Source organism: Mauremys mutica, chromosome 2 (assembly GCF_020497125.1).
Source record: "Mauremys mutica isolate MM-2020 ecotype Southern chromosome 2, ASM2049712v1, whole genome shotgun sequence".
Lineage (NCBI taxonomy): Eukaryota > Metazoa > Chordata > Testudines > Geoemydidae > Mauremys > Mauremys mutica.
In genome coordinates this window covers 641,073-702,020 of record NC_059073.1, presented here as the reverse complement: position 1 = coordinate 702,020, position 60,948 = coordinate 641,073, and the positions used below count along the sequence as shown (strand labels likewise).

General features: G+C 49.3%; 2 protein-coding genes across 6 annotated transcripts in view; both read right to left on the bottom strand.

Moving 5' to 3' along the window:
• Positions 1 to 749: 749 nt before the first annotated feature.
• LOC123364259 (lymphocyte antigen 6E-like) lies at positions 750 to 50,345 on the bottom strand. 3 transcript variants are annotated; one of them, XM_045006209.1, is made up of 3 exons: positions 50,166 to 50,343; positions 3,145 to 3,264; positions 750 to 1,638 (listed from the first exon to the last, which is right to left on the bottom strand). In XM_045006209.1, exons 1-3 carry the CDS (start codon positions 50,215 to 50,217, stop codon positions 1,433 to 1,435), a joined length of 378 nt encoding a protein of 125 aa, XP_044862144.1. In that variant the 5' UTR covers positions 50,218 to 50,343; the 3' UTR covers positions 750 to 1,432. The 3 variants fall into 3 exon arrangements, with proteins under 3 accessions (XP_044862144.1, XP_044862146.1, XP_044862143.1); XM_045006211.1 differs by lacking the exon at positions 50,166 to 50,343 and adding an exon at positions 11,922 to 12,139; XM_045006208.1 differs by lacking the exons at positions 750 to 1,638; positions 3,145 to 3,264 and adding exons at positions 42,359 to 43,279; positions 44,309 to 44,428 and having other exon boundaries at positions 50,166 to 50,345.
• An 8,032-nt stretch (positions 50,346 to 58,377) lies between these two features.
• Positions 58,378 to 60,948, bottom strand: part of LOC123365429 (lymphocyte antigen 6E-like) — a 14,041-nt gene continuing 11,470 nt past the window's right edge. For all 3 annotated transcript variants that reach the window (XM_045008268.1, XR_006577578.1, XR_006577577.1), the window contains exon 3: positions 58,378 to 59,086. In XM_045008268.1, coding sequence (XP_044864203.1) covers positions 58,911 to 59,086 — 176 coding nt within the window. In that variant the 3' untranslated portion in view covers positions 58,378 to 58,910. The remainder of the gene's footprint in view (positions 59,087 to 60,948) is intronic.

The window sequence follows — 60,948 nt, the reverse complement described above, 5'->3', positions numbered from 1 at the left end:
TGGGGTGAATGTTTTGTTGATTTTCTGCCTGGGCTTTTCTGTTAATAAATGACACCCTCCACCAGGGGGTGCTCGTTAGCATTTAACAGGCTGTTTGGACTTGCCACTACCCTGGGTGAGGGGAAAACAAAGTAAGGGCTGGCCTGCAACACCACACCTGCCCGCATGGGGGCGCTCTGCAATGACAAGGGGTTAAAGGAGTTTGCTCATTAAGGCTGTTTTTAAATATAGCCGCAGGGTTTTCCGTCACCACTCACTGACGATGCCGGGCAGGAATTGGAGAGATGCTAATATCTAACGTACAGACTGATCCCGCAGCGGTTTTGCTCCCATAGTGTTTGCTCCAGTCCCATCGACACATCTATGGTAGACCAGACTCACGCTTCATCCTGTCCAGCCTCAGTCATACGGACTGAATCCGAAAGGGCTTTTAGGGAGTAAAGTGATACAAGGCGGCATCTGGTCTGTGGGAGAGTCACAGCAACCACAGCTGGGAAGAGCAGGGGAACAATCGACTCAAGTGTTCGTTCCTCAGGGCCCGTACTGGCTGGGGAGATGGGGGCAGGCATGGGCGGTAAAGGTCTGTGTTAGGAAGAAAAGTGACAAGCGAGACGGCGCTGACGAGAAGCACAGAGCAGCTGTCCCAGGGAGCAGTTGTGCTGCACCCATGAGTTGAGATCTTTTGGCTAACAGGCACCTCAGACATCCTGCTTTTCCAGCAAGCAAACAGACACACAATACATCTGGGCTCAGGCAAGAACAGGAATGTGTTTATTCAGGTGTGATGCTCACATGCCTCACACTGCATTCGTTTTACATAAGAAAAGTCAGCCAAGAAGCAGAATTTAAAAAAATGTAAAAAAAACAGAATCCAGGGGTGAATGTATCTGAGGTTTGGTTCTGGATCATGCCTTCCCAGCAGTCAGTCTGGCGCTGATCCCTAGCGTGACGTGGATGGGAAATGTCTCTGCAGTAGCAAGAGGCAGGGGTGTTTAAGTATTCTGCTTTGGAGGTGGTTTGGGATAAACATTTCCTGGTGAGCCCTGACCGTTTTTTTAATCAGCCCCATCAACTGGGACTATGGGTATAAAAGCAGACGCCCTGACAACATTATCCACCATTTCCTGATGGGTTAAGAGTGCAAGTGGGGCTGCACTGTTCAGTTGAGCTTCACAGGCCTCCTGTGCACAAAACCATGGAAGCAGCAATCCAGATCTGCTGAGAGGCACAGAGGGGCACCCAGTGACAGCAGGGGGATTTCCTTGTGAATGGCAAGAGAGCAGGTATTGTCTAATGGGATCTTAGAGAGAGTTTGGAAGAAAGGGCACCATCGGTAACCCCAGTATAGCTTTGCACAGAGGGGAGGTTGGTGTCTTGTTGGAGAAGCCTGAGCAGGTTCTTCAGGGCATCAAGTTCTTTTTTCCTGGCCTGATCACAGTCCAGCCCTGATATAGACAAAGCTGGCCAAGATCGCCATGGCCAGCACGGAGTAGCTGACTTTGACACTGGTGGCCCCGCTGATGTTGCACAAGAAAGAACTGCAGCAGGAAACAGAGGCAGATAGTATCCCAATGTTGATCCCAACACTGGGGCATATTGAAGAACACCCCTTGGAGATGCTTTGCCCGGAATGTCCGCCTGAATCAGAAAAAGAAATAAGAGAAAGGGATTCAAGATTAAAAGTTTCCCAGAGTTCGGAGAGGAGCTCCTTAGCTCTGCAAAGGAGATCATTGTACTGATGTAGCTAAGCAATCCTGAGGTGAGGAGGCCATTTCTCAGCAGTTAATGGCCTCAGAGCCTTAGCTCTGCCAGTCAATGCCCAGCGATTTAAGTCACTACTGCTATTATATACCCTGAAAACAGCACTAGTCTCTTCCTAGCAGTTACAGACCCGTTTGTAACCATCTGGGAACACCCCCTTCAGATTCCTGGCCAGGACGTGGGAACAGCCAAAGAACCCTGAGAATCCGTTCCAGATTGTCTCACACTGCCCACTGCATGCTGGGACAGGGCTTTGGGAGTTCAGTGAGGGCTGCGGGGATGCAGCACAGAGGTGACTGAGTCCTGTCTCCTGCTCTTGAGCCTCAGAGCTTTAAAGAGCTCGTAGTAGTTAGGTCACAGTACAGCTCATTAAGCAGCAGACACCAATATACTCAAAAAGGCTTCAACCCGGCCTCCTCCTGTGCATGCACAACCAGCCAGGCACTGGGATTGGCGCGTGCAAATTCTCTCACTTGCACATGCCAATAATGGAACCTTGCACTAGCCCATGAGATCAGGGCCGTCCTTACCCATACGCAAAGTACACAGCTGCGTAGGGCACCAGGAAATTTGGGGCACTACTTTTGTTAACTGAACCACATCGCAAGTAATATCAGTGCGCCTCCCCATGAACCGGCTACTTACAGTCCGCTCAAAATGCAGAAGTTGGCAATGGCATTTACACGTGCAGTATAAATGCTGCTGGGTGCAATCGGGCACATGCAGGAGACGTCCTTTCCCCTGCGGTCCAGGGACAAAGGCAGCCAGCTTTTCCAACAAACCGGAGGGAAAGGGGCGTGGCCTCGATGCAACAAGAATGCAGCAGAGCAGAGGAGGCTGCATCCCTGAGAACCACTGCTGAGAAGCAGAGGATCCACTGAGCCCTTTCTGCGTTCAAGGCTGGCAGCCACTCAGGCAGGCAGCCTCCTTCCCTTTCACGTCCAGGGCAGAGCCGCTGAGGAGCGGGTGGGAACTCAGTCCCAGCCCTCGCTCACCTCAGCAGTAGCTGCACCCACTGCTGGGGAGCGGCTGCTGGACTGGGCTATAAAGAGCCTCATTTCAGGACTTCGGCCAATGCTGGAGCGGTAAATATGGAGCCCCCCCAGGAAGCCTGACATTGCCTTCAGTGCCCTCCTCTAAGTCACTCACTCAGCTGCAAACCTCACTAATGAGCATGGGGGATCCGGCTCCCACCCCCTTAGTGCGTCCCAGCAAAGTTCTCCTGCCATTCAGTTTCAAGGAGTGATTCCCCAATTCCACATCAGCAATGTCCCACCCTTCCAGCAGATGGAGGAAAGAAAAACCACTGATCTGGAACGGGAGCAGCACGTCGTCTGGGAAAGCGCTAGGGAAAGACAATAGCCAGAACATGCCCAAACTTACCAATTCCTGCACCAAAATACGTGGTCACACAGTAGTTTGCATCACTGGGACATGTAGCTGGTAAAAGACAAGCCCAGTTGGAGGACTCTTCGTTACAGGTGAAGCACACCAGCGAGTGAGCTGCAAAAGGAAAACACACCCCATGTTACAGGCTTGAAGGAATATGTTATTTGTTCCTGGTCTACAGTCCCTGTCCCTGTCTCCTGCTGCTAATGAGCATCAAAATGGACCATATCCTGATGTTCTCAGCCGCTATTTCAGGCCAAACTCTCATTGAACCCAGTGTAGTTTTTCCTCTGCATCGATTAAGGATTCAGGATTAAACCCAAACACAGAGAGGGGAATTTTCAAAGGCAGAAATGGCAGCTGGGCACCCAACTGCTATTTATGCCTCTGAAAAGTTCCCCCAACGCCCTCTGTGATACCAATTTGTAAATACTTTCTCAGCACATTCCTTTCCAAAGCCATAATGTTACATACAGGATAAAAAGGAAAAATCAGCATGGACTTTCTCAAGAACAAATCATGCCAAACCAACCTAATTTCCTTCTTTGACAAGGTCACCAGCTGAGTGGATAAGGGGAAAGCAGTACGCATAATATATCTTGATTTTGACACAGTCCTATATGACATTCTCATAATGAAAGTAAAGAAAGGTGCTATAAGGTGGATGCACAACTGGTTATCAATGGTTCACTGTCAAACTGGGAAGGCAAATTTTGTGGGGTACCACAGAGGCCAGTACTGAGTCCGGTATTGTCCAATATTCATTAATGATTTGGGTAATGGAGTGGAGAGTATGCTTATTGCATTTCCAGACGACGCGAAGCTGGGAGGGGTTGCAAGCACATTGGAGAGCAGGATTAGAATTCAAAACAACCTTGCCAAATTCGAGAATTGGTCTGGCATCCACAAAGTGAAATTCAATGAGCTTAAGTGCAACGTACTACAGTGCTGAAGGAAAAATCAAATGCACAGAAACACAATGGGGAACAACTGGCTAGGTGGAAGCACTGCTGAAAAGGAGCTGGGGGTTATAGTGGATCACAAATTGAAGAGTCAACAATGTGACTCAGTTCCAAAAAAGGCTGACATCATTCTGGGGTGGATTAGCAGGAGTGTTGTATATAAGACAGAGGAGGTAATTGTCCTGTTGTACTTGGCACTGGTGAGGCCTCAGATGGTGTATTGTGTTCAATTCTGGGCACCAAACGACATGGACAAATTAGAGAGAGTCCAGAGGAGTGCAGCAAAAATGATAAAAGGCTTAGAAAACCTGCACTTTTGACAAACTGGGCATGTTTAGGCTTGAGAAAAGAAGACTGAGGGGGAGGGATCACAGTCTTCAAACATGTTAATATCTGCTATAAAGAGGACAGTGATGAATTGTTCTCCATATCCGCTGAAGGTAGGACAGGAAGTAATGGGCTTAATCTACTGCAAGGAAGATTTAGGTTAGATATTAGGAAAAACTTTCTAACTACAAAGGTAGTTAAGCTCTGGAGCAGGCTTCCAAGGGAGGTGGTGGAATCCCAATTATTGGAGGTTTTTAAGAACAAGTTGGACAAACACCTGTCAGGGATGGTCTAGGTTTACTAGGTCCTGCCTCAGCGTAGGGGGCTGGACTTGATGACCACTTGAGGTCTCATCCAACCCAACATTTCTATGATTCTATGACACTGGCTAAGAGAGTGAGCATGCCTCCCTCCCTCTGCGGGTTGGTCCAAGCAATTTCAACAACCTCCTTCTTATAGCTACAAGTGTTCTCCTTTAGTTTGAGTGATACAGGCCTGCAATTTGGGGCTCAAGACCCTAGGTTCAGTCCCCTCTGATGACCATGTCTGTATTACGTAGTCACTGTTACATACAGAAGATGTGCCATCCCAGATCAGACCACACGTTCAAGTTCTTCAGCATCCAACCTTCTGCAGTGATCATTGCCTGCTGCTTCATAGGAAGGCACAAAAATCCAGTGCACCTGGGCTAATATGCATGGGGGAAACAACTCCTTCCTGGCTAGAGATGGTCCAGTATTTTATAAGGACTAATTTGCAAAGAGACAGGTGCCAATGGATGGTGGGTGGCCATCGAGATATGAGCTCACACTGGCTCTGACAAATGAAGTGGGAATGACATGATATGTTATTTATTGATGGGTATCACATGGAAGACCAGAGAATTCATTCTGACTTACCAAAGTAGCTTGGTTATTATTATTACAATGCCATAAACATGCTAGATGCTTTATAGAAACAAACAGAGAAGCACGGTGCATTTCCTAGAGAGTTTATAGTGCAAATTGGACAGGAAGTGATTCATGAGGGTGACAAAGAGAAGGAGGGGATGGGTTAAGGAAGAACAAGCTCTGAAGCATTAAGTTCATCCCAGGGCTTGATTTTGCCACCTTTATGTAACATCCCTCCACCTCCATGGGTCACCAGCAGTTTGAAGCCAGGCCTTTCAGCAGCACAACACAGACCTTGACCACTGGCAGGGAAGGAATAACTCCAACTAGAAGCAGTAGTGGGCTGTTATCCTCTGCGGCCTAGACACTAGAAGAGGATGCAACACGGATTTTACAAGCACATGCTCCACTTGTACTGGGGAGTGCCTTACTCACACAGCTCCAGTGGAGCCAGGCGGGGAGTCAAGTGCTCTTTCAACTGCTCATCGTTTTTTAAAGTTGACAGCTAACCTAGCAAAGGTGGGGAGCAGAGAACCTCTTCTCCAGCTCTCCCAGCACAACCACCTAGCAGTGGGCAGGGCACACTCTGATCTTGGCCTTGGCTATAACGTCCACTAACACCCCACAGTTCCAGTAAGAGTGGGGGCACGATTAGGCCACTGGCCTCTCCCTCACCAATCACCCTGATCTAGCCCACTGGGTCCCAAACTTTAACAACCTGTGAACCCCTTTCACTAAAATGTCAAGTCTCGCCAACCCCCTTCTAACAATGAATATTTGCAGGGATTTTCTCCTTTACCTGAGTAGAAATTATAAAAGCAGTGATCCTGGAAATATAAAATGTGTTTTTACGACATGCTTATTACACGCTATTTATTATTATTGATCATTACAGTATTTTTATTACATTATGAAAACGGCAACACTCTTCCAAGATCTCGCTTTCGTACCTTGTATCACTTTGAACAAGCCTTTTATAAGACAAGGCTCCTACGTTTCATCAAGGAGTATCAGATGTGAAACAGCAGGAAGGTATTTAAGAAGCCAACTCAAAAGAGTTCCTCCTACACAAGCATTCAGATCTTGAGCAGTCCAGGCAAACAACGCACGTTACAACAAAGCTTAAACTTGTTCTTCATCATAATTTTAAAACAATACTAGCTGCCTATTTAATTTAAAAAACAGGAAGAAATATCCGCCTCCCTTTCCGTTTCTTATAAGGAGTCCTGAAGTTGAAATCCCCTCAGTGTGATAGAGATGCTTGCTTTGATCTGCCTAGCTTTTGGAAGTCCAGGGGTTCCAGGCTAGTGGCCCCGTGCTGCCCGGGGTCCCTAGGGACAGCTCTGTCCACCATTAGGGAAATTTCCCCTCCTCCTCTGAGAATTCTCTGTAACATTTTGCAAACCCCAGTTTGGGAACTACTGATCTAGCCCTACCCCCAAGTGGCTCCAGGACCCTCCAGGAAGCCAGCACCTTCTCTTCTAGTTCTCCTCCACCTGATGAAAAGACGAGCAAGATTTTGAAATGCTCCTCAGTAAAGTGAGCAAAGGCAGGAAAGCTGGGCTCTGATTAGCAGCTGAACACAGGCGCGGGTGTTTCTTGATGGTTCCGTAGTTTTTTTAATACAGACATTGTGATTATTGGCTTATTGGCCCAGCTGCACTCGAACGGCTACGTGCACTTTGGAGGTCACTGTTTATTATTACTGAGCACCCAGAGTGTAAGATCTTTGTGCTGTGTTTATACAGCACCTAGCGTAACGCAGTCTGGTTCAGGACTAGGGCTCCTAAGAGTCCAGGGTCGAAGCAGAACAATCAACAGATGCTTTATTAAGAGAGACTAATTGAACTACATGAGTTGGAGGTCTGGAGAATGCAGCTAGAACAAGCCGAGACCAGTTTTCAAAAAGCTCCACCCCCATCACTTCCTAGCAAAAATATATAGTTACAAGCAGTGCATCATCAGCAAAGAATGTCACTGCCTGATCCTGAAGGAAGGGGCTGGTTTTGTAGCAAGTCTGCAGAGCAGTGTAAACAGCAGCTACCTGGCAGGATTACAGAGCCACAGGTCTGATTCAGATCCCACGGAAGCCAGAGGAAAGCCTCCCATTGACACAGCCTCAGACAGCACAGTCCTCCGAGGAGCCCAGGAATCAGTGGATTAATTTGATGGTTCAATTCTGAGTCAGTACAAATGGCATCGCAGAGATTCCACATTGATTGTCCCTCAGTGACACTAAGGCAGATGATCTTAGCTCCGTTTGCATTTTTAACCGTCGGTGCCACAAATTTAACCTGGATCACTCCTGTTTATTCATCACCACTAATCTAGCTCAGGTTCTTATGTGAGCCACGATAAAATCCAGTTCCACTCCCTCTCCCAGAGCTACCCTGGCAAACACGGTTAAAGAGGAGTGAAAATGATTTTTTTTTCCCATAATTCCAAATACTCATGTTGAGTAGCTAGGTACAATTTACAATACTGTTGTATTTCTGCCCATAGCAATTACTGATCTCTATGTTTCTGATATATTTATAGGTGCATTTTTTAAATGTCCTTTGATTAGAAACTGTCCAATTGCTCTGTGGCTAATCTGTGTTCCTAGCACAGTAACCCTAACCCAGCCCCCATCAAATTGTGTGTTCAACTCCCTTATTACACTGTGTCTTACTTTAGATTATAAACTCTCCAGGGCAGAGACTGCTTTTTAATGTGTTTGTAAGCCGGCAAAACGGGCCCTGAATCATAACTGTGGCTTCTGCCTCCTCCTGTAATAGGTACAATAAACAATGTCTGTACTAGATTCACAGATTCATAAGATCATTGTCAACATCCAGGCTGACCTCCTATAAAACACAGGCCAGAGAACTGCCCCCAAAATAATTCCTAAAGCAGAGCTTTTAGAAAAACACCCTATTTTGATTTAAAATTTGCCAGTGATGGAGACTCCACGATAACCCTTGGTAAATTATTCCAGTGGTTAATGAGCCTCACACTGTTACAAATTTATGTTTTATTTCCAGTCTGAATTTGTCCAGCTTCAACTTCCAGCCATTGGATATAGTTATTGCTTTCTCTGCTAGATTGAAGAGCCCATTATTAAGTATTTGTTCTCTGCATAGGCACTTACAGACTGTGATCAAATCACCCCTTAACCTTCTCTTTGTTATGCTAAATAAATAGAGCTCCTTGAGTCTACTGCTATAAGAAAGGGCGGCTCCAGGCACCAGCACGCCAAGCGCGTGCTTGGGGCGGCAAGCCACGGGGGGCGCTCTGCCAGTCGCCGCGAGGGCGGCAGGCAAGTTGCCTTCGGCGGCGTGCCTGCGGAGGGTCCGCTGGTCCTGCGGCTTCGGCGGACCTCCCGCAGGCACGCCGCCCAAGGCAGCCTGCCTGCCCTGCTTGGGGCGGCAAAATGCCTAGAGCCGCCCCTGCCTATAAGCCATGTTTTCTAATCCTAAACATTCTAGTGGCTCTTCCCTGAATCTTTTCCAATTTACCAACATCTTTCTTGAATTGTGGACATCACAACTGGACACAGGATTCCATCAGCGGTGGCACCAGTGCCAGATACAGAGGTAAAATAACCTCTGTACTCCTACTCAAAATTCCTGTTATACATCCAAGAATCACATTAGCCCTTTTGGCCGCAGTGTCACACTGGGAGCTCATGTTCAGCAGATTATCCACCACGGCCCCCCAAAGTTTTTCAGAGTCACTGCTTCCCAGGGTAGAGTCCCCCCTCCTGTAAATATGGCCGACGTTCTTTGTCCCTCGATGTATACCTTTACAATTAGCCGTATTAAAACACATATTGTTTGCTTGTGCCCAGCTTACCAAGTGATCCAGATTGCTCTCTGTCAGTGACCTGAGCGCTTCATTATTCACCACTCCCCTACTTTTTCTGTCACCTGTAAATTTATCAGTAATGATGTTGTTTTCTTCCAAGTCATTGATAAATATGTTAAATAGCGTAGGACCAAGAACTGATCCCTGCATGACCACGCTGGAGATTCACCCACTCGTTGATGATTCCCCATTTACAATTACATTGTGACATCTAGCAGTTAGCCAGCTTTTAGGCCAGGTCTACACTACCGCTTATGTCGGCAAAATTTATGCTGCTCAGGGGTGTGAAAAAACACACCCTGTAGCGACATAAGTTATACCAACCTAACTGCTAGTGTGGACAGAGCTATGTCACTCACCCGCCAACACAGCTACAACCACTCACTGGGGGTGGTTTAATCCTGTCAAGGGGAGAGCTCTATCCGGTCGGCATACAGCAGCCACACCAGAGATCTTACAGAGGTGCAGCTGCATCGGTACAGCTCTGCCGCTGTAAGCACGCTAGGGTAGATGTGGCCGTAGTCAATGTGTGCCAGGCTAATGTTCTATCATTATAGTTTTACATCAAAATGTCACATGGCGCCAAGTCAAATGCCAGTACTAATGAGTACATTACAGAGGAAAAACAGAAACAATGGGCTCATGAAAAATGTCTAAAAATAGAAAATGTAATGAAGAGGGAGGGATTATTTCAGGAGGCTGTGACTGAAACTACAAAACAAAGAACCTAAGCAATGCAAGAGCAAAAACCAATTGCCACCAATCTGATAATGGGACAATTTGCCAGGGGAAGAAGCTTTTGGTGCTCAAGCTACTAGAGATGCTGAAGAACTCATGAGAAACAACACAGCCCTTAGGAAATGCCTTAGATAAGACCTGTGGAATCTGACCTTGCAAAGAGCACAGCTCGGCCAAGGCTCTCAAACCCCGACCCAATGCACTGAGTGGAAAGACTCCCGCTGACATCACTGGGCTTTGCATCAAACCGTTACTGCCCACGCCAGCTCTGTCTGTGTTCTCTGCGCAGCCACTGCTCTCCTTCAACCGCACAGTACTTGGCACTTAAACTCCATGTTATGTCTTCAAGGCAGGTTAGTGAGTAGCCAGCTAAAGCACAGAAAGTTCCTCAGGAGAAGTTCCTTGCATGGCAAAAGGAATATTCCTGTTGTTCTGGGGACAAAGCTACCTGCAATAACCCCATTTGCCTGGCAACGGGTGTTTACTGTCCAGGCACAGGGGCCAGCAGATTTCTCCCACGCCCTGGGCTAGATTTGATCACATACAGACCGAGACTGGGAAAATAACACATTCTCTGTGTCCACTTGGTTGATATCACAATGGGCTTAGACACTGCGGTGTGGGATCCAGAGTGAGTGTCTAGAGGGGGCAGCTAAGATCATCTTAAGAGCAGCGAGAAACCAGCTAGTTGTTTCTCAATATGGACCCCATGGAACTGGAAGTGTCCTTGATTTCTGAGCCAGAAACCCAGGTGGCTGGAGCTGATCAGTTTCCTTGGGCTCAGGCTGTAGTTTATCCTGACACCTGGTGCAGGTCTTGGGGTGACATGTTAATGTGAGTAAACAGTAAGAGAGGGGGTTAATGCATTTGTATAGATGATAAAAAAAGCAGCATCTGGGAGACTATAAATGGGGAAATCTTCAAACAAGTGAACATTCATTGGTTAATAACCGAGCCTGTTCTTCCTAGGCTTAGTGGCAAATAAATAGATAAAAGCCTGTTCCACAAACACCTTTCATCCCTGGAGGTCTCCCATCCAATTATCAAACCGCCCCAGACCTCATTTTTAAAACCAGATGAGTTCAGGAAGAGTTGGAGGAGTAAAATTATTCTCCATTAAGAATCAACCAGTGGCTCTTCCAACCGGAACCTACTGCTGTGACCCCACTTCAATATTACTGGGATTCCACTACAGCATTGTAAGAACGCCGGGCCTGAGTCTGATCTCACTTGTGCCGATGTTCCACTGCGCCGGCTTATCTGAATTCAGTGCAGTTACTCCTGATTTACTCCACTGTATCTGGGATCATGATCAGACCCTTATGGTTTTAGCTGATTACAGTAGAAGAACTTGCAAAAGTTATGGTTGCAAGAATGCAATGTTGAGAAGCACCGATCGCCCTGAGTGAAAGAGCCTGGCTCCGAGGATAACCGTATAAAAGATTTATTTAAGAGATGACTAGACAGGTCTCTAGGGCTAGTCGCCCCCCCACCCCCTCTCCCTCCCTCTCCCTCTCCCTCTCCCTCTCCCTCTAGGCCTCTCAAGACACGCTGCTGTTGGAAGGAGCTCAGATCCACCGAGCTGTGCTCCCCCTTGCATCCAGAGCTAGGGTGACCAGACAGCAAATGTGAAAAATCGGGACAGGGGGTGGGGAGGTAATAGGAGCCTCTATAAGAAAAAGACCCCAACAATCGGGACATCTGATCACCCTATCCAGAGCACTGCATCCCCCTAAACATCTTGAAACGGAGATAACTTGCTGTGCCTGCACTGAGCTATTTTTATTACATCCACACAAGCTAGTGCTGGAAAGACAGCCAAGGCACCAGCCATTGCTTCGCACTCCCAAGCGGCTGGCTGCAAAGGGAGCTTTGCAGAAGGGCCAGCTCCCACTGAAAGGTAGAATCTTTGCCAAGGGTGCTGCAAAAAACCCCCTCTGCCCCTGCCATTTCTAGCTGCTTCCCTGGCTCTCTCTCAGGCACAGAGGAATCATTAGCACCATCTCACCTTGCTCCACACACAGAACCGCCGCCAGCAGGGTGAGAAGAAAAGCCTTCATCTTCAGCCTGCCGTCACAGCCTGGGCAGATCAGGCAGCTGCTTCTTGGGGGGCTGGTTATAAACGAGGATCTTGGTGCTGGTCTGTGAAGGCAGCTCCCGCGAAGACTGGGAGTTAGAGGGGCGGGGACAGGAGATTGATGGCTGGGCTGGGTGTGCAGGGGAGTTTGCTCACGTGGTTTTTTTGTTTTAGTTCAAGAGCAGCCAGAGGGAACGGGGGTCAGAGGCTTAACGGAATCCGGTGCTGTAGGAAACGTGTTTGTGTTAGGTTTCGTTTCCCCGCCGCAGCCTGGAGGGAGGAGGAAATCCAGGACTAGGGCATTCTGCACAAGGAGAGGGTTAATACACTGCCTAAGCCAGACACCACGGTGGAAAATCCTACTTTATTGTCTAATCCGGTGATTCTTAACCTTTTCCATACTGGTTCCAACAGCAAAGAGGGTGGGGACCCTGCTCCCTGCCTTCTGGGTGCAGAGAGAGGGACGGGGGTCACCAGTGGAGCCGGCCAGGACAGAGAAGCTGCATCCTGTGAAAAAGTTCCAGTTGGCGATAAATCTTTCTGTCCCAAAACCGGATGAAAAGTTAAAACCTCCTGGGGGTGGCGGGGAGGGGATTGGAAAGTCAAACGTGTTTCAGACTTTTAAACATGGTTTTTAGAAAACAAATCAGGTTCCCAGAATGCCTGGCTCGCCCGCTCTTCAGCACCCTGATCTCCCAGCGCCCAGGCCACCTACCTCCCGGCCTGGCTGCCCTGGCTCCTGGATGCCTCCAGCTGCCTGACTCCCCATCGGCCCAGCTGGGTGTGCAGCCCAAGACACCAAGGAGCGGGGCAGCCCCACAGAGGGGGAGGCAGGCAGGCAGCACTGGTAATGGGGAGCTCAAGGAGTGGGGCAGCCTGCCAGGCAGGCGGATGGGAAGACAGGCAGCAAGTGGTTCCAAGGAGCAGGGCAGGTGGGAGTGGTTGGGCAGACCAGGGTGTCAGCTGTGAGGAGGGTCAGGTAGCCTGGCAGTCTCCAGCCAGCTTCTATGGGGCTCCAGGGAGCAGGGCAGCCCACCAGGTAGGGAGTCAGGAGAACCAATGAGCCAGCCAGCTGATGGGGGGACGGGAGAACAGGCAGCCTGGGGAGATGGCTGCCCTGGGGATTTGGGGAATCCCAGTTCCCACACTTCCCTCCAGGCGTGCTGCTGATGAGCTGGGGGTGAGCTGGCAGGAAGTCAGGCCGGTTTCTCTCTGAAGTTTCAGCCAAATCGACATGTTCCCGCAGAACATTCTGATATTGTCAAACCCCAGCCAGGGTGAGAACCCCTAATTTAAACCCATTTCCTTCCCAAGACACTGCGTACTTCTCTCGGCTTTCTCCAGTCTGGTTTAAAATGTCTCAGAATATGAGGTTTCCACAGTTCTCTCATCATTTATCATTATTTAGTGCTGAATTATCGGGGGTGGTGGTACTGGCCTCTGTAATTCTGTTGCCTAAGGCTTGTCCATTAAAATGGGTTCCTGTGACCTTTCCTTGCAAAGTCAAGCACTCAAAAGCTAGGTATGATGAACCGGCAAAGTCAGGGGACTACAACTCCCATCAGTCCCTTCCCCACGGCACTTCCCTTTCTCCAGGCCAGGTAGGAGGAAGGACCCTGAGCAGAAAATGATGGGACACCTTTGGGAGGGAGCAGCCGCATGGCTAGCCAGGAGCTGCAGAGAAGCGGGATGCAAAGAACTGTCTGCAGAGCTAAGTGTGTGCTGGGCATTGCAGACGTGTGCTGGTCTCTGGGGGGCTTACGGGGGACCAGCAGCAGCTGGGCAAGGAGCCAGTGCAGAGGGGCCCCAATGAGAGACACTGAGCCTGGCCTGGAAACCTGGGAGCACCTGTATGGGGGCAGGGATAGCTCAGTGGTTTGAGCATTGGCCTGCTGAACCCAGGGTTATGAGTTCAGTTCTTGAGGGGGCCACTTAGGGAGCTAGGCCAAAATCAGTACTTGGTCCTGCTAGTGAAGGCAGGGGGCTGGACTCAATGACCTTTCAGGGTCCCTTCCAGTTCTAATAGATGGGTAGATCTCCATATATTATTTTTATTATGCACTAGGTCTGAAGAGACCTGACTCAAGTGGACTGGCCCAGGGACTCAGACAAGAACGGCTCTTGCTCACTGTGAACTGTAACATCACAAAGGGTATTTGCAACCTTCCCTTTCCTGCCAGGCCTAGTAAAATCCCCTTTCCCTTAAACATCCCTCAGAGCAGTTATTCGGACCCACCAGCATAGGCGCCAACTTTGCCGGTGGGTGCCCGTGCCCCCGACCCCTTTCCCTGCCCCTGGCCCCGCCCCACCTCCACCCCATCCCCGCCCCTGGCCCCACCCCATTCCAAACCCATCCTCACAGTCCCCGCCCTAACTCCGCCCCCTCCCTGCCCCTATTGGATCCCTTCCCCAAATCCCCGCCCCAGCCCCGCCTCTTCCCCTAGCGCACTGTGTTCCCCCTCCTTCCCCCTCCCTCCCTGCCCCGCGAACCAGCTGTTTTCTGGCACAAGCGCTGGGAGGGTGGAAGGGAGGGGGGAGAAGCAGGATGCGGGGGCGCGCTCGTGGAGGAGGCAGAGGTGAGCGGGGGTGGGGTGGGGCCATGGGGAGCTGCCGGTGGATGCTGAGCACCCACCAATATTTTTCCGTGGGTGCTCCAGCCCCGGAGCACCCACGGAGTTAGCGCCTATGCCCACCAGGGCTAGTCCCTATACAGCCCAGCAGCTGCAGCACCTACACTGCTTGCCTCCAAGTCACAGCCTACCTGGCATGCAGCTGGCACCCCGGGGCTTTTCCCCACAGCACAAGTGCCTCATTCAGTACATCCAAGGATGGACACACAGGGGGCAGAATTAAGTTGCTAAAGCAACCAAACCCTACCTGGCATTTGCTAGTTTTCGAGTGCTTGACTTTGCAACTTCAGTGTAGCTTCTTGGGTGAGCTATTTAAGATTTAAATTACGGTAGCACCCAGGGACCCCAGTCAGGGCACAGAGATGATGCTGGAGGAGCTGCTACTGGGGGCAAGGGCAGCCGCAGCAATAGAAGAGCCCTCAGGTAGGGTCTGCCTCATCCCACTGAATTGACTTGGGGGTGGGGGCAGCAGCACTCATTGCATGGGGGGCAGGGCAGGGGAGGCATTAGTACAGTTTGGGGGCAGAAGAAGCAGGGACCACTCCTCTTTCTCTGCACCTCCCTCCACCTGATACCCCTGGCAGGGACCCTCTCCCGAAATCCCCAAGCCTCTCGGTTCGGACCTTCCTCTTTTCTGTAACTGACCGACTCAGGCCTGCAGCAGGGCCATTCTCTGGGCAACACAACGAGCACATGAGCTGGCTGGTAGTCGGCTGCCTGACTGGCTACCCCGCCCCACTGGAGGCAAGAGTCAGCAGACTGGCTATTACGCCCAGCAGCTTCTCCTTCCTTTTGTGTCACTCCAATTAACCCGTCTTTGAGCCTTGGCTCCAATTCCTGGTTACTGCTCTAAGTCTTGGTCCTGACTCCTGATTTCACCATTGGGCATGACTCCTGCTGACCTATTTGTTTGACAGAGTGAGTAAACATCCCTAACAATAGGGTTCATAGTTAATAACCAATCACAGCACAACATGCAACAAAAACCAGATGTCCCACATTTCGGTGGCTGGTCACAAGTGATGTTGGCTTGGAGTGACGCATGGACAGGCTTGGGGATTGAGAGCTGTTCTCCCTGCCGGAGCTGCCAGCCACCTCTCAGCCAAGCCATTGCAAGCTGGCTAGTATATTTTAGGTGCTGTGGCAGCAATGGGTCTGGAAGGTGGAGATGCTGCAGCCTCACAAATCAGTTCAGGGAAGAGTCTGCCATGCATAAGGACCTGTGACAAGACAAGGAATTCTCACATGCTGCAGTTAATGCTCCAAACAATAAGACCACTATAAACATTTCACACCTACACGGGAACGCCTCCTTTAATTCCTTGCCAGCACCTAGACCTTCATCACATTCTTTGCAATGTCTCTTATTTATCAGTGGCTTAAATCCAGACATTTCAATTTACACTTTCTCTATATCTAATCCACGCAAGTCAATCAAAGCACACAGTGATTTCAATGTCAAGACGTCTGGAGAGCTGATGGAATAGATTGCTGGCAAGCTTTTGTAAAGCTTGGAGTTCCTCTCAGAGAATCTCCTTTGCAATTCACCCCTGGTTTCATCAATCAGTTCATGATGAATCTATGGTGACCATACAGCAAATGTGAAAAATTAGGATGGTGGTGGGGGGTAGTAGGAGCCTCTATAAGAAAAAGACTCAAAAATCGGGACTGTCCCTATGAAATCGGGACATCTGGTCACCCAGATGAATCTGAGACCACTGATTGGGACCAGCATTCCAAAGTGCTCCATGACTATCGAACCTTGACATTTTGGGGGCAGTATCTTGGCTATTTTGCTGGCACTATTGAATGTTGATGCTTCATCACATGCATCTTTCAAAACAGAGGGCTTGCATGACATTTCTGAGGACAAATCCTTCAAATGTCTCTCTATTTTGTTGAAGTTCTTCAAAGGCAACTAATCAGTTCGACTCCTTTAGCCAGATACGTTAGCTCCTTTGGAAGGTAATTGTTCATAGGAGCAAAAGTTTTCAAAATCATTCTGTGGCAAGTCCCCCCCAGGGTGCCACCTGGGACTGGGGGTACTACTGAACCTCTGACCCACCAGCCTGGGTTTCCTCTCACACTGTGCTGTGTAGAACTGATGAATGAAATTGTTTTTAATTGTTCACTTTATTAATGTAACTTCATAAGTAAAGTTTTATGAATGAAACAACATTAATTCATAAAACCAGTTACCCCAATAACTGGCTAATTAACAATTACAATGCTTGTTAAGAGCCACAGTTGTTCAGCCGGCTGCCTTTGTAAGTTCCACTATCAGTCCAATTCCTGCTTAAGTCACTGAGGGCTTGGCTACACTTGCAAGTTGCAGCGCTGGTAGAGGCTTTCCAGCGCTGCAATTAGTAACTGTCCACACCTGCAAGGCACATCCAGCGCTGCAACTCCCTGGCTGCAGCGCTGGCTGTACACCTGGCCAGGTTGGGGTGTAGCGATTGCAGCGCTGGTGATCCAGCGCTGCTCATCAAGTGTGGACACACACCAGCGCTTTTATTGGCCTCCAGGGAATAAGGAGATATCCCAGAATGCTTTAAACTAAATTACTCCCTTTGTTTTGTTATGCAGCCTCTCTTTGTTTTGTTGTGAACCTCCGGAGGAGCTCCGTTTCGCTCCGTTTCTACCGGAGCTGCTTATCAGCTCCTGTTTGCTGTGATCAATCTGTGAACAATCAAATGAGATCCTCCTCCCTGTTGTGAACGAGCTCTGTGGAGCTCCTCCGTTGCTGCTGCTATCTAAAAAACAAACACAGCTCCTGTTTGCTGTGATCATCTGTACTTGGCTGTAAACAATCAAATGAGAGGCAGGCAGGGAAACAGCGGGGAGTCGTGTTGCCTACATGCTGTTTGCAATTAAGAGTTAAGACTAAGGGGTCGGAAAAATGTTCTGATTTTTCAAGTCAGGAAGCTAACACACAGTGTTGGCTCCAAAAATCCACTCTCTCTTTCCCCCCGCTCCCTGTCACACTAGACCCCACTCCACCCCCCTCTTTTGAAAAGCACGTTGCGGCCACTTGAATGCTGGGATAGCTGCCCATAATGCATCACTCCCAACAGCGCTGGAAATGCTGCAAATGTGGCCACACACCAGCGCTGGTAGCTGTGAGTGTGGCCACACACCAGCGCTGCTCCTACACAGCTGGATGACCAGCGCTGCAAACTACCAGCGCTGCAAACTGTAAGTGTAGCCAAGCCCTGAGACTTTCAATGTTTTAGTATCTCAATACTGTAACTTCTGTTCACCATTCATACACTTGTCTATATTGTAATTTCTGTTCACTGTTTGCCATATTGTAATTCAAACCCCATTTTAAAACACTCACTCCATTTTGTAAAAGCTTGCTCCAACCTTCATTTTTGCAAACCCTGCTGTAATCTTATTAGTTTAGTTTAGATGTGTGAATGAGGTATGTATGGATGATGGAATCAGTCTCCAGCCCCAGCCTGTCCTGATGAAATAGAGTTCAAACACCAACCGCTGAAGATGCAGACAAAAGCCCTAAAAAAATAAGAAGAGTCCACCCTAAAAAGAAAAGGTACAATAGAAGGAAGATCAAAGCCAGGTCCCAGGCTGAAAGTCACGCCTGCAATTGACGGGTGATCAATCACCAAACCCAGAGGACACAGCAAGACCCATAAACTCTGGATTCAAACTAAAGCCTACAAAAAGGATGGGTAAGATGAAAGACTTTGGAGGGTAACTTTCTGCTGCCAACGTGGAAGGGCATTGGTGCATGCCCAACAGAGACCCCGCCCTTCCTTGTGCCCGGCTTTCCTGGCCAGTTAGCCTCCACAAGCTATGAACCCAAGCTGCAAAATCAAGCCACGAACTCAAGCAATGTTCAGGACTGGTAACTATGCAGCTGCTGCAGAACATCTGATAATGTGTGTGTCTGTGTATGTGTGTGTATAGGTATTAGATATAATGTGTGTGTATAAGGATTAAGATATTAGTTATTGGTCATAAATCAAATTATCATAATAAATGTGGCATCTTTGTCTTGCCCCCTGAAAAGATCCTGTGTAGTTTTGTCTGTATAACAGCAGCAATCCAGATTTGCTAAGAGGCACAGAGGGGCACCCAGTGACAGCAGCAGGGTTTCCTTGTGTACGGGAAGAGGGCAGGTATTGTCTAATGAGATATGAAGAAAGGGCACCATCGATAACCCCAGTATAGCTTTGCACAGAGCGGGGTCTGGTGTCTCATTGGAGAAGCCTGAGCAGGTTCTTCAGGTCATCAAGTTCTTTTTTTCTGGCCTGATCACAGTCCAGCCCTGATATAGATGAAGGTGGCCAAGATCGCCATGGCCAGCACCAAGTAGGTGACTTTGACGCTGCTGGCCCCACTGGTGTTGCACAAGAAAGAACTGCAGCAGGAAACAGAGGCGGCTGCTATCCCTATGTTTATCCCACCGCTGGGGCAAACTGAAGCACATCCCTTGGAGATGCTCTGCCCGGAATGTCCGCCTGAACTGGAAAAAGAAATAAGAGAAAGAGATTCAAGATTAAAATGTTTCCCAGAGTTCGGACAGGCACTCCTTAGTTCTGCAAAGGAGATAATCGCACTGATGTAGCTTAGCTCTGCCAGTCAATGCCCCGCGATTAGAAGTCACTACTGCTATTATATAACCTGAAAACAGCACTAGTCTCTTCCTCGCAGTTACAGACCCGTTTGTAACCATCTGGGAACATCCCCTTCAGATTTCTGGCCAGGATTTAGGAACAGCCAAAGAGAACCCTGAGAATTCATTCCAGATTGTCACACTGTCCTATCTCCTGCTGTTGAGCCTCAGAGCTTTAAAGAGCTGGTAGTAGTTAGGTCACAGCACAGCTCATTAAGCAGCAGACACAAATAGACCCCGAAAGGCTTCAGCCCAGCCTCCTTTTGTGCATGCACAACCAGCCAGGCACTGGGATTGGAATGTGCAAATTCTCTCACTTGCACATGCCAATAGTGGAACCTTGCACCAGCACGTGAGATGTTTGGTGCTTAAACCATCGCATGGCTGGGGAGCAGCTGCAGGACTGGGCTATACAGAGCCTCATTTCAGAACTTCAGCCAATGATGAAGAGGTGGATATGGAGCCCCCATTGCCTGCACTGCCCTTAGATCAGTCATTCACTCATGTGCAAACCTCACTAATGAGCACCGGAGCTCCCACCACCTTAGTGCGTCCCAGCAAAGTTCTCCTGCCATTCGGTTTCAAGGAGTGATTTCTCAGTTCCACATCAGCGATGTCCCACCCTTCCAGTAGAAGGAGGAAGGAAAACCTAGTGATCTGGAGCTGGGGCAGGATGTCATCTGGGAAAGCGCTATGGAAAGACAATAAGCAGAATATGCCCAAACTTACCAATTCCTGCACCAAGATACATGGTCACACAGTAGTTTTCATCACTTGCACATGTAGTTGATGCCAGACAATCCCAGTTGGAGGATGCATCCTTACAGGTGAAGCACACCAGCGAGTGAGCTGCAAAAGGAAAACACACCCCATGTTAGAGGCTTGCAGGAATGTTATTTGTTCCTGGCTTACAATGTGCCTTTGATGCCAAGAAGGCCAATGACATATTGGGCTGTATCGTTGCCAGCAGATCGAGGGAAGTGATTATTCCCCACTATTCAGCACTAGTGAGGCCACACCTGTAGTATTGCATCCAGTTTTGGTCCCTCCACTACAGAAGGGATGTGGACAAATTGGAGAGAGTCCAGCAGAGGGAAACAAAAATGATTAGGGGACAGGAGTACATGACTTACAAGGAGAGGCTGAGGGAACTGGGGTAATTTAGTCTGCAGAAAAGAAGGGTGAGGAATATTTGATAGCAGCTTTCAACTACCTGAAGTGGGGTTCCAAAGAGGGTGGAGCTCTGCTGTTCTCAGATGACAGAACAAGGAGCAATGGTCTCAAGTTGCAGTGGGGGAGGTTTAGGTTGAATATTAGGAAATACTATTTCACTAGGAGGGTGGTGAAGCACTGGAATGGGTTACCTAGGGAGGTTGTAGAATCTCCATCCTTAGAGGTTTTTAAGGCCTGGCTTGAGAAAGCCCTGGCTGGGATGATTTAGTTGGTGTTCGTCCTGCTTTGAGCAGGGGGTTGGACTAAATACCTCCTGAGGTCTCTTCCAACCCTAATATTCTGTGATTCTAATCCCCATTCCTGTCACCTGCTGGATTCATAATTCCAAATACTCATGTTGAGTAGCTAGGTGCAATTTACAACACTGTTGTGTTTCTGCCCATAGCAATTACTGATCTCAATGTTTCTGATATATTTATAGGTGCATTTTTTAAATGTCCTTTGATTTGAAACTGTCCAATTGCTCTGTGGCTAATCTGTGTTCCTAGTACAGTAACCCTAACCCAGCCCCCATCCAATCGTGTGTTCAACCTACTTATTACACTATGTCTTACTTTAAACTGTAAACTCTCCAGGGCAGGGACTGGTTTTTAATGTGTTTGTAAGCTGGCAAAACGGGCCCTGAACCATAACTGTGGCTTCTGCCTTCTCCTGTAATATGTACAATAATCAAGTCTGTACTAGATTAACAGATTCATAAGATCACTTTCAACATGGGGAGAGGGATAGCTCAGTGGTTTGAGCATTTGCTTGCTAAACCCAGGGCTGTGAGCTCAAGCCCTGAGGGACCCATTTAGGGATCTGGGCAAAATGAGGACTTGGCCCTCCTTAGTAAAAGGCAGAGAGCTGGACTTGACCTTTCAGAGTCCTTTCCAGCTCTATGAGATAGGTATGTCTCCATATTAAAAACCATCTAGGCTGGCTTCCTATAAAACACAGGCCATTGAGATTCCACCATGACTCTTGGTAAATTGTTCCAATGCTTAATGACCTTCACTGTCACAAATTTATGCCTTATTTCCAGTCTGAATTTGTCTAGCTTCAACTTCTAGACAATGGATCTTGTTATTGGTTTCTTTTGAAGATTGAAGAGCCCATTATTTGGTATTTGTTCTCTGTTTAGGTGTAACCCACACACCTCCTGGGTGTGGTGGTCTGTCCCATCTAGTGTCACTGATACCACTTAAAGAGAGAGATAAAATGAGTCTGCTTTACAGCCTTAGCTAACAAGCACCTGGCTCATTTGGTAGAGGCTCAAGCACTAAGCCACAGAGGTCCCCGTTTTGATCCCACCCGCCAAGAACTGGGGTCTGCCAGCATTACATAGGCACATATAGACTGTGATCAAATCACCCCTTAACCTTCGCTTTGTTATGCTAAATACATTGAGGTCCTTGAATCTACTGCTATAAGGCAGGTTTTCTAATCATTCTCATGGCTCTTCTCTGAACCCTCTGCAATTTATCAACATTCTTCTTCAATTGTGGACATCACAACTGGACACAGGATTTCAGCAGCGGTGGCACCAGTGCCAGATACAGAGGTAAAATAACATCTGTACTCCTACTCAAAATTCCCGTTATACACCCAAGAATCACATTAGCCCTTTTGGCCACAGTGTCACACTGGGAGCTCATGTTCAGCAGATTATCCACCACGGCCCCCCAATTTTTTCCAGAGTCACTGCTTCCCAGGGTAGAGTCCCCCCTCCTGTAAATATGGCCGACATTCTTTGTCCCTAGATGTATACCTTTACATTTAGCCGTGTTGGTGTCACTAGGCATAACTCTAGGTAACTCGGGGTGGGGGGGTGGAAGACCACGAGTGTCGATGAAGCCCCCCTGCTCTAGGCCTAAGTGAACCAAGGCTCCTCCATGATGAACTTTAACCAACCTAAGTAGCTGCAAAACAAAATGTGTAACAGTCCGCTAACAGCTCGAGGCAGTCTGAAGCGGTAGTGATAAGGGAAGCCTACATGCCTCTGTGACGGACAAGATAACAGGTCTGGGAGAGTTTGCTAACAAGCTGCGAATGTTGCTTACTGTAGCTGCTAAGGGGGGAGGGATGAAGTGGCGAGGGAAGAAGGGGGAGAATCTAAGCTGAAGCAAACGACTGGAATATAAAAAGGGAAAGCGGCTTGTATCTGCGCGCTTGATTTGAGACGTGCCAGTCTCCTTCCACCGCTTTGAGATCTCAAATAAACTTTGTCTGCTTCTCCACCCTGGTGTGTTCATTGGCGCGAAGCACACCAGGCAACGAACCCCGCTGTTGCCCCCTCGCGTCCTCTGTGCCGGCAACAGCCATATTAAAACACATATTGTTTGCTTGTGCCCAGCTTACCAAGCGATCCAGATTGCTCTCTGTCAGTGACCTGAGCTCTTCATCATTCACCACTCCCCTACTTTTTCTGTCACCTCTACATTTATCGAAGAATCCTGTGGCACCTTATAGACTAACAGACGTTTTGCAGCATGAGCTTTCGTGGGTGAATACCCACTTCTTCAGATGCACTTCTTCACTTGCATCTGAAGAAGTGGGTATTCACCCACGAAAGCTCATGCTGCAAAACGTCTGTTAGTCTATAAGGTGCCACAGGATTCTTTGCTGCTTCTACAGAACCAGACTAACACGGCTACCCCTCTGATACTCTACATTTATCAGTGATGATGTTATGTTTTCTTCCAGGCCATTGATAAAAATGTTCAATAGCGTAGGACCAAGAACTGATCCCTGCATGACCCCACTGGAGACACCCACTCATTGACCATTCCCCATTGATAATTACATTGTGACATCTATCAGTGAATCAGCTTTTAGGCCAGATCTAAACACTACCACTTATGTCGGCAAAATTTACGCTGCTCACGGTTGTGAAAAAACACCCCCCCAAGCGACATAAGTTACACCGATCTAACTGCTAATGTGGACACTGCTATGTTGCTCACCCGCCAACACAGCTACAACCACTCACTGGGGGTGGTTTAATTCTGTCAAGGGGAGAGCTCTATCCGGTCGGCATACAGCAGCCACACCAGAGATCTTACAGAGGTGCAGCTGCATCGGTACAGCTCTGCCGCTGTAAGCGTGCTAGGATAGATGTGGCCATAGTCAATGTGTGCCAGGCTAATGTTCTATCATTCTAGTTTTACATCAAAATGTCACACGGTAGCAAGTCAAATGCCAGTACTAACGAGTACATTACAGAGGAAAAACAGAAACAGCGGGCTCATGAAAAAGGTCTAAAAATAGAAAATGTAATGAAGAGGGAGGAATTATTTAAGGAGTCAGTGACTGAAACTACAGAACAAGGAACCTAAGCAATGCAAGAGCAAAAACCAATTGCCATCAAGCAGATAATGAGACAATATGCCAGGGGAAAGAAGCTTTTGGTGCTCAGCTATTAGAGATGCTGAAGAACTCGTGAGATACAACACAGCCCTTAGAAAATGCCTTAGATAAGACCTGTGGAATCTGACCTTGCAAAGAGCACAGCTCGGCCAAGGCTCTCAAACCGCAACCCAATGCCCAATGCCCTCAGTGGAAAGACTCCCGCTGACATCACTGGGCTTTGCATCAAACCGTTACTGCCCACGCCAGCTCTGTCTGTGTTCTCCGCGCAGCCACTGCTCTCCTTCAACCGCCCAGTACTTGGCACTTAAACTCCACGTTATGTCTTAAGGCAGGTTAGTGAGTAGCCAGCTAAAGCAAAGGGAATTCCTCAGGAGAGGCTCCTTGCATAGTAAAAGGAATATTCCTGTTGCTCTGGGGACACAGCTACCGCCTACCTGCAATAACCCCATTTGCCTGGCGCAGGGCCGGCTCTAGGTTTTTTGCCGCCTCAAGCAAAAAAAATGTTGGCTGCCCCCCACCCCAGCCCTGGGCTCCTTGCCGCACCCCCCTGCTGCCCAAGCCCTGGGCTTTCCCCCCCACACACACACCCTGCTGCTCCAGCTCTGGGTTCTCCCTTCCCCCGCAGCCAGTGCCCCCCCCCCCACACCTCCTGCCACCCCAGCCCTGGGATCTCCCCCACATACACACCTGCACCCTCCTTCTGCTGCAGCCCTGGGTCACTGGTAACTTGCTCCCAGGGCAGGTCATTCAGCAGGAATTTTAGATGTGCACAGAACACAGACAGGATTAGTTCCCATATGGTTACAGAGCTGCAGTAAAGTGGAACATTTTCAGCTTGTGTGACTGGAGGATATCTGGATGCATATTATAAGACTGTCCTACATGAATGAGGAAAAGTTGATGTGCCTTTATTATTCTTTTGTCCCACTCTTTCTTTCTATGGGGAATTTGCCAATGCAATATCACTGTCTTCCTTTTAAACAAACAAACAAAAAAAAGGCAATGGCTGTTGAAAATAGCAATTCCAGTCCTAATAACCACTGGGAAGCATTTTTTCCTCATTTTTATCCTACTTTTTCTACAGCAAGTTACAGTGGATCAGTGTATTTGATTTGGGAGAAATGAAGTAACAGCTGCCCAAACTGAGCTTGAGCACTCCTGAATTTTGAGATGTTCAAATCTGGAAGGCAGGTGCTGGGGGCGTGGCGGGGGGACTGTGGCTCCGCGGGGGAGCACGGCAGCATGTATGCAGCAGTGTGTCTGCCGCTGTGCGGAGCCAGACACGCTGGTCTGAGTGGCACGGTAAGGGGGCTGGGGGGTTGGAGAAGGGGTAAGGGGTCCAGGGGGGCAGTCAAGGGACCGGGAGCGAGGGGGCTGGATGGAGCAGAGGTTCGGGGAGGCAGTCAGGGGCAGGGAGAAGGTGGAGTTAGATGGGTCAGGGGTTCGGGGGGGCAGTCTGGGGACAGGCAGCGGTTGGATAGGCATGGGAGTCCTGGGGGTTTGTCAGGGGACAGGTAGGGGGTGGGGTCCTATGGTTAAAGTTGGGGGGGTCTCAGGAGGGGGCAGTTGGGGACAGGAGAAGGGAGGCTTAGATATGGGTGGGATCCCAGGGGGAAGTTAGGGGCAGGGGTCCTGGGAGGGGGCAATCAGGGGACAAGGACCAGTGGCACTTAGATAGGAGGTGGGCTCCTGGGGGGCAGTTAGGGGCAGGGGTCCCGGGAGGGGGTGATCAGGGAGCAGGGGGGGTTGGATGGGTTGGGGTTTCTGTGGGAGGCAGTCGGAGGGGGTGGATAGTGGCAGGGTGCCAACTAGTCATTTCTCCCTATGGACCCCATGGAATTGGAAGTGTCCTTGATTTCTGAGCCAGAAACCCAGGTGGCTGGAGCTGGTCAGTTTCCTTGGGCTCAGGCTGCAGTTTATTCTGGCACCTGGTGCAGGTCTTGGGGTGATTTATTTATGTACGTTAATGTGAGTAAACAGTAAGAGAGGGGGTTAATACATTTGAATAGATGATCAAAAACCAACAGCATGTGGGAGACTATAAATGGGGAAATCTTCCAACAAGTGAACATTCACTGGTTAATAACCGAGCCTGTTCTTCCTAGGTTTAGCGGTAAAATAAATAAATGAATAAAACCCTGTTCCACAAATACCTTTTATCCCTGGAGGTCTCCCATCCAAGTATCAAACTGCCGCAGACCTCCTTATCTTTTAAAACCAGATGAGCTCGCAAAGAGTTGGAGGAGTAAAATTATCCTCCATTAAGAATCAACCCATGGCTCTTCCAACCGGAACCTACTGCTGTGACCCCACTTCAATATTACTGGGATTCCACTGCAGCATTGTAAGAACGCCGGGCCTGAGTCTGATCTCACTTGTGCCGATGTTCCACTGCGCCGCTTAACGGAATTCAGTGCAGTTACTCCTGATTTACTCCACTGTGTCTGGGATCATGATCAGACCCTTATGGTTTTAGCTGATTACAGTAGAAGAACTTGCAAAAGTTATGGTTGCAAGAAAGCAATGCTGAGAAGCACCGATCGCCCTGAGTGAAAGAGCCTGGCTCCGAGGATAACGGTATAAAATATTTCTTTAAGAGATGACTAGACAGGTCTCTAGGGCTAGTCAGCCCCCCTTCGCCCCCTCTAGACCTCTCAAGACAGCTGCTGCTGTGCTCCTTCCTGCATCGAGAGCACTGCAGCCCCCTAAGCATTGTGAAATGGAGATAACTTACTGTGCCTGTGCCTGCACTGAGCTATTTTTATTACATCCACACAAGCTAGTGCTGGAAAGACAGCCAAGGCACCAGTTGTTGCCAGGGCTGGTGCAAGGATATTTTGCGCTCTAGGCGAGACTTCCACCTTGCGCCCCACTCCCCCGTCCCGCCCCCATAACATCGGTTCATTGAGGGGCAAATCCCAACGAGCCTTTACAGACCCCAGGGGCCAGGCATGCCATGGGGCTGCTCCCCAGACCAGGTTCCCCCCTCCCCATCCCCTGAACTCCCCTGGAGGGTGCACAGCCCCGCCGTGAGCCCTCCTCACCCCATCCCGGCAGCCCCCACCCCGAGTCCACTCACTGGGTTTGCCAGGCTTGGGCCACTGCAACAGCTCGGCAGGGAGGAGCTGCCTTCTGGGGGCTCCCGGGGGCTCCTGCAGCAGATGCATGTGGGCAGAGGTCCCCGTGCGCCCCTCTGGGTCCCCCCTCACCACGCTTGGGCTCTGTGGCTCCTGGGAGTGTGAGCCGCCGCTGATGCCACTGCTCCTCCCGGAGCAGGCTCAGGGCCCTTCGCTCGGGCTGCGGCTCACATGCCCGGGAGCTGCAGAGCCCGAGCATGGTGAGGGGGGAGCTTGGGGCTACACGGGGACCTCTGCCCACATGCATCTGCTGCAGTCTGCAGGAGCCCCCCAGGGAGGCGCCAGGCTGCAGCCTGGGCGGGGGGGGGGGCATGGCTGCTCCCTGCTAGCAGCGCCGCCGCCTTTGCAGGGCTCCTGCTCCCCTGCATTGCGCCGGCTCCTCCATGGCTGGGGCTCACCGCCGCCGCAAGCCAACACTCTGGCTGTCCAGTGCCGCCAGAAGGCGGCTCCTCCCTGCCGAGCCAGGGCACCGCATTTTGTGCCCTCAGGGCCGTCCTTAGGATTTATGGGGCCCTATGCAGTAATATTAAACTGGTACCCCTATGCCCGACGGCATCCTGAGCTTGCAGCCTGGTGGGGGCGGGGGTGGAGGGACAAGGCACAGAGAATAACAAGACGCCCCGGCCCGCCTCACAGCGACAGAGAGTCACAGTTCCCCGCAGAGACCCCTGTACCCTCTCCCTCATGCAGAATGGACCTGCAGAAGGTACCTAATTAAAAGCACTAAACTTGGGAATAAAAAATGTCAGTCACGGGTTTTTTGATATGCCCTGAAGTTGGTCAGACATTTATTTGCAAAAACTTTGTAGTAAGGGCAGCAAAGAATCCTGTGGCACCTTATAGACTAACAGCCACAGGATTCTTTGCTGCTTTTACAGAACCAGACTAACACGGCTACCTCTCTGATACTTTGTAGTAAGGGTGAGTCAGCTGTCCTGCTGAATACAACATTAAATATTATGGAATACATGATGCAGCTCTTCTCTGTTTTCCCTTTTCTTAATCAGTATTTCTAAGCTAGTTTTATATTTTAAATGACTCTTAAATGTACTCATTCCAGATTACTACATATTTAACTCACTGAAACAGACATCATTTTAAATTAATCAGTGACAGAGGTTTAGTGTGTTCATAACAATGTTCATTGCTTTTAGAAAAAGGGAACACTAATTTACTGTGTGTGATCTCCATAACAATAGACATGTTTATGAAATGTCACCAACTTTAAAAAATGTTTCCAAAGATTTTAGGCATAACAAAGGATTTTATATTTTACTAAGGTACCGACTATGCTTAAAACTAGTTCATCAGATAGTCAGAAGTAAAGAAAGGGAAACTCTTTGTCCAGCTCTCTGGAAGCAAAGGGCTTTTGCTTCCTTCAATGGGGGTGGGGGGTGGGGAGTGGGGGAGGGGGTGAATGGAGAAATGAATGGACAGAAAGGACAGGAAGACTTTGGAAGTAAGTTTTTTTTATTATAGTAATTAAAATGTGTATTTTAGATAAGGGGGGTCTTTTGAAGAATTTATTTAAAAAAACATATGTCTGAAGATCCAAGCATTCAAGGCTAAAGATGATTGTGCATCTAAAAATCTATGCAAGGATTTTTTAGAGATGTGATTTTATAATCTTCACCAACTCACCAATGAAATATTTTTAAAGCAAATTTTAAACTAAGGTCCTGTAGACTGACATGTTCTGAGTAAACAGATTTAAAAAACTTATTAAGATGATGTTAAGAAGAAGTGAACAGTACAGAGTATTACAGTCATGCACAACGGTTTTTGTCAGTACATTCAGAAACGGACAGTAGATACCTGGGGGTTGGCAAATGCCTGTTAAATGTTTTCATTACCTCTTGAATGGCTCTTTAGCAGTTTCAATGTTGTGCTAATAGGTCTGGCAGGCTGGAGACTTTTTCTCCTTTAACTACTAGATCCCCTTCCCAGGAAGACTCAGAGCCTGCAGGAAGGGTCAGAACAGGGACAGGAAAAGTTAGTGGGGTGGACACTAAGACCCAGTGGTGCCCCAAATTTTCAGGTGCCCTACTCAGCTGCCTGTGCCTGAGGACGGTTCTGGGCATCCCCAACCACTTGCCGCCCTAGGCAACTGCCTAGTTCGCCTAGTGGTTGCACCGGCCCTGGCCCTTGCTTCGCACTCCCAAGCGGCTGGCTGCAAAAGGAGGTTTGCAGAAGGGCCAGCTCCCACTGAAAGGTAGAAACAGTGCTGCAAAAATCCCCCTCTGCCCCTGCTATTTCTAGCTGCTTCCCTGGCTCTTTCTCAGGCACAGAGGAATCATTAGCAGCATCTCACAGAACCGCCACCAGCCGCGTGAGAAGAAAAGCCTTCATCTTTGGCCTGCCGTCCCAGCCTGGGCAGATCAGGCGGCTGGTTAAAAATGATCTTGGTGTTTACCTGTGAAGGCAGCACATGGAAAGACTGAGTGTTAGTGGGGAGGAGACAGGACATGGATGGTTAATGGAATCCAGTGCTCCATGAAATGTAATTGTGTTTGGTTTCGCTTCCCCACTGCAGTCTGGAGGGAGGAGGAAATGCAGGATGTTACCTCAAGAGGAGTAAGGTAACGCTTCAGAACGGAAACCTCTAGAAATGGTGGGGGGAGGGCGGAAATGGAAAAGGGAAGCCTCTTTCCTCAGAAGGGCAGACTCGACTCTCTTCCGTGTCTGCCACCGGTTAGATTAGCTGACAATAGACGCGCCCATCCCTCCCTGTGTGGTGTAGTGAAAATAAGAGAAGATGATGTCGGGGTTATCTTTATCCCAGACTTTTCAGGTTCGTTGTCTGACCGCAAGAGAGACACGCAACCCAGCAAAGTCCAAAACCAAGTTCTTTATTGATGCATGCACACAAGCAACAAAGAACAAGCCCGTTCTCCACAGAGAACCAGAACCAGCCCCCCACCCTTTCTTCAATACAACACAAATTTATATGTAAGCAGAGTCAGGATGAGCCCCACCCTGACATCTGGTGGTAAATTATGGGGAGTGCGGAAAGAAGTTTCGGTTATTTGCATTGGCACTCCCACCCCACTTAGCATACCGCAAAGCAGCATGGGATGATTATTTTCACAGCTGTGGGACCCCCAATTTCGTTGTTATTGGGGCAGGAGCAATGAAATGTTGTCACCCTGATTGGGTAAATGGGGAACTACAAAATTGTCTTGTGATGGGGGGTTTCATTGTTAGCAGGATAGCGCTTGCTAGACGGGGGACATGGGTTCCAAAACCCAATGGAAAGAGAGAGAGAGAGGCAGGCTGGGGACAGGTATCTGTACTTGGTGGTGCAGGTGCCTTGTGTGAGCTAGAAGCACCAGTTCCACCTGTGCTTCTCTCCACTGTGGAATGTCAGAGTTAATTTTTGATTCCCTTAAGAATCTAGATGCAGGTTACTGAGCTGAATTCACTGGTACTGGGGCTCCCCTACTATGAGCTGAAATCACTGAAGAGCTGGACTTGCTGAGCTGAGAGCACTGTGCTAATGAGTGGAGCTGAAATCACTGAAGAGCTGGACTTGCTGAGCTGAGAGCACTGTGCTGATGAGTGGGGGAGCCTGAAGCAATACTGGGAGAGTGGAGTGGAGCAGTTTGTGCAGCCACTGGGTGAGTGGAGCCAAGCAGCTCGCGAGGACGGCTGGAGTGGCTCACAGGACAGCTGGTGGACCAGAGCAGCTGGCAGAGTGGAGCAGCCCACAGAGTAAGCGGAGCTCAGCTGTTTGCGGGGACGACTAGTGGAAGCAGAACCCCATGAAGAGGCAGGGCAGTTGGCCCCGAACCACGTAAGGTGCCCCTTTCTACCTAGGCTGGGGAGGGGGACCTCTGCAAAGAGACTCTTGAACTCTGGGCTGCCTGACCCGGGACAGAGACTTTTGAATTGTGGGACTTTTGGGACTGTGGGTGATTTGGGGGGTTGCTGGACTCAAGGGCCCAGAGAGAAGGACACGGCCCAAGTTGTTGGGGTGGGTCTTTGCTCACGGTTTGACCTATGAACTCTAGTTGAGGTATTTTTCAAATTTAATGCTTGTTGTTGTTTATCTTATGTAATTAAACCTTTTCTGCTACACCAAGAGTCTGTGCTTGCGAGAGGGGAAGTATTGCCTCCTTGAGGTGCCCAGGGGTGTGTGTAAGATTTTCCCAGGTCACTGGGTGGGGGCTCGAGCTGGTTTGCATTACGTTGTGGGGAAGGGACCCCTAGGTATTGAACCTGGCCCTTGCTGCTATCGTTTCAGCCTGGCAGAGGGGTTACATATATAAGCAAGTTTACATCACAGTTAAAGCATTTAATTGCCTGCGGTTAATTAACTGCACCTGGTGAAGCATTTGATTACAAAATTCATGGCCTTGAGCAGTTCCTGGCGCACAAGCATCTTCCTTATCAGTACTGAGAACTTTTTTATCGGCACTTCCCAAGCTTAAGTGCAAGCGGGGGTTTATCCACCCAGCTCCTGCTTGCTGACTTCATTCACCCACCTTCTGAGCCCCCCTTGTTCATGCATCAAGCGTGTGATCACCTGCTCAGCCTATCTTGTGGGCCTTCGGGCCCGCTCTAAAGCATCCTATCTATCAATGAGGTACTATGGTACAAACAAAGGTAAGAGTACTAAGGGTGAAGGTACAGAAACTGGGTAAAACGGGGGCGAAACACAAGCATAAACAAACAGTGAACCAGTGACTGGTTCAGGAGCTTGAAGCTCAGACCCACAAAACCTCCCTTGGTGTTCGAGAAAGCAACAAACGATGCCCCAGCACAGAAACCTTTCCCTGTTATTTGTAGGTGCAGTGGACACGAAGTATGGATGCGAGGCCCAGGACCTTGGACTCTCCAGCTGACTGGGAGCCTTCGAGGAGGACCACTGGGGAGTCCCGACGACGGATGGGCTCCGTCGCGGGCGGGGAGACCCTCTGGGATGCTGAGCACCAGGGAAGCAGCAGGGCCCTTCAGAGGGAAGGTGGATTTGCTGTGGGGGCAGGAGGGGGGTGGCGATGGTAGGCCTCTCCTTCCTCCAGAGGTGGGGTTCTTCTCACTGGCTCTGGAGCAGTGGGAAGACCCAACCGTACAGGCGCTGCCACTGGAACGGACAGCCCCGCAGCCCTGCGCTGGTGCTGAACAAGATATTGTATCGTCTTTATGGCGGGAAAAGTTCTGAGGGAACAGAGTGTTGGGGGCTGGCTCTGGCAGGAAAAACTGGTTCTGTACGGTTTGAGCTCATCTCAATTGATTAGACTCTTCCTGTTGGTATGCATACTTCCACCTTTTCATGTTCTCTGTATATATAAATATCTCCTGTCTGTGTGTTCCATTCTATGCATCCGAAGAAGTGAGCTGTAGCTCACGAAAGCTCATGCTGAAATAAATTTGTTAGTCTCGAAGGTGCCACAAGTACTCCTGTTCTTTTTGCGGATACAGACTAACACGGCTGCTACTCTGAAACCTGTCATTAAAGCCAGTGATTCACATAATATAACCTCATAAATACCTTATTAAAACAGCTAATTGAACACATTAAACAGTAACAACATTCTTTACTTATTTATGCCTAAGAAGGACTACAGCATTCTTGTGCCAAAAGCTTTTGCACAAGGAGATGGTTAATACACTGCATAAGCCAGACACCACGGTGGAAAATCCCTACTTTATTGTCGAATCTGGTGATTCTTAACCTTTTACATACCGGGTTCCAACAGCAAAGAGGGTGGGGACCCTGCTCCCTGCCTTCTAGGTGCAGAGAGAGAGACGGGGGTCACCAGTGGAGCTGGCCAGGACAGAGAAGCTCCATCCTGTGAAAAAGTTCCAGGTGGCGATAAATCTTTTGGTCCCAAATCCGGATGAAAAGTTAAAAAGTCATGGGGGTTTAAATGCTACAATGTTGGGCTGCTCTGGTTTTTTCCCCACCACAGGGATGTTAAATTTAATTATATTATGGTCACTATTACCATGGTGGTCCAACTATAGTCACCTCTTGGACCAGATCCTGTGCTCCGGACTTTGCATCTTATGAAATCATTTGCTAAAGTGCAAAATGAGTGTAAAATGCTACCATTGTTATTTGGTACCATTTAACACCCATTTTGCACAGAGAGGAAGGATTACACCCTGTGCAGGGCAATGGTTAATAAAGCCCTTTCTGACGCCCTCTCAGTGCTAATGTGGACACGAGGACAAACGGATATAAATTGTCAGTCAGGAAATTTAGGCTTGAAATTAGACGAAGGTTTCTAACCATCAGAGGAGTGCAATTCTGGAACAGCCTACCAAAGGAAACAGTGGGGGCAAAGGACCTCCATGACTTTAAGATTAAGCTAGATAAGTTTATGGAGGAGATGGTATGATAGGATAACGGGCTTAGTCAATAGGTCAATTAAGTGCCACACTGGTAATTAGTACAATGGGTCAATGATAGGATATTGTTAGCCTTTTTCCAGAGGGTCTGGCTGGAGAGTCTTGCCCGCATGCTCGGGGTTCAGCTGACCGCCATATTTGGGGTCGGGAAGGAATTTTCCTCCAGGGTAGATTGGCAGTGGCCCTGGAGGTTTTTCGCCTTCCTCCGAAGCATGGGGCAGGGGTCGCTTGCTTAAGGAGTGGGTGGATCGGCTTCTGTGGCCTGCATCTTGCAGGAGGTCAGACTAGATGATCATAATGGTCCCTTCTGATCTTGAATTCTATGATTCTATGATTCTTGTAACTACATTAAGATTTCTTATTTTTCACCCATTTTCTATCTGTGGCCATGCCACCCTGAAGGTGCCTGCGTTCAGAAGCTACGTGGAGTTGGGGGTGCTTAGTGCTTGGATGGGAGACCCTGTTTGCTTGATGTCTGGTGAGAGTTTATAGCTAGGACTCTACCATTTAGCATGTTTCTAGCCCCGTTCGTTGCAAAGAAATCTATTAGCAGACAAGCAGGCATTTACTAGAGCAGTTAGAACGGAAAGGTTGCAACTAGCCTCCCTTTCCTGTATATAAGAAGGGTCATAAGCAATGTGATTACTAGCAAAGTCCTCTGGAGGGCAAGGGAGTATAGAGATAACTGATCTTCATGTCTAGTCCTAGGGCTATCCCTTTGGATTATGCATTATTTGTAGATGCTACCTCCTCAGTCCTTCCTCTGTAGCTAGGCACATACACGCTTTGGTGTGAGCCAGTGGCTAGAATGCTGGTCTGGAACTTGGGAGACCATCGTTTGATTGTCTTCTCCACCACCGATTTCCTGGGTGACTCTTGGCAAGTTACTTACAGCCAGTTTTTAAAGGTGCCTCCACAAGGCACCGTTGGAATGTCCACATCAAGCTACCACCGCTGGCTGCGATTGTAACCACCGTCATTCACATCTATTCAACCTTTTACTAAAGACAGAAAAAATGGGAGGGGAGGGAGGAGACAGTTAAAGCATTTGAGATATAAAGTGTTACATGTAAAGGCTTTCATTGTACTGGAGATAAGATGTAAATACTTAACAGTGAAGGGAGTTAACCATTGGGACAACGGACCAAGGGCTGTAGTGAATTCTCCATCACTGGCCATTTTTAAATCAAGGTTCAATGTTTTTCTAAAAAATAATCCTTAGGATTTTTTTCCAGGGAGTTCTCTGGGGTGTGTTTTAGAGAGGGGTTCATACTGTCCCTTTTTGGCCTGGGACTCTATGAAACTCAGCGTTGCCAACTCTCATGAGTTTCATGATAATTATTGTTTTCCTTAAAGTCCCAGCTCCTGGAGTGAGGTGGGTATGTGATAATTTCAGCCTACATCCTTAAAGAAAAAGCAAGTTTCTAGCCCTGGTGGCTGTGGAGAAAGCTTCAAAACGTGACCCCAGTGCACCCTAAAGTCTCCAAAAGTGTAAAACAAATAAAAAGAACCCCAGATCTGTTATATTTACATCATCTCATGCTTTTAAAGCCAGTCTCATGATTTTTGGTGAGCCTCAATTATGATTTTTGAGCATTTGGGGTTGGCAATACTGGGAACAACCAATATCCCTTATTCCCTTTTCCTTTAGCTATATGGAGCCTTTTATACAGAGAGAGGCCTCTGCTTGGAAGTCGTTTGTGTGTGTGGGGTGTGGTATCTGTTCTTCTTGGGGAAAAGAGTAAAGGTTAGTGTAGATAGTCTGGAGCTACTGATGCAATCAGAGTCTGAGGCCTTGTCTACACTACAAGACTATTTCGAATCAACTTAGTTCGAATTTGTGGATTCGACCTTATGAAGTCGAATTTGTGTATCCATACTAAATACACTAATTCGAATTTCTGAGTCCACATTCACGGGGCCAGCGTCGACTTTGGAAGCGGTGCACTGTGGGAAGCTATCCCACAGTTCCCGCAGTCCCCGCTGCCCATTGGAATGCTGGGTAGAGCTCACAATGCCTGCTGGGGGAAAAATGTGTCGAGGGTGGTTTTGGGTAACTGTCATCATTCAACCGTCACTCACAAACGCCCTCCCTCCCTGAAAGCGCCGGCGGGAAATCTGTTCGCGCACTTTTCTGGTCAGTGACAGCGCGGACGCCACAGCACTGCGAGCATGGAGCCCGCTGCGATCATCGCTGCACTTATGGCCGTTGTCAACTCCTCGCACCTTATCGTCCACCTCTGCAACAGTCAGCTGCTGAGAAATCGGGCGAGGAGGCTCCGGCAGCGCGGTGAGGAGAGTGGCGCAGACCTCTCAGAAAGCAGGGTACGCCGGGCAGTGGAGATCATGGTGGCAATGGGTCACGTTCATGGTGTGGAACGGAGATTCTGGGCCCGGGAAACAAGCACGGACTGGTGGGACCGCATAGTGCTGCAGGTCTGGGATGACACAGAGTGGCTGCGAAACTTCAGGATGCGTAAGGGCACTTTCCTTGAACTCTGTGACTTGCTGGCCCCTGCCCTGAAGCGCCAGGACACCCGGATGCGAGCAGCCCTGAGTGTGCAGAAGCGAGTGGCCATAGCCCTCTGGAAACTTGCCACGCCAGACAGCTACCGGTCAGTAGCGAACCACTTTGGCGTGGGCAAATCTACCGTGGGGGTTGCTGTGATGCAAGTAGCCCACGCAATCGTTGAGCAACTGCTCTCAAAGGTGGTGACCCTGGGAAACGTCCAGGTTGTCATAGACGGCTTCGCCGCGATGGGATTCCCAAACTGCGGTGGGGCTATAGATGGGACTCACATCCCTATCCTGGCACCGGCCCACCAGGCCAGCGATTACATTAACCGAAAGGGCTACTTTTCCATGGTGCTGCAAGGACTGGTGGACCATAGGGGACGTTTTACCAACATCAACGTCGGGTGGGCGGGCAAGGTTCATGACGCACGTGTGTTCAGGAGCTCTGGTCTCTTTAGACTCCTCCAGGCAGGTACTTTCTTCCCGGACCACAAAATAACGGTTGGGGATGTGCAGATGCCTACAGTGATCCTCGGGGACCCAGCCTACCCGCTAATGCCCTGGCTAATGAAGCCCTATACAGGCGCCCTGGACAGAGAGAAGGAACTCTTCAACTACCGGCTGAGCAAGTGCAGAATGGTGGTGGAGTGTGCTATCGGACGTCTCAAGGGGAGATGGCGGAGCTTACTCACTCGCTCGGACATCAGCGAAAAGAATATCCCCGTAGTTATTGCTGCATGCTGTGTGCTGCACAATCTGTGTGAGAGCAAGGGCGAGGCCTTTTTGTCCGGATGGGAGGTTGAGGCAAATCGCCTGGCTGCAGTTTATGCTCAGCCAGACACCCGTGCCGAGAGAATATCCCAGCGGGAAGCGCTCTGTATCCGGGAGGCTTTGAAAGCAAGTTTCCTCGGAGATCAGGGTAACCTATGACTCTCCACTTGCTTTCAAGAGAAACTGACCCTGGGCCTGTGTCAGTTTGTGTCGATTTGGATCTGCGGCTACATGCCGCGTTCTCCAAGTTTCCCCCACTTCCAAAGCACGTTTTTAAGCAAATTAATTGTTACACTCATTATTAATAAATCTTTCTTTTACTTTGCATTTCTGTTCTGGTGTTGAGACATGGACGCATACTGTGCTGGGCACGGTGTGCACTGACGTACAGACCGCTTCCTCCATAGAGGACTGACATCCTCCTGCTCCTACATAGGTCCCTGGGGTGGGGGACGGATGACAGTGGTTCTGCATGAAGGGGAGGGTTTGCAGGAAGGGGCGAGTGGTGCCTTCTTTGCATAGGGGTTTGGATGACGGCAGTGGGCTGCGGGTTTCTGCGTGGGAAGGGGTGATGGGTGTGGGAGAAGGGTGACTATCTGTCCGTGGATGAGGGCTCTTGTTGGGGCTCAGGGCAGCGGATAGGCTCGTGGATCCGTTGCAAGTGCATCGTAAGGGCAGCCTGCCTTCACAGTAATGGCGTGGCAGGCGCTAGGACCCTGGACAAGCATACACATTACGAAATGATCAGGGGCAGCATACACAACACAGAATGACCCTGGTGCCTACTGACTGCAGTGTGTGTGTGCCCCGCAGTTGATCCTTTCCCCAAGTCTGTACCCTGGTACTGTAGGCTATACCGTGCAAGTATGAAACCCCTGTCCACCCCATACACCGAAAAATCCTCTGACAGGAAAGACATGACGGAAACAGTGATTAACAGCAAACATCTTTTATTAATCTAATAAACAGTGGGGGGGATGAACCTTGGATTTGGGACTGGCTGAGCCTATACGGGAAGCACTTCTACAAATTTCTAACGTGAGAAGTGCGGGGTACACGGCCGCTCTGCTCTGGTTCAGTGACAGTTCTCACGGCCTCTACCACCCCTCCGTCTTGTACTTTTGGGTGAGGGGGGGCCAGGACTTCTTGGCTGGGGAGGGCGATTGCAGAGACACTGCAGGGGGGCCCTGTCCTCCAGCCTGCGGTCCTGCAGGACATCAACAAGGCGACGAAGCGTGTCCGTTTGTTCCTTCATGAGACCAAGCAGCGTTTGGGTGGTCTGCTGGTCTTCCTGCCGCCACCTATCCTCACGTTCCATGAGTGTGCGATGCTGCTCACATAGGGTCTCCCTCCAGTGTTTCTGCTCTGCAGCCTCTGCTCGGGAGCAGGCCATCAGTTCAGCGAACATGTCGTCCCTAGTCTTCTTCTTTCGCCGTCTAATCATTGCCAGTCTCTGCGAGGGGGATGCCGGGGCAGTCCGGGAAGGAGCCGAAGCTGTGTGATGGGGAAAGTTAGTGATTTCCTTGTACAGATACATTTTGGCGAACAGTGAACACCGTCTAGTCAATTTCTATGAAGAAGACCGTACCGGACAACAAGTGTCACGTGGTCTCCAGAGAAGCACAACATTTTGGCCTACGCTCTGATTGGCTGCGCCATTGAACAGGAGAGCGGAGAAGTCGGGAGAGATAGCAGAATCCCTCTAGCAGAGAGTCCTGGTAAGCCTTACAGTACATTATGCTTATCAGTTAACGGATAGCTGTGCCGTCGTGCTAAAGGCAATCTGGAAATCAGATACTATGACCCTTTTGCAGCCACTCCCGACACTGCAGGGGAAAGATCAATGTATGCTTTTCCTGTGTGGCCTACAGCACGTGGCTGCTAAGCGCGGGGCTTTGTTATGCAAAGTATAAGTAAACCATTAAGAACAGTAACTATTCGCTAATTGCCCTAATTAGATGCAGCACTTCAGTAACGAGATTACCCTGAGGCGTGTCTCTCGAGTGCAGAAAGAAAGGATGTTAAGGGAAGCACTTCACCGACCGGGACCCTACGCGGCCATGCTGGTAGAGGCGATGGTTCCCCTGTATCTGAGGATGTCGTGGCGTGGAAGAGTGAGCTTCACCGGAGGACCAAATAAGGCACCTCTTCCTCGAAACCTCCTGCGGAGGGTATTTGAGGAACTGTTTGAAGCATTTGTGGAATTGTCCATGGAGGACTATTGTTCCATCCCAATCTGTGTAGACCTACTGTTCGTTTAGTTTCCCTTTAAAAACTTTTAGATATAGTATTTATAGATAGAATTTATATTTTTGGTATACATGTTTTCGAGCAAATAAATATTTTCTTGTTTATACGACTTACCGCCTGATCCTTCCCCTGACTCTGAGTCCGGGTTCACGGCCGGTGAGGGTTGGTAGGGGATCTCTGTGAGGGTGATGAAGAGATCCTGGCTGTCAGGGAAAGCGGCATTGTGTTCGCTGTCGCCTGCGCCTTCCTCCACGGACCCTTCGTCGTCTTGCCCATCGGCGAACATCGAGTAGGAACTGTCCTGGCTCACTATGCCATCCACTGAGTCCACGGTCACTGGTGGGACAGTGGTGGCAGACCCACCGAGAATGGCATGCAGTGCCTCGTAGAAGCGGCATGTCTGGGGCTGTGCTCCGGAGCGTCCGTTTGCCGCTCTGACTTTTTGATAGCCTTGCCTCAGGTCCTTGACTTTCACGCGGCACTGCATCGCATCCCGGCTGTATCCTTTCTGTGTCATGGCTTGGGAGACCTTCTCGAAGGTCTTTGCATTACGCTTGTTGGAGCGCAGCTCCGACAGCACAGACTCCTCGCCCCACACAGCGATCAGATCCTGGACTTCCCGGTCTGTCCATGCTGGGGATCTCTTTCTATTCTTGCATTGGGCTGACTCCTCTGCTGGAGAGCTCTGCATCGTTGCAGGTGCCGCGGAGCTCGCCCCGATGTCAAAGCAAGAAATGAGATTCTAACTGTCCAGACAGGAAAAGGATTTCAAATTTTCCCGGGTCATTTCCTGTGTGGCTGCTCAGAACATCCAAGCTCGGACTGCTGTCCAGAGCGTCAACAGAGTGGTGCAGTGTGGGATAGCTCCCGGAGCTACTAAGTTTGATTTGCATCCACACCTAGCCTAATTCGAGCTAGCAAGTGCGAATTTAGCGTTACTCCACCTGTCGGGGTGGAGTACCAAATTCGAACTAAGGAGCCCCCTAGTTCGAATTAAATGGCTTCCTGGTGTGGACGGTTGAGCGATTAGTTCGAATTAACGCTGCTAAATTCGATTTAAGATCCTAGTGTAGACCAGGCCTGATTTAGGTTTGGGGGCGGGGTGCATTGCTTTTAGCTTGTCTTAATGGTCACAGGCTCGCAGTAGTGTTGCGAAAGGTGGAGTAGATTTGGCCAGCTCAGCCAGCAGGCAGAAAGCATGGAATAAAAAACAGAAGAGAGAAGAAGGGTCAGGAAAATAACCCTGGAGGGGGAAGGTGACAGCAGGAGCTTGAGTCTCACACCCCTGGTGTTGTTCAGGAATTAGCTGAAGCTGGTGGAGATGGTGATGGCTCTCTGGCTCAGTCTGATCAGGAGGCTTGGTGGGTCCTGGAGGATCACGAGATGGTGGGGATGGCCTCCTTGAAGGTGATGTTCACTCTTTCCAGTCCACCCATCCCACTCCTCTCATGTAGTGACTCCCCCGTCCCCTGAACTTGTAACTCAAAACGATCCAATTTGTACCAGTTTTCACTGCCTGTCTAAACAATTTTACATAACCAGGTGAGCTGGACTTGTGTTACTTTGAACAATTTAGAGAACAGGCCTCTGCTCAACCACTATCATCATCTGAATGGGGAAACCGAGGCATGGAGAGGTTAAATGACTTGCCCAAGGTCACACAAGGAGACTGGGGCAGAGCCAGAAACTAAAACCAGATTTTCTGAGTCCCACGCCAGTGATTTAACCACAAAAATATCCTTACTCCTCCTATCTGAGCCTCTGCCTGGAAGACCCTCTGCCTTGTGCCATTGTTTCTGAGTAGTCAGGAAAGCCAGGGTGAGTTAGAATTTCCATGCAGCTGTCTTCATTAATCTGGAGTTAAGGTTGAAAGTGCATCTCAGTATCTTAAGGGTTAAAAACTATTGCTACAATTTTGTAGTTATAAAAAAAAACCCCCAAATATTAGAAACTCAGGAAATTAATTTATGTTAAATTTAACAGAAACCAAGGCAAGCCATGCAGCCACTTTGAAGCTAGACAGTCTTGTTTCTGTAAAGTTTGTCCCTCTGTAGAACTGATATAAAAGCCCATGTCCTTTTTGTCCAATGTCATCATGAAGCACTGGAATGGGTTACCTAGAGAGGTGGTGGAATCTCCTTCCTTAGAAGTTTTTAAGGTCAGGCTTGACAAAGCCCTGGCTGGGATGATTTAGTTGGTGCTGGTCCTGCTTTGAGCAGGGACTAGATACCTCCTGAGGTCCCTTCCAACCCTGATATTCTATGATCCTATGATGCACAGAAGAGGCTCTTCACAGAGTGTGCTGTTCTGTCCCCACCAGCATGACCTCAGACCACACCAGTATCACTCTGTAAAATGTCATCATCCTTGCGACATGACCTTGCATGCACCGTGTGTGTGAAGTCACGTCAATGGAGGAGGAATGGCGCACCCTGCAAAATGGTGTCCTCCATGCAGCATGATCTTGCATGCCCTGTGCATGTGAGGTCACAGCAGCAGGGACAGAGTCACACCACAGGCTAGAAGCCCAGTCTCACCTGGATCACCTGTTTTCCTTGGAGAAGGGTCACAGCGGATGGACTTCCCCAACCCCCTGGCTCCACAGGAGGACGTTACTCCAGCAGGGGCAAGAGGCACAACCCAGGGCAGAGAGTGGCACCAAGGGAACCCCGGGGGAAGAGCCTGGGTAGAGGGGAACATGGGACTCAGGTGGGGCACATGGGCTAAGATGAACTTGTCACCTGCCGGGATGTTGGGGTGAATATTTTGTTGATTTTCTGCCTGGGCTTTTCTGTTAATAAATGACACCCTCCACCAGGGGGTGCTCTTTAGCATTTAACAGGCTGTTTGGACTTGCCACTACCCTGGGTGAGGGGAAAACAAAGTAAGGGCTGGCCTGCAACACCACACCTGCCCGCATGGGGGCGCTCTGCAATGACGACAAGGGATTGAAGGAGTTTGCTCATTAAGGCTGTTTTTAAATATAGCCGCAGGGTTTTCCGTCAGCACTCACTGACGATGCCGGGCAGGAATTGGAGAGATGCTAATATCTAACATACAGACTGATCCCGCAGCGGTTTTGCTCCCATAGTGTTTGCTCCAGTCCCATCGACACATCTATGGTAGACCAGACTCACGATTCATCGTGTCCAGCCTCAGTCATACGGACTGAATCTGAAAGAGCTTTTAGGGAGTAAAGCGATGCAAGGCGGCATCTGGTCTGTGGGACGAGTCTCAGCAACCACAGCTGGGAAGAGCAGGGGAATAATCAACTCAAGTGTTCGTTCCTTAGGGCCCCGTAGTGGAGGGGGGATGGGGGCAGGCATGGGCGGTAAAGGTCTGTGTTAGGATGAAAAGTGAGAAGAGAGATGGCGCCTATGAGAACCACAGAGCAGCTGTCCCAAGGAGCCGTTGTGCTGCACCCATGAGTTGAGCTTTCAGTTAAGGGTACCTCACACACCCTGTTTTTCCAGCAAGCAAGCAGACACACAATACATCTGGGCTCAGGCAAGAACAGGAAGGTGTTTATTCAGGTGTGATGCTCACAATGTGAGCACTGCATTCATTTTACATAAGAAAAGTCAGCCAAGCAGCAGAATAAAGAAAACAATGTAAAGAAAACAGACAATCGGGGGTGAATGTATCTGGGGTTTGGTTTTGGATCATGCCTTCCCAGCAGTCAGTCTGGCGCTGATCCCTAGCGTGACGTGGATGGGAAATGTCTCTGCGGTAGCAAGAGGCAGGGGTGTTTAAGTATTCTGCTTTGGAGGGGGTTTGGGAAAAACATTTCCTGGTGAGCCCTGACCGTTTTTTTAAATCAGCCCCATCAACTGGGACTACGGGTATAAAAGCAGACGCCCTGACAACATTATCCACCATTTCCTGATGGGTTAAGAGCGCAAGCAGGCATCTACCCAGTGGGGCTGCACTGTTCAATTGAGCTTCCCAGGCCTCCTGTGCCCAAAACCATGGGAGCAGCAATCCAGATCTGCTGAGAGGCACAGAGGGGCACCCAGTGAAAGCAGCAAGATTTCCTTGTGAATGGCAAGAGAGCAGGTATTGTCTAATGGGATCTTAGAGAGAGTTTGGAAGAAAGGGCACCATCGGTAACCCCAGTATAGCTTTGCACAGAGGGGAGGTTGGTGTCTTGTTGGAGAAGCCTGAGCAGGTTCTTCAGGGCATCAAGTTCTTTGTCCTGGCCCGATCACAGTCCAGCTCTGATATAGACGAAGCTGGCCAAGATTGCCATGGCCAGCACGGAGTAGCTGACTTTGACGCTGCTGGTCCCACTGGTGTTGCACAAGAAAGAACTGCAGCAGGAAACAGAGGTGGCTGCTATCCCTATGTTTATCCCACCGCTGGGGCAAACTGAAGAACATCCCTTGGAGATGCTCTGCCCGGAATGTCCGCCTGAACCGGAAAAACAAACAAGAGAAAGAGACTCAAGATTAAAAGTTTCCCAGAGTTCGGAGAGGAGCTCCTTAGCTCTGCAAAGGAGATAATTGTACTGATGTAGCTAAGCAATCCTGAGGTGAGGAGGCCATTTCTCAGCAGTTAATGGCCTCAGAGCCTTAGCTCTGCCACTCAATGCCCAGCGATTTAAGTCACTACTGCTATTATATACCCTGAAAACAGCACTAGTCTCTTCCTAGCAGTTACAGATCCATTTGTAACCATCTGGGAACATCCCCTTCAGATTCCTGGTCAGGACGTGGGAACAGCCAAAGAACTCTGAGAATCCATTCCAGATTGTCACACTCTGCCCACTGCATGCTGGGACAGGGCTTTGGGAGTTCAGTGAGGGCTGCGGGGATGCAGCGCGGAAGTGACTAGTCCTGTCTCCTGCTCTTGAGCCTCAGAACTTTAAAGAGCTCGTAGTAGTTAGGTCACAGCACAGCTTATTAAGCAGCAGACACCAATATATCCAAAAAGGCTTCAACCCGGCCTCCTCCTGTGCATGCACAACTAGCCAGGCACTGGGATTGGAATGTGCAAATTCTCTCACTTGCACATGCCGATAGTGGAACCTTGCACCGGCACGTGCGATGTTTGGTGCTTAAACCATTGTATGGCTGGGGAGCGGCTGCAGGACTGGGCTATAAAGAGCCTCATTTCAGGACTTCAGCCAACACTGGAGGGGTAGATATGGATCCCCTCCATTGGCATACAGGAAGCCTGACATTGCCTGCACTGCCCTTAGATCAGTCATTCACTCATGTGCAAACCTCACTAATGAGCACAGGGGCTCCCGCACTTAGCGCATCCCAGAAAAGTTCTCCTGCCATTCGGTTTCAAGGAGTGATTTCCCAGTTCCACATCAGCGATGTCCCACCCTTCCAGTAGAAGGAGGAAGGAAAACCCAGGGATCTGGAGCTGGGGCAGGATGTCATCTGGGAAAGCGCTATGGAAAGACAATAAGCAGATCATGCCCAAATTTACCAATTCCTGCACCAAGATACGTGGTCACACAGTAGTTTTCATCACTTGCACATGTAGTTGATGCCAGACAATCCCAGTTGGAGGACGCATCCTTACAGGTGAAGCACACCAGCGAGTGAGCTGCAAAAGGAAAACACACCCCATGTTAGAGGCTTGCAGAGACATGTTATTTGTTCCTGGTTTACAATGTGCCTTTGTTGCCAAGAAGGCCAATGACATATTGGGCTGCATTAGTAGGATCATTGCCGGCAGATCGAGGGAAGTGATTATTCCCCACTATTCAGCACTAGTGAGGCCACACCTGGAGTATTGCATCCAGTTTTGGTCCCTGCACTACAGAAGGGATGTGGACAAATTGGAGAGAGTCCAGCAGAGGGCAACAAAAATGATTAGGGGACAGGAGCACATGACTTACGAGGAGAGGCTGAGGGAACTGGGGTTATTTAGTCTGCAGAAGAGAAGGGTGAGGGGGGATTTGAGAGCAGCCTTCTACTACCTGAAGGGGGGTTCCAAAGAGGATGGAGCTCGGCTGTTCTCAGTGGTGGCAGATGACAGAACAAGGAGCAATGGTCTCAAGTTGCAGTGGGGGAGGTTTAGGCTGGGTATTAGGAAACACTATTTCACTAGGAGGGTGGTGAAGCACTGGAATGGGTTCCCTAGGGAGGTGGTGGAATCTCCTTCCTTAGAGGTTTTTAAGGCCCGGCTTGACAAAGCTCTGGCTGGGATGATTTAGTTGGCGATTGATCCTCCTTGAGCAGGGGGTTGGACTAGATACCTCCTGAGGTCTCTCCCAACCCTAATCTTCTATGATTCTATTATTCTAATCCCCATCCCTGTCACCTGCTGCTAATGAGCATCAAAGTGCACCGTATCCTGATGTTCTCAGCCGCTATTTCAGGCTAAATTCTCATTGAAGTCAGTGATAGGTTTCCCTGTGCATCGACTGAGTAAGGACTTCAGGATTGGACCCAAAACACAGAGGAGGAATTTTTCAAAGGCAGAAATAGCAGCTGGGCACCCAACTGCTATTTATGCCTCTGAAAAGTTCCCCCAACACCCTCTGTGATACCCATTTGTAAATAAGTTCTCAGCACGTTCCTTTCCAAAGCCATAATGTTACAGACAGGGTAATAGGGTTATAAGAAAAAATAAGCATGGGCTTCTCAAGAAACCATCATGCCATACCCACCTCATTTCCTTCTTTGACAACTAGCCTAGTGGATAGGGGGAAAGCAGTAGGTGTGATATAGCTCGATTTTGACACAGTCCTATATGACATTCCCATAAGCAAAGCAAAGCCAGGTGTTCTAAATTAAATTCCTATAAGGCGGGTGCACAACTGATTGAAACACTGTTCGGTGTCAAACTGGGAAGGCGAATCCTGTGGGGTCCCGCAGAGGCCAGTACTGAGTATGCTTATTACATTTGCAGATGATGCCAAGCTGGGAGGGGTTGCAAGCACTTTGGAGGGCAGGGTTAGAATTCAAAATGACCTTGACAAATTCGACAATTGGTCTGAAATCCACAAAGTGAAATTCAAGGAAGTTAAGTGCAAAGTACTACAGTTTGGAAGGAAAAATCAAATGCACAGCTACAAAACAGGGACCAACTGGCTAGGTGGTGGCACTGCTGGAAAGGAGCTGAGGGTTATAGTGGATCACACATTGAATATGAGTCAACAATGTGATGCAGTTTAAAAAAAGGCTAATATCATTCTCAAGTGTAGTAACAGGAGTCTTGAATGTCAGACAGAGGAGGAAATTGTCCTGTTCTATTTGGCACTGGTGAGCAGGGGTGGCAGGTTTGTATAATTTTTGGTGGTGCCCAGAACGGGTCCAATCCCACCCCCCAACCCCACCACCACACACACCTGCCTTGTAAGCCGATATATATTTTTAAAAATAATTTTAAAATGTGAGGGCTCTCAGGTGGGGCTGGTATGAGGGGTTTGGGAGGGGCTCAGGCAGCAGGTTGGGGTGAGGGGTGAGGGCTGTGGTGTGGGGCCAGGGATGAGGGGTTTGGGGTGTGAGAGGGGCTCAGGCAGCAGGTTGGGGTGAGGGGTGAGGGCTGTGGGGTGGGGCTGGGGATGAGGGGTTTGGGGTGTGGGAGGGGCTCAGGAAGAGGATTGGGGTGAGGGGTGAGGGTTCTGGCCGGGGGTGCGGGCTTCTGGGGTGGGGTTGAGCCAGGGATGAGGAGTTTGGGGTGCCAGCAGGCTGCCCCAGGGCTGGGGCCAGAGAGGAGGACTCCCCCCAACCCTTTCCCTGCCGGCAGGAGCGAGCCCTGGGGGAAGGGCCTCCCTTCCCCCCACCCGACAGCACATTCCCCTGCTGCTGCCCCTCACTGTAGCCTCACTGGGGGTGGTGGGTGGGGCTGCCCCTTGCCCAGCGTGGGGTAGGAGCGGTGACTGCAGGCAGGAGGGTCCCCTTGTGCTGGTGGAGGGTCCCGCTGGAGAAGGGAAGGGTCCGAGGAGGAAGGGCAGGGCCAGCCTGCCCTGGCACCAGTGGGGATTGGGGGTGCTAGGACCCTGCAGTGGCAGTTGATGCCGAGCAGCAGGGGAGAGGCAGGGAGGCTCTGGGACCCAGGGAAGGCAGGCGGGAGCAGCAAGTGGGGGCTGGGGGACACTTGGGTGTGGCGCGAGGAGCCAGGGGAGAGACCCGGCTCCAAACACTGGTGGAGCTGGGCCCCCGACCCCTGAATATTGCTGGAGCCCGGGCACCACAGGCCCATATAACTCACCGCCCCTGCTGGTGAGGCCTCAGCTGGAGTACTGTGTCCAATTCTGGGCACCCAAAGAGGTGGACAAATTGGAGAGAGTCCAACAAAAATGATAAAAGGTTTAGAAAACCTGAACTGTGAGGCTTCCAAGGGAAGTTGTGGAATCCCAGTCATTGGAGGTTTTTAAGAACAAGTTGGACAAACACCTGTCAGGGATGGTCTAGGTTTACTAGGTCCTGCCTCAGCATAGGGGGCTGGATTTGATGACCACTTGAGGTTTCATCCAGCCCAACATTTCTATGATTCTATGACACTAGATAAGAGAGTGAGCATGCCTGAGTGACATAAGTTACACTGACCTAACTGCTAGTGTGGACAGAGCTATGTCGCTCACCCACCAACACAGCTACAACCACTCACTGGGGGTGGTTTAATTCTGTCAAGGGCAGAGCTCTATCCGGTCGGCATACAGCAGCCACACGAGAGATCTTACAGAGGTGTAGCTTCATTGGTACAGTTCTGCCGCTGTAAGCACGCTAGGGTAGACGTGGCCATAGTCAATGTGTGCCAGGCTAATGTTCTGTCATTCTAGTTTTTTCATCAAAATGTCACACGGCACGAAGTCAAATGCCAGTACTAACGAGTACATTACAGAGGAAAAACAGAAACCGCGGGCTCATGAAAAATGTCTAAAAATAGAAAATGCAATGAAGAGGGAGGAATTATTTAAGGAATCTGTGACTGAAACTACAGAACAAGGAACCTAAGCAATGCAAGAGCAAAAACCAATTGCCATCAAGCAGATAATGAGACAATTTGCCAGGGGAAGAAGCTTTTGGTGCTCAGCTACTAGAGATACTGAAGAACTCATGAGAAACAACACAGCCCTTAGGAAATGCCTTAGATAAGACCTGTGGAATCTGACCTTGCAAAGAGCACAGCTCGGCCAAGGCTCTCACACCCCACCCAATGCCCACCGCACTCAGTGGAAAGTATCAGAGGGATAGCCGTGTTAGTCTGGATCTGTAAAAGCAGCAAATAATCCTGTGGCACCTTATAGACTAACAGACGTTTTGCAGCATGAGCTTTCGTGGGTGAATACCCACTTCTTCAGATGCAAGTGGTGGAAATTTCCAGGGGCAGGTATATATATGCAAGCAAGAAGTAAGCTAGAGATAACGAGGTTAGTTCAATCAGGGAGGATGAGGTCCTCTTCTAGCAGTTGAGTGAAAACCAAGAGAGGAGAAACTGGTTCTGTAGTTGGCAAGCCATTCACAGTCTTTGTTTAATCCTGAGCTGATGGTGTCAAATTTGCAGATGAACTGGAGCTCAGCAGTTTCTCTTTGAAGTCTGGTTCTGAAGTTTTTTTGCTGCAGGACGGCCACCTTAAGATCTGCTATTGTGTGGCCAGGGAGGTTGAAGTGTTCTCCTACAGGTTTTTGTATATTGCCATTCCTAATATCTGATTTGTGTCCATTTATCCTTTTCCTTGCATCTGAAGAAGTGGGTATTCACCCACGAAAGCTCATGCTGCAAAACGTCTGTTAGTCTATAAGGTGCCACAGGATTCTTTGCTGCTCTCACTCAGTGGAAAGACTCCCGCTGACATCACTGGGCTTTGCATCAAACCGTTACTGCCCACGCCAGCTCTGTCTGTGTTCTCCGCGCAGCCACTGCTCTCCTTCAACCGCCCAGTTCTTGGCACTTAAACTCCACGTTATGTCTTCAAGGCAGGTTAGTGAGTAGGCAGCTAAAGCAAAGGGAATTCCTCAGGAGAGGCTCCTTGCATGGTAAAAGGAATATTCCTGTTGCTCTAGGGACAAAGCTACCTGCAATAACCCCATTTGCCTGGCGAAGGGCGTCTACTGTCCAGGCACAGGGGCCAGCAGATTTCTGCGGTGTGGGATCCAGAGTGAGTATGTAGAGGGAGCAGCTAAGATCCTCTTAAGTGCAGCAAGAAACCAACTCCTTCTTTCTCACTATGGACCCCACAGAATAAGAAATCCAGGTGGCTGGAGCTGGTCAGTTTCCTTGGGCTCAGGCTGCAGTTTATCCTGGCACCTGGTGCAGGTCTTGGGGTGATTTATTTATGTACGTTAATGTGAGTAAACAGTAAGAGAGGGGGTTAATGGATTTGTATAGACAATCAAAAAAACAACAGCATCTGGGAGACGATAAGTGGGGAAATCTTCGAACAAGTGAACATTCATTGGTTAATAACCGAGCCTGTTCTTCCTAGGCTTAGTGGCAAATAAATAATCAAATAAAAGCCTGTTCCACAAATGCCTGTTCCAAACCAAGTATCAAACTGCCTCAGACCTCCTTATATTTTTTTAAAAGCAGATGAGCTCAGGAAGAGCTGGAGAAGTAAAATTATCCTCCATTAAGAATCAACCCATGGCTCCTCCAACCAGAACCTACTGCTCTGAGCCCCCCTCCCTCTCCAATATTACTGGGATTCCACTGCAGCATTGTAAGAACGCCGGGCCTGAGTCTGATCTCATTTGTGCCAATGTTCCACTGCGCCGGCTTATCTGAATTCAGTGCAGTTACTCCTGATTTACTCCACTGTATCTGGGATCATGATCAGACCCTTATGTTTTTAGCTGATTACAGTAGAAGAACTTGCAAAAGTTATGGTTGCAAGAAAGCAATGCTGAGAAGCACCGATCGCCCTGAGTGAAAGAGCCTGGCTCCGAGGATAACCGTATAAAAGGTTTCTTTAAGAGATGATTAGACAGGTCTCTAGAGCTAGTCAGCCCCCCTTAGCCCCCTCTAGGCCTCTCAAGACAGCTGCTGTTGGAAAGAGCTCAGATCCACAGAGCTGTGCTCCCTCTTGCATCCAGAGCACTGCATCCCTCTAAGCATCATGAAATGGAGATAACTTGCTGTGCCTGTGCCTGCACTGAGCTATTTTTATTACAGCCACACAAGCTAGTGCTGGAAAGACAACCAATGCACCAGCCATTGCTTCGCACTCCCAAGTGGCTGGCTGCAAAGGGAGCTTTGCAGAAGTGCCAGCTCCCACTGAAAGGTAGAATCTTTGCCAACGGTGCTGCAAAAATCCCCCTCTGCCCCTGCCATTTCTAGCTGCTTCCCTGGCTCTCTCTCAGGCACAGAGGAATCATTAGCACCATCTCACCTTGCTCCACACACAGAACCGCCACCAGCAGGGTGAGAAGAAAAGCCTTCATCTTCGGCCTGCTGTCACAGCCTGGGCAGATCAGGCAGCTGCTTCTTGGTGGGCTGGTTATAAATGAGGATCTTGGTGGTTGTCTGTGAAGGCAGCTCACGCAAAGACTGTGAGTTAAAGGGGCGGAGATAGGAGATTGATGGCTGGGCTGGGTGTGGAATGGGCAGGGGAGTTTGCTCATGTAGGTTTTTATTTTAGTTCAAGAGTAGCCAGAGGCAACAAGGCTCAGAGTCCTAACAGAATCCAGTACTGCAGGAAATGTAATTTTGTTTGGTTTCGTTTCCCCGCTGCAGTCTGGAGGGAGAAGAACCCAGGGATTTCCCTACACCCGGTGTACACCCCCCTGAATTTCCCCATCACCTCTCCCTCCCCACCAGTTTTGTGAACTAGTTACGAGTTGCCAATTTAGTGATTGTTTGGACATTTGAATTGAAATTGAAACATTAATACACACTTTAAAAACATATAAAGTAACTGATAAAATATGTGTATCTGAAAGTATAATAGATTTGAAAAGTCTGAACATAGACTAGCTTCCTTATACAACTGTTGTTTTTTATGACAATGTCAGTGCTTTCATTTCGGTGATGTTGGCCAACCTAATAATTTCAAATGATGATTTGTAAGCAAAGTCTAAATGAGCTCTCCCTGACAGCTAGTGATGAGCTGGGGAGAAAGGCTTCAGGACCAGATTGAATTTACATTCACACCTAATCTACCTAGGTATCCAGCAAACAGAGCTGTGTTGCCCAAGTGATAGATTTTGGCTGGGGTTGGGTTACAAATCACTTGAATGCGGGGGGGGGGTGTTGTTATTCTTGTTGTATGAGTAAAAGGCAGTAGAACTGTACTTAACCTGTGCTGATTGAGGGCATCAAGAGAGAGTGTGGGGACAGGTGTTTTGCTTGACAGTCTGCCCGAGTCACACGTACTGAGACAAGTACTGCTAGTGCCTCACTCCACTCAGCTGTCGGTGTTTTGTAGGACAGGGATCTGTAAAACCTACATAGAGGTTGAGAAGAATCTAGAAGTTGCTGTTGTAGATTTTTAAGAATCAAGTCTGTACTTTTTCAGTTGTCTTAACAAACACTTCTTGTCCTCTTCACTTAAGGACTGAATATAAATGCCTTCATTAGTCTACTTCTGGACTGAAGTCTTTGTTTCTTCCAGTACTTTTTCAATGGATAGCTCTCTGATTGATCCAAATGTAGCTTCTCTTGCTGGACAAAGATCTACTATTGTTGTAGCAGATGCCTGGATGGCATTGTGTAATGACCCAAGTGGTTTCAACAGTAGACTTACAAGAGAGAGAATGTCTTCTCTGACCGTAGTAGCAAAAGTAATCCACCAGCCTCACTCCTTAGATCCATTCCATCCTGGGGTATGGCTACACTTGCAAGTTGCAGCGCTGGTAGTTTGCAGCGCTGGTCGTCCAGCTGTGCAGGGCCAGCGCTGCAGTGTGGCCACACTGACAGCTACCAGCGCTGCAGTGTGGCCACATTTGCAGCATTTGCAGCGCTGTACTGAGAGGTGCATTGTGGGCAGCTATCCCAGCATTCAAGTGGCAGCAATGTGCTTTTCAAAAGAGGGGGGTGTGGGGCAGTGTGACAGGGACCCGGGGCGGGGGAAGAGAGAGTGGGTTTTTGGAACTGACACTGTGCAAAATCAGAAAATTTTCCCACCCCCTTACTGTTAACTGCAAACAGCCTGCATCCAACATACTCTCTTTCCCCCCTCTGCCCCCTCCGCTCAAGCAAAGCAAACACTCAACCCCTGTGAATGAGACAGGCAGGGGGTTATCTCATGTCATTGTTGACAGTAGTTACAGATTGATGACAGCAAACAGGAGCTGTTTGAAGCAGCTCCCGGTGCACCGAGCCCGGCCCGCCGAGTTGACAACAAAACCCAACTCCTTATTCTTTAACTGCAAAAGCCTGCAGACCAGATAAGCAGCTGCCGACTCCTTTTCTCGCTGCTGGTCAAGCAAAAAGCAAACACTCAACCCCTGTGAATCACGCAGGGAGGAGGATATCTCATTTGATTCTTCACAGATTGATCACAGCAAACAGGAGCTGTGTTTGTTTAGATAAGCAGCTCCGGTAGAGCAGCTCCGGTAGCAACGGAGCTCCGGAGGTTCACAACAAAACAAAGAGAGGCTGCATAACAAAACAAAGGGAGTAATTTAGTTAAAAGCATTCTGGGATACATCCTTATACCCTGGAGGCCAATAACAGCGCTGGTGTGTGGCCACACTTGATGACCAGCGCTGCAGCACCAGCGCTGCAATCCTTATTCCCCGTGCTGAGCAAGGTGTACGGCCAGCGCTGCAGCCAGGGAGTTGCAGCGCTGGAAGTGCCCTGCAGGTGTGGCCACTTACTAATTGCAGCGCTGGAAAGCCTCCACCAGCGCTGCAACTTGCAAGTGTAGCCATACCCTTGGTAGATACTTTCCAAAGTCAGTAACAACGACTGGAGTAATTTTAAGACAACAGCCAAGCATTGCTCATGAGAAAGCCAGGGTTTTTTCCCAGGTTGGACTAATTTGAACTTCAGTCCCAGTGTATCTTCTATATTTTCCAAGATAGTCAGTCTTTTTGGACTCTTGCTGAAAAAAGAACATAATGAAGACATTACATTTATAGCTTTTTTAATATCTTTTGAAAAGTCTGCAGCTCGTACTAGCGCTAGTTGGAGTAGATGGCCTCTGCAGTGTGTATAGGAGAAATTAGGGTTACACTTTTCTCTGAGCAAAGCTTGTATCCACCATGTCTTCCAGAGAAGTTTGCAGCTCCATCAAATGCACAAGCAGCCAGCTGTTTGAGGTCCAATGACAAGCATTTAACTCTTCTCAGATGTGGGTTGTCACAGATGCAGCCAATGTGTCTTCTATAACTTGAACATCTAGAAATGCATCTACTGGCCTATCACTGACATCAAGATAATGTACACAATGACTTAATATTTGATTCCCATTTGCATTGGTGCATTCATCAGCCATGTATGCAAATTTTTGGAATGTGGTGAGAGAGTTCTTCACTTTTTCAGCTGTTGAGTCTTTCACTGTTGCACCACATGCTTCTAGCCAGTCAGTTGAGTTACTTGCAGAAAGATAGTGAGCATTTGCTGGTCTTGTTCGGAACCAGTGTTCAACTTCAGGGTGAACAAGTGACAATGCACTTAACATTGGCCTCCAGTTTGTAGTGTGTGGTATCTCTTGCCTTGCTTAAATAGAAAGTATGATGCCACAGCCATGTTTCACATGAACCGTGTTGTGTCTCCAGCATTCTTAACAGCCTCCTTAACACTCACTGGTGTTGTCCTTGGTCAGTGGAGACTCAAAGTTGAGAGGTGCTTTCACATGAGCTGATGTTTATAGCTAGGTACCTAACCAAATTCACCGTCCATTTTGGTCAATTTCAGAATCATAGGATTTTAAAAGTAATAAATTTCATGATTTCAGCTATTTAAATCGGAAATTTCACAGTGTTGTAATTGTAGGAGTCATGATCCCAAAAGGAGTTGTTGGGGGGGGTCACGAGGTTATTGTAGGGAGGGTTGCGGTGCTGCTACCCTTACTTCTGCGTTGCTGCTGGCGACGGTGCTGCCTTCAGAGCTGGGCAGCTGGAGAGCAGCAGCTGCTGGCCGGGAACCCAGCTCTGAAGGCAGAGCCAGCAGCAGCACCAGCGCAGAAGTAAGGATGGCATGGGATGGTATTGCCACCCCTACTTCTGCGCTGCTGCTGGCGGGGTGCCCAGCAACAGCCGCCACTCTACAGCCACCCAGCTCTGCAGAAAGCACAGAAGCAAGGTTGGCAATACCGCAACCCCCCTAAAATAATCTTGTGACCCCCTGCAACTCCCTTTTGGGTCAGGACCCCCTTTTTTGAGAAATGCTGGTCTCTCCTGTGAAATCAGTATAGCATAGGGTAAAAGCACACAAAAGTCTCATGCAGGTGAGACTAGATTTCCCAGTCTGTGGCACGTTTTTCATGCCTGTGAATTTAGTAGGGCCATATTTATAGATAAGCTCTCAGCTGATCATCTGTGCTGAAGCCCATAGCTGTGCTCCAGCCACTGGTTTGGGGGGACGGGATGCTAGAAATGCCAAGGCTAACTTCAAGTTTCATTTAGCATGTTTCTAGCTCCTTTCGTTGCAAAGAAAGCCTTGAAAATGGCTCTCCATCACTTAAAATGGAGAATCAAAATGGAGCAAAAGCATTCGTCCTTTCTAGGCAGCATCCATGGCAAGTATCAAGCCACAATTGTTTTGGCTGCCATCCTGTCCTATAAAGGTAGTATTAGATTTTTTTTTACATGCAGAAAAGTGTTTTTTCCCCCCAAATAATTCAACAACTACTGAAGGGATTTTGTCTAAACTTTGCAAAAAAATGACCTTTCAGCAGGCAGCCACCATGGAAAATTTCATGTGCAAACGGTGTATTGGAACAGACACTCTTGTGATCTTGTGTAAGTACCAGCGATGACTGTTAAACCATGTAGCCACCAATGAAATGCAGCCACTACTGGGGTGGAAGGCAGGAACCAACCAGTTCAAAGTACCCTCCAAAGAGGGGAAATTCTGGCTAAAGATATCCTTCCTCTCTTATGAAAAGTGTGCTAAAATCTCTAATGTTCATACAGAGCAGATCTGACCTGCTTTTTAAGGTCTTATCCAAACTACTGCCACTCAGTAAAGTGCCTGGGACACCATTTATCTGTCTGGGAAAGGTGAAGGTCTGAGTTATCCCTTTTGGAATTTGGAGCTATAATTCCACAGAGACTAACTGATCTGTATGGCCAACCCCATGCATCCATAACCATACGTCAAGCCCCTCAAAATTATGAGTGTGGCTTAAAACTCATGAGCTTGTCTCTGCAACCAGGAGGGATTAAAAATATTTTAAAAAATAAATAAATGAATTCTGAAGTTCTCACATGATCTCATGACTCCAGGAGCTGGGGCTTTAAGAAGAAAAAAAGCAACCCGTATGGGCGCACACGCACTATTAATAGAGAAGCAGTCATTTATTAGAGCAGTTAGAACAGAAAGGTTGCAACTAGCCTCCCTTTCCTGTATATAAGAAGGGTCGTAAGCAATGTGACTATGAGCGAAAGTCCTCTGGAGGGCAAGAGAGTATAGAGATAACTGATCTTCATGTCTGGTCTCTGGGGCTATCCCTTTGGATTATGCATTATTTGTAGATGTGACCTCCTCAGTCCTTCCTCTTCAGCTAGGCACATACAGGCTTTGGTGTGAGCCAGTGGCTAGAATGCTGGTCTGGAACTTGGGAGACCATCGTATGATTGTCTTCTCCACCACAGATTTCCTGGGTGACTCTTGGCAAGTTACTTACAGACAGTTTTTTAAGGTGCCACCACAAGACACCGTTGGAATGTCCACATCAAGCTACCACCGCTGGCTGCGATTGTAACCACCGTCATTCACATCTATTCAACCTTTTATTAAAGACAGAAAAGGCAGGGGGGAAACAGTTAAAGCATTTGAAAGATAAAGTGTTACTTGTAAAGGCTTTCATGATACTGGAGATAAGGTATAAATATTTAACAGTGAAGGGAATTAACCACTGGGAGGATGTTTTTAAATCAAGTTTGGATGTTTTTCTAAAAGATAATCCTTAGGAATTTTTTCCAGGGAGTTCTCTGGCCTGTGTTGTAGAAGGGGTCAGACTGTCCCTTTGAGGCCTTGGATTCTATGAAACTCAGCATTGCCAACTCTCATGATAATTATTGTTCTCCTTAAATCCCCTGGAGTCAGGTGGATATGTCATGATTTCAGCCTATATCCTTAAAGAAAAAGTAAGTTTCTAGCCCTAGTGGGGGTAATTGGCTGCCCCGGCTGGTTGATTAAGAAAGGTTACACATGCTCAGTTAGAGGGCAGCTCCAATGGGAGATGGGAGGCTCATGTGGAGCGGAGGGCAGCTTGCAGGAGAAACCTGAGCCAGAGGGCTGAGCAGGGTTCTCTGGGGAACCCATCAGGACAGCGAACCTCTCAGAGGAGCTCATGGAGAAGGGCACCTTGTGGATAGAGGACTGCAGTCTGCAGGCACCCAGAGGGACCTGGTCTCAGCCTGTGGTCACCCAGACACTGGCTGGAAGCCCAGCCTCACCTGGATCACCTGCTTTCCCTGGAGAAGGGTCACAGCGGACAGACTTCCCCGACCCCCTGGCTCCAGAGGAGGATGCTACTCCAGCAGGGGCAAGAAGCACAACCCCAGGGCAGAGAGTGGCACCAAGGGAACCCAGGGGGAAGAGCCTGGGTAGAGGGGAACATGGGACTCAGGTGGGGGACATGGGCTAAGATGAACTCGTCACCTGCCGGGATGTTGGGGTGAAAGTTTTGTTGAAGTTCTACCTGGGTTTTTCTGTTAATAAATGACACCCTCCACCAGGGGGTGCTCGTTAGCATTTAACAGGCTGTTTGGACTTGCCACTACCCTGGGTGAGGGGAAAACAAAGGGCTCGCCTGCAACACCACACCTGCCCGCATGGGGGCGCTCTGCAATGACGACAAGGGGTTGAAGGAGTTTGCTCATTAAGGCAGTTTTAAATATAGCCGCAGGGTTTTCCGTCAGCACTCACTGACGATGGCAGGCAGGAATTGGAGAGACGCTAATATCTAACATACGGACTGGCCCCGCAGCGGTTTTGCTCCCATAGTGTTTGCTCCAGTCCCATCGACACATCTATGGTAGACCAGACTCACGCTTCATCGTGTCCAGCCTCAGTCATACAGACTGAATCTGAAAGGGCTTTTAGGGAGTAAAATGATACAAGGCGGCATCTGGTCTGTGGGACAAGTTACAGCTACCACAGCTGGGAAGAGCAGGGGAACAATCAACTCAAGTGTTTGTTCGTCAGGTCCCCGTAGTGGAGGGGGGATGGGGGCAGGCATGGGAGGTTGTAACAATGCTGGTTCTGGTGGGACCCAACTGAGAGTGACAATTCAGGACAAATTGCTTAAAGCAGGGCAGTTACGGCCCAAGGCTGGGGTTTTTCCACTTCTATGGCAAACCAAACCAGCCAGACCAAGAGGACTTTAGTTTACCCCACTGGCTAACCACAAGTCACACAAGCAATTCCCTAAGACACTCCAGTTTCCCAGTATCACCACCAGTGTCACTTGTTATGGGACAAATGGTTATGAAAACCAATACCCCAGTAAAAGAAAAGAGGTTCTCTCGATCCCAAAGGACCAAGCCCCAGACCCAGGTCAATATACATATCATATCTTACCCACAAATCATGCTGTTGCCAATCCTTTAGAATCTAAAGGTTTATTCATAAAAGGAAAAAGATACAGATGAGAGCTAGAATTGGTTAAATGGAATCAATTACATACAGTAATGGCAAAGTTCTTGGTTCAGGCTTAGAACAGTGATAGAATAAACTGCAGATTCAAATCAAGTTTCTGGAACATCCCCCGCTGGGATGGGTCATTCAGTCCTTTGTGCAGAGCTTCAGTTTGTAGCAAAGTCCCTCCAGAGGTATGAAGCAGGACTGAAGACCAGATGGAGATGAGGCATCAGCCTTTTAGTCTTTTCCAGGTGTAAGAACACCTTTTTGTTCTTACTGTGGAAAATTACAGCAAAATGGAGTTTGGAGTCACATGTGCAAGTCCTGCATACTTTGCTGAGTCACAAGGCATATCTGCCTTCTCTCAATGGGTCAATTGTGTAGCTTATGGTCCTTAATAGGCAATCAAGCAGGCTAGGCAGAGCTGACACCAACTTGTCTGGGGTGTCACCCAGAAACATAGCATAAATTTGAAATACAGACAGTATAGAGACAATATTCATAACATCAACTACATAAACGATACACGCATATAGACAACATAATCATAACCAGCAAACCATAACCTTCCCATAGACACCTCACACTACAACCTTTGTACAATATTTATATAACAGTGGTTGCAACAGTGACCTATATGGTTACAGATTTTGTCAATAACGTGACAGAGGTAAAGGTCTGTGTTAGGATGAAAAGTGACAAGAGAGACGGTGCCTGTGACAACCACAGAGCAGCTGTCCCAAGGAGCAGTTGTGTTGCACCCATGAGTTGAACTTTTGGCTAAGGACACCTCACACACCCTGTTTTTCCAGCAAGCAGACACACAATACATCTGGGCTCAGGCAAGAACAGGAAAGTGTTTATTCAGGTGTGATGCTCACATGCCTCACACTGCATTCGTTTTACATAAGAAAAGTCAGCCTAGGAGCAGAATAAAAAAAACAATGTAAAAAAACAGAATCCAACCAGGGGTGAATGTATCTGGGGTTTGGTTCTGGATCATGCCTTCCCAGCAGCCAGTCTGGCGCTGATCCCTAGCATGACGTGGATGGGAAATGTCTCTGCGGTAGCAAGAGGCAGGGGTGTTTAAGAGGTGGTTTGGGATAAACATTTCTTGATGAGCCCTGACTTTTTTTTTTTAAATCATCCCCATCAACAGGTACTATGGGTATAAAAGCAGAAACCCTGCCAACATTATCCAACATTTCCTGATGGGTTAAGAGTGCAAGCGGGCATCTCCACAATCTGGAGATCTGAGAGTTTGGAAGAAAGGGCACCATTGTTAACCCCCATATAGCTTTGCACAGAGGGGGGGTTGGTGTCTTGTTGGAGAAGCCTGAGCAGATTCTTCAGGGCATCAACTTCTTTTTTCCTGGCCTGATCAGAGTCCGGCTCTGACATAGACAAAGCTGGCCAAGACCACCATGGCCAGCACGGAGTAGCTGACTTTCACGCTGCTGGCCCTGCTGAAGTTGCAGAAGGAAAAACTGCAGCAGGAAACACCGCCGGGGCAATGTACAGAACACTGCTTGGAGATGCTCTGCCCGGAATGTCCGCCTGAACCGGAAAAACAAACAAGAGAAAGAGACTCAAGATTAAAAGTTTCCCAGAGTTTGGAGAGGAGCTCCTTAGCTCTGCAAAGGAGATCATTGCAGTGATGTAGCTAAGCAATTCTGAGGTGAGGAGGCCATTTCTCAGCAGTTAAGAACCTCACAGCCTTATCTCTGCCAGTGAATTCCCAGTCATTATTGTTATTATATACCATGAAAACAGCACTAGTCTCTTCCTAGCAGTTACAGACCCGTATGTAACCATCTGGGAACATCCCCTTCAGATTCCTGGCCAGGACTTGGGAACAACCAAAGAACCCTGAGAATCCATTCCAGATTGTCACACTCTGCCCACTGCATGCTGGGACAGGGCTTTGGGAGTTCAGTGAGGTCTGCGGGGATGCAGCACAGAGGTGACTGGGTCCTGTCTCCTGCTATTGAGCCTCAGAGCTTTATAGAGCTGGTAGGAGTTACGGCACAACACAGCTCATTAAGAACATAAGAATGGCTGTACTGGGTCAGACCAAGGGTCCATCTAGCCCAGTGTCCTGTCTTCCGACAGTGGCCAATGCCAGGTGCCCCAGAGGGAATGAGCAGAACAGGGAATCATCACGTGATCCAGCTGCAGAAGGAATCTGGAAGTCATTCGCAGCATTGCATAGCTCAGAGGGTTATATACAGTGGTGAGCTGGAGCCGGTTCGCAGGAACCAGTTGTTAAATTTAGAAGCCTTTTTAGAACAGATTGTTCCAGGACAACCAGTTCTAAAAAAGCTTTTAAATTTAACAAAGGCTCGGGCAGCTGTCCACCCTGCCCCCGGCCCCAGCTCACGTCCCCCTCCTCCCCTGAACGCTCCGCCCTACTTCTCCTCCCCCTCCCCTGCTTCCCGCGAATCAAATGTTCGCGGGAAGCCTGAAACAAGCAGAAGGCAGGTAAGCTGGGCGGGGGGCGCGAGGAGGGCTCCAGAGAGGCACGGCGCACGCGGCTCAGTCTGGCTCCACCTGAGCGGCTCCCCCTGGCCCTGGCCAAGCGCCCCAGCCCAGTCCCAGCCAAGTACCCCTGGCTCGGGCTGGTCCCGGCCAAGGGGCTCCGACCCGGCCCAGTTCGGGCCCCGCAGCACCTGTCCCGGCCGAGCGGCTCCAGCCCGGCCCGGGGAGTCAGGCCCCGCGGCACCGGTCCTGGTCCTGGCCGAGCGGCTCCGGCCTGGGGAGTCGGGCCCCGCGGTGCCGGTCCCAGTCTGGTCCCAGCCGAGCGGCTCCGGCCCGGCCTGGCCCGGGGAGTCGGGCCGCGCGGAGCCAGACGCTGTCCCTGCCGAGCAGACCCGGCCCCGGCCCCAGGCAGTGTGGTAAGGGGGCAGGGAGCAGGGTGGGGGTGTTGGAAGAGGGCAGGGGAGTTTGGTGGGTTGTGGGGGGGTGGATAGGGGTCGGGGCGGTCAGAGGGCAGGGAACAGGGGGATTGAATGGGGGCAAGGGTCCCGGGGGGGCAGTCAGGAAGGAGCAGGGGTTGGATGAGGCGGTGGGAGGCAGTCAGGGATAGAGAGAAGGGGTGGTTGGATGGGGCAGGGGTCCCGGGGGGCCATCAAGAATGAGAGGAGGGGTTGGATGGGGCATCAGGAAACAGGGGACAGGGAAGGGGGGTGGATGGGTCAGGAGTCCCCAGAGTGTATGTGTCAAGGAACATGGGGGGTTGGATGGGTCATGACCCCCGGGGGGGGCACGACCCCCTCGTGAGTTGAGGAGGAGGGAACCTGTTGTTAATGTTTTGGCAGCTCATCACTGGTTATATACCCACAAAGCTTCAACCCAGCCTCCTTTTGTCCATGCACAACCGGCCAGGCACTGGGATTGGAGCGTGCGAATTCTCTCACTTG

Excerpts from the sequence above, each read along its gene's own strand:
- LOC123364259 (XM_045006208.1), bottom strand. The coding sequence starts at position 50,217 with ATGAAGGCTTTTCTTCTCACCCTGCTGGTGGCGGTTCTGTGTGTGGAG. Across the intron at positions 44,429-50,165 it reads GGTTCTGTGTGTGGAGCAAG|CTCACTCGCTGGTGTGCTTC; the intron begins GTGAGATGGTGC and ends TTCCTTTTGCAG. Across the intron at positions 43,280-44,308 it reads GTATCTTGGTGCAGGAATTG|GCGGACATTCCGGGCAGAGC; the intron begins GTAAATTTGGGC and ends TTTCCGGTTCAG.